The 71,306-nt window shown below is 44.7% G+C and overlaps 3 protein-coding genes across 12 annotated transcripts in view; all 3 read left to right on the top strand.

Annotated features, from left to right (window-relative positions):
* The first annotated feature begins 21,947 nt into the window (after positions 1-21,947).
* Positions 21,948-22,817, top strand: LOC110588029 (peflin-like). The gene has a single exon (XM_044915076.1). The coding sequence runs from the start codon at positions 21,948-21,950 to the stop codon at positions 22,815-22,817; it is 870 nt and encodes a 289-aa protein (XP_044771011.1).
* A 13,646-nt stretch (positions 22,818-36,463) lies between these two features.
* Positions 36,464-52,566, top strand: CEP20 (centrosomal protein 20). 8 transcript variants are annotated; one of them, XM_021698312.1, is made up of 5 exons: positions 36,464-36,520; positions 39,596-39,793; positions 41,834-41,918; positions 46,354-46,490; positions 50,863-52,566. In XM_021698312.1, exons 1-5 carry the CDS (start codon positions 36,493-36,495, stop codon positions 50,937-50,939), a joined length of 525 nt encoding a protein of 174 aa, XP_021553987.1. In that variant the 5' UTR covers positions 36,464-36,492; the 3' UTR covers positions 50,940-52,566. The 8 variants fall into 8 exon arrangements, with proteins under 8 accessions (XP_021553987.1, XP_044771567.1, XP_021553990.1 ...); XM_021698315.2 differs by having other exon boundaries at positions 36,474-36,520; positions 46,354-46,521; positions 50,863-50,940; XM_021698313.2 differs by having other exon boundaries at positions 36,474-36,520; positions 46,354-46,525; positions 50,863-50,920.
* Positions 52,567-58,452: 5,886 nt separating this feature from the next.
* The window catches only part of MYH11 (myosin heavy chain 11), a 115,191-nt gene continuing 102,337 nt past the window's right edge, over positions 58,453-71,306 (top strand). For all 3 annotated transcript variants that reach the window (XM_021698304.2, XM_044915630.1, XM_044915631.1), the window contains exon 1: positions 58,453-58,504. The gene's annotated coding sequence lies outside the window, so the exon portion shown is untranslated. The remainder of the gene's footprint in view (positions 58,505-71,306) is intronic.

Below are 71,306 nucleotides of genomic sequence, written 5' to 3'. Positions count from 1 at the left end.
AAGAAAGGCCATTTACAGCTGTGGTAGAAGCTAGGAAGAAAAGTGGGAGAGAGCCAACAAGCGTCCTGGCTTGCTGGCAGTGGAGGTCAAGGAAGGCTTCTGGGAGGATGGAACTTTTGAGCTGAGATACAAGTGATGAGTCGGGTCTTGGGCCTGCAGAAAACAGAACAGGACAGAGCAAGTCCTCAGAAGAACCGAAAGACGCTCTGGGTGGCAGGAATCCAGAGACAGAAGCAGAAGGGACCCATCCGGGGCAAGAGGCATCAGAAGGGGCCAGAACTTGCAGGATCTTGTTGGCCGAGGGAGGGGTTTTAGCTCGGCCCTGAGAGCCATGGGGAGCCACCGGTAGGTTTTCAGCAGGGCAAGACAGGGCCAGATATGTTCCGTTTTCATCCACACATTTTGTTCATTCTTTCAACAAATAATGATTGAGCAAACATATGAGAAGGTTCTTAACATCATTAGTCACCAGCAAAATGCAAATAAAACCCCAGCCATGACAACCTACTGGAGTGACTAAATTAAAAATACAGAGTTTCCGCCAAGACGCAGAAGTAGGAAAACTCTCCTACTCCGTTAGCGGGAGTGTAAATTGGTTCAACCACTTTGGAAAACTGCTAGGTACTTTCTGCCAAAGCTAAACACACGACTACATGGTGATACAGCAACTTCACTCCTTCCTGGGGCGGGGCGGGGCGGGGCAGGGCGGCGGGCGGGCGGGCGGGCGGGGGGGGGGGGGGCAGCACTGATGTGCATCGAAAAACATCTATGAGAAATGCCCATAAGTTTTATTCATATAGCTAAAAACTAGAAGTAATGGGAATGGCCCATCAGTAGTCAAAAAAGATTAAAATTGTGGCACGTGCACCCAGTAGATCACTACACAGCCAAAGCATTTTTTTTTAAAGAATCAGGGGCACCTGGGTGGCTCAGTTGGTTAAGCATCTGCCTTTGGCTCAGGTCACAATCCCAGGGTTCTGGGATCGAGCCCCACATCGGGCTCCATGCTCAGTGGGGAGTCTGTTTCTCCCTCTCCCTCTGCTGCTTCTCCTGCTTGTGCTCTCTCTCTCTCTCAAAAAAAAAAGGAAAAAAAAAAAGAATCGGGCACCTGGGTGGCTCAGTTGGTTAAGCATCGGATTTGTGATTTTGGCTCAGGCCGTGATCTCAGGGTCATGAAATCGAGCCCCACGTCACATCCCATGCTCAGCTGGGAGTCTGCTAGAGAGTCTCTCTCTCTCTCTCTCTCAAAAAAAAAAAAAAAAACTACTAACACATGTAACAATATGAAAGACTGGAATGTCACCGAACATAGTAAGGAACAAATGAAGCCAGACACAAACGAGTACATTTTTTCAGGATGCCATGTGTAAGAACTTCAAGCACAGGCATAACTACTAGACGTTGATCTGAGTTAGAACAATGGGTATGTTGGAGGCGATATTCATTAGGAGTGGATACAAGAGAACCTGCTAGGGAGCTGGAAATGTCCCATAACTGGATCTGGTGGTAGTTACATGGTTTATACACACACACACACACACACATTTTAAATTCATTTAGCTGGAGGGCGCCTGGGTGGCTCAGTCTGTTAAACATCCGTTTTCGGCTCAGGTCATGATCCCAGGGTCCTGGGATGGAGCCCTGAGTCAGGCTCCCTGCTCCGCAGGGAGTCTGCTTCTCCCTCTCCCTCAGCCCCTCTCCCCTGCTTGTGCTCTCTCTCTCTCTTTTTCTCAAATAAATAAATAAAATCTTAAAAAAAAGTAAAATAAAAAATAAAATAAAATTCATTGAGCTGGACATTCCAGGTGGTTGTACTTGGCTCTATAAGAGATACACCTTTTACATAAACATTTAAACCAGAAAATAAGTAATGAGTGTACCATTTTCCAGGAACAGAAACTGAGGGTTAAGTGACATGATGTAACCTGCAGGGTCCCACAGCTGGGATGTGGCCAAGAGAGGCCCAGCCCTCCCCGGCTCCCCGAGCTCCTCCCTTCTTCTCTCCTTCCCCTTCCTCCCCATCTTCGGCTCCAGGCTCCTGTACAATGAGAAACACCCGAGACCCAGCGGCTCTGGGCCCTGGGCCAAATCCACCTGACTGACAACCAACAAAATAGCTGTTGATGAAAATGCAGGATCTAGATTTTAAGCACCGGCCGCCTGGGTAGACCGTGATTGAATGAATCCAGCAGACCGAGCAGACAAGAAGGCTAGGGAGATCCTTTTGGGTTCTCCCTGAATCCTAGCATCCTGTTCCTGTTTACTTATCACTATTTGCAGTCATCTAATTATTTGCTCCATAGAGGCTTCCTCAGGCACAGTCCTGGAAGGTACTAGCTACTGCCATCCCTCACGTGAACTGCTACACCAGCCTCCTAACTGGTGCCCTGCGCCTGTCCCTCCCCACTGCAATCAGAGCTCTACACAGCAGCCAGAGGGGGCCTGAAAGCAAGAAAGGGGTCCTAAAGCAAGCCAGAGGGGTCCTAGCAAGAACGCTACCCCCTGTCTAAAGCCTGCCACAGCCTCGCACCGTGCTTTGTACAAGACCGGACCAGATAGGAGGCAGCGATTCTGGGTATGCACCCACAAGATTCAAAAGCAGGGACTCCAACAGATATTTGCACCCCCATGTTCCTAGCAGCATTATTCACGAGAGCGAAGAAATGCAAACGACCCCAAAGCGTCCACAGACAGATGAATAAACAATGTGGTAGATACACACAATGGAAAATGATTCAGGCTTAAAAAGGAGATTTCGAGGCCTGCTACAAACTCCAAGCCTCGAAGACACTCTGCGAAGTGAGAGGGCGGTCAAAGATGGGCAAATACCGCGAGAGTTCACTTACGTGAGGTTCCCAGAGTAATCAAGTTCATGGGGACAGAAAGGAGAATGGTGGTTGGCAGGGGCTGCAGGGAGGGGAGAGGTGGGGAGATCGTGTTTAATGGATGTGGAGTTCCAGTTCTCTGCAGAAGGAAAGCACTCTGGGGAGGGATGTGGTAAGAGCACATTCACAACATCACACATCACAACAGTGTGAATGTGCTTAAGGCCACAGAACCATCCCCTTCAGAAATGCTTAAGACAGTGAATATTATATTATGTATATTTTTGCCACCATCAAAGAAATAAGAATAAAACAAGCCAGGTAGAGTGGCTAAAAAAAAAATCCGACAGGGCCCTCTGTGACCAGGCTCCCGTCCATCTCCACCGGTCATCTTGCCGCCCTTTGTCCTCAGTCCCCTGGGTGGCAGCCCCACAGAGGGCTTTCTATTCCTTGAACACACCAAGCTCATTCCCACCTCCAGACTTTATCCCTGCTGATCCCTCTGCCTGGAACACTCTTCCTCCAGATCTTCAAGTGGCCCGTGGTTCTCCTCACTCAGGCCTCAGCTCCAATGCCACCTCCTCAGAGAAACCTTCCCTAAAGAACTTAACCCTGAGTAGAGGCACCTGGGCATCCCAGGAGGCTCAGGTGGTGATCCCAGGGTCCTGGGATGGAGCCCTGCATCTGGCTCCTTGCTCGGTGGGGTGCCGCTCCCCCTGCTTGTGTGCTCTCTGTGTCAAATAAATAAAATCTTAAAAAAAAAAAAAAAAACTTACCCTGAGTAACCCCATCCCCTCTAGCTCATCACCTGCTTTATTTTCTTCATAGCATTTAACACTCCCTGAAAATGTTTAATTGGCTCTTCTCTCCTTCTAGGATAAGGACATGACCTTGTTTCCCTTCAGGAACTCACCCAGCAAATATTTACTGAGCATCAGGCAGTGTCCTGGGCAGGAGCTGGGAAAATACTACCAGCCCTTTGTTTTTTTGTAAATAAAGTCTTATTGGAATACAGTCCCATACATTGCTTTATGTACATTGCTTTGTTCATTTTTTAAAAAGATTTTATTTACCTATTTGTCAGAGAGAGGGAACACAGCAGCGGAACAGCAGGCAGAAGGAGAAGCAGGCTTCCCGCTGAGCAAGGAGCCTGATGCGGGGACTTGATCCCAGGACTCTGGGATCATGACCTGAGCCAAAGGCAGATGCTTAACTGACTGAGTCACCCAGGTGCCCCTGCCTTATGCATTTTTTTATGGCTGCTTCATCCCTACAAACTCAGAGCTGAGTAGTTGCAACAGAGATAGCCGACTTTGGGAAACAGCAGAGAACCCAGCAGGGTTGGAGTGGCAGGAGGGAGGGAGCGGGGAAATGAGGCCAGATCAGGTAGGGCCTCTCAGACCAAAGAGGGGGAGTAGGACTTGGCTTCTTCTTGGAGTGAGGCGGGAAGTCATGGGAGGGAACTGAGTGGAGGAGCAGTGTGACTTGGATTAGGTCTTAACAGGTCACTCTGGCTGCTGGGTGGAGAATAGGCTGAGGGTGGGCTTGGCAGCCAGAGGGGCAGTAGAAACAGGGTGTGATAAGATCAAAGCAAAACAGGTCTGTGAATAATGGGGCTAATATCAGCCTTGACTGCAAAGTGGACCCAGGGTCCTGTTTCCCTGAAACAACAAAGTGAATTTACTGTGTACTGTTGTGTTCAGAAAGCCCTTCATTATCTGAGGCTCTGTACCAATGTTGGAAATGAAGCAGCTTCTCCGTGTCCAGGTGACAGATCTTCGAGGAGAGAGAAAGGTATTTCCTTGGTACTGATAGAATTTCAAACTGCAAATTTTCTACAATGTTAGAGAACAAAATTTCTCAGCAAGTAAGAAAGGAACGGTTGCTCAAAGAAGGAGGTCACTCTGGCATCTTAAAGGTAGAGTGTATCCTCTGGAGAAATACTGCCTCTTGTTACCTTTGCAATCAATTAGTTTTGTTGGGTCTGTTATCCCAGCCAGAAGAATGGCCAAGCTGAGATTTTCCTCTCTCGGTCTAATTTTTGCTTGCTCAGAATTAAGGATCATTCACTGCATTCTGTTGTTTTGTCCCTTAAGTGTATTTCCACCTAGGATAGTCCTCCACTTTTTTTTTTTTTTTTTTAATAATATTTTGTTGCTGGGCGCCTGGGTGGCTCAGATGGTTGAGCGTCTGCCTTCGGCTCAGGTCATGATCTCAGGGTCCTGGGATCGAGTCCCGCATCGGGCTCCCTGCTCCTTGGGAGCCTGTTTCTCCCTCTGCCTTTCTCCCTCTGCCTTTCTCTCTCGCTCTGTCTCTCATGAATAAAAAAAAAAAAAAAATCTTTAAAAAATAATATTTTGTTGCTGAAGAGAACAAGCCAATTATACCGAATGTCACACATTCCGGATTTCTCTTTCTGTTTCTTCCTTGGAGTGGTTTGATTTGTTCCTCTGTCTCTTATATACTCTGTGAACTTTGCTTTTTAAAATTGTTTTTATTTGTTTACTTAGAGCGTGTGCGTGTACGAGTGGGCGTGGGAGTTGGGGAGGGACAGACAGAGAGAGAGAATCTCAAGCAAATTCCCTGTTGAGTGTGGAGCCCGACTCGGGGCTCAATCTCACGACCCTGAGATCATGACCTGAGCCGAAATCAAGAGTTGGATGTTCAACCCACTGAGCCATCTGGGCGCCCCTATTGTGTGAACTTTGGATCTGAAAGCTTCATTGGATCCAGGTTAGTAAACACACTTTCTGAAATAGGTGCTGCTTGGCAAGGACAGTTTTAAGAGGATCTGTCTTCCACACAGGCTTAGCACCCCTCTCCTAGCTAGTCAAGCAAGAGAAATGAAAATGGATGTCCACACAAAGACTTGTACTTGGATGGGCATTATTCATAATAGCCCCCAAACAGGAAACAAGCCAAATCTCCACCAACAGGTGAACGAGAGACAATTTGCAATATATCCATCCAGTGATAACTGCTCGGCAAGGAAAAGGAAGTACACCTTAGATCCCTCTCTGAATCATTGTGCTGAGTGAAAGGAACCAGCCGAGAAGGGCCACCTGCTGTACAGTTACAAAAAGCAGAACACTAACTGCCTGGAACCTAGGAAAGGAGGAATTGACTGCAAAGGAGCATGAGAGAACTTTCTGGAATAATGGACATTTCCTTTCTGTATCTTGAATACAGTGGAGATGACACAGACATATACATTTGTCAGAACTTATCACAGTGGCTACTTGAAATGGGTGTGTTTTATTGTATATAAATTACATCTCGGTGGAGGAGAAAAAGGAAATCTGCTTAGGTCTCGGTTTCTGTGTGTTCTCTCTCCTAAAACTAATATCCCTGAGAAAGTGTCCGAGGTCCAAGGTGTTCCTTCCTTTTACAATTGTTCTTCCTCCATCTTACAAAACTAAGGCAATACTTCTTACTCATTTCAGAACTTACTGAGAACTTGGTAGTGCTGCAATATAAAAACCTGAATGCCAAACAAAGGCATTGTGTGAAATCATAGTATGTGGCTAGGAAAGAGAATGATCCCAAGGACCAGATGACAAATCCTTTTGCAATTCAGGTGGTTTCCTGTTTGCTTTCAATCCCCATGGAGTAAGCATGGCTTGTTGAGTGATAGGTGACTATAAATAATTTCTGTTTTTTTAAGATTTTATTTATTTTAGAGAGAGAGAGAGCACAAGCAGGGAGAGGGGCAAAGGGAAAGGGAGAGATCTCAAGCAGACTCTGCACTGAGCGTGGAGCTGGATGTGGGACTTGATCCCACAACCCTGACATCATGACCTGAGCTGAAACCAAGAGTCAGACACTCAACTGACTGAGCCACCCAGGTGCCACTACAAATAATTTCTGACAATGAATTATAATGTGATATGTGGCAAATTACATAGGAGTTCAAATAGTGTGACCTTGAGTCACTTAGCAATGACAAAATTTCCATTCTAGTCTCCTGTTTATGTGAAAAGCATTTCTCAGTATTCTATAAAAACAAAACATTGGACTAGCACTTATTCTAAACTCTGTCCCATTCCAGCCATGAGTAATATGCATCCACAGGTAGATGAACCTGAAAAAAATACACATAAAAATAGCCAGCCCCATTCTTCTCATTAAAAGACTTACTTAGAATGAAACATTTTATACCTTGTACATCTGAAACTAATATCACACTGTATGTTAACTAATGAATTTAAAACTTTTTTTAAAAGTATAAAACAAAACAAAAGAATAAAACACTTTTTTAAAAGATTTTATTTATTTATTTGACAGAGAGAGACATAGCGAGAGAGGGAACACAAGCAGGGGGAGTGGGAGAGCGAGAAGAAGGCTTCCCGCAGAGCAGGGAGCCCAATGTGGGGCTTGATCCCAGGACCCTGGGACCATGACCTGAGCCGAAGGCAGACGTTTAATGACTGAGCCACCCAGGTGCCCCAAGAATAAAACATTTTAATATATAACAATTACTCATCAAAATGTAGTATGGTTATATTGTTCTGACCAATTATATTCAGATAATAATTGTAGTGATAATTCAGAGAAAAATTTTAGCACTTACAGCCTTTAGGAACACAGGACAGTTTTCAAGATTAGACCCCTGGGGAAACAGGACTTTAAAAATAAATAAATAAATGTCACTACACATAAGCATTTTTGTTGCAGAGAAGTATGATCAGGGGATTAGTAAAAAAAAAAAAAAGGCTTTCGAGTATATTACCTTAAGATAGAAATCTGTGGGGGGAGATGAATGGAAATAGGAGTTCAAGGAGGGAAAAAAAGAGGGAAATAAAGTGTTCAACTGTTCAGAGCCTGTTCTTGTTTTTTCTTTTTTCCCCCTACGAAATTTTCCATTTGTTTTCATGATGTTGTGTGATTCTGCTTATGGATTTTTTTGTTTTGTTTTGCGTCGTTTTTATTTCATAATCATAAACTTCCCTCTGCAATCTACACTTGGAGGGGAGTAAGGAAAAGGGACCCAGGCAGCAATGGCGATCTCCTTGCTGCTCTTGTCCTGTCTGGACCCACGGCGCTCCGGGGCTCCCACAATATTCAGGCCCTCTTACACCTTGCCAGAGACCACAACCTTGCCATCCAACCACTCAGTCTTGGCAGCGCCGGTGAAAAGCTGGGAACGCGCTTGTCGTCGGGTCCAGTATTTGCCGTGGACCGGATGCCAGGACCCGTGTGCTTCAGGATGAAATTCGCATCCTCAAATTTCTCCCCATAGAGGGCCTTGCGGCCAAGGCCGTGGTGGCATGTGACGTCACCACCCTGACGCACAAATCCCGGAATAATCCTGCGAACGCTGGGCCTCCTAGAACCAAATCCTTCCGCCCCAGCACGCAGAGTACGAAAGTGTTCTGTGGTCTTTGGAACTTTGTCTGCAGACAGCTCTGAGGAGACGTGGTCCAAGGGCTGGCCATCAGGGGCTGCCTTGACCATGGCTGGGCGGGGCTGGTGGCAGCAGACCAGCCGCTTCTGCTCATGGATTTTTTTTTTTTTCTTTTTTGTCTTTTATGAATGATAGCAGGTATATTCAAAAGTGTGAAGTGGAGGGGCGCCTGGGTGGCTCAGTCGGTTAAACGTCTGCCTTGAGCTCAGGTCATAATCCCAGGGTCCTGAGATCGAGTCCTGGGTGGGCTCCTTGCTCAGTGGGGAACCTGATTCTCCCTCAGCCTGCCGCTCCCCTGGCTTGTGCGCTCCCTCCCTCTCTCTCTCTCTCTCAAATAAATGAATAAAAAGTCTTTTAAAAAATAAAATAAACATGATAAACAAATTGTAGATGTTGACTTAAAAATGTGCGAGGGGCACATAGTTCTTAGAAGTTCTTTCAGGAGAAACACAAGGAAAATACTTGAAGATCACTAAATAAGACCTCAGTCCATCTGCTAAGCAGTACCCGTGTACCAGGCAAAATACTCAAAATCAAGACTGACAGGGTCCCTGCTCCCATGGAGCTAACATCTAGTAAGTAATAAACAAATAAAAACAAAGGAGAAAACAACCCAGTCTCAGGAATTGATACTTTGGGAAACATAATACAGGTGACCCTTGAAAAACACAGGGATTAGGGACGCCAACCCATCCCCCACCCCTCACAGTTGAAAATCAGCCAATGACTTTTGATTCCCCAAAATCATAACCACCAAGAACCTACTGTTGACAAGAAGCCTTACCAATAACATGAACAGTCGATTAACATAGATTCTGTATGTTATATGTATTATATACTGTATTCTTACAATAAAGTAAGCTAGAGAAAAGAAAATGTTATTAAGAAAACTATAAGGAACAGAAAACACAACTATAGTACTGTACTGGATTTAAAGGAAAAAGTCTGCATAAAAGTGGACCTGCACAGTTCAAACCCCTGTTGTTCAAGGGTCAACTATAGATGTACCAGTTCCTTGAGTGGGGGAGGGGTGAGGGTTGAGGGGAGAGGGGCAGATGAGTTGGACAAGGTAAGCCTCATGGGGGAGGAGACATTTGAGCTGAGACCTGAAAGACAAAGGTGTCAGGAACCAGAAAATCTGGGGAAGAGAGCTTAGGAAACAGCAAGTACAAAGGTCCTGTGGCAGGAACAAGTCTGGTGCGTTCCAGGAACGAAAAGAAGATCCCTGTAGCTGGAGTATGGTGACCCAGAGGGAGTATAGAAAAGTTAGGCAGGGGACTTGTAAACTGTGCTATACAGTCTGAATTTTATTCCCAAAACATTAGAAATCCTTTAGAACAGAGTTTCTCAACCTCCACCCTATTGACATTTGGTCCAGATAAGTCTTTGTTGTGAGAGACTGTCCTGAGCATTGTAGGATGTTTGGCAGCATCCCTGTCCTCTACTCACTAAATGCCGGTAGCAGCCCACCTCACTCCTCGTTGTGACAACCAAAAATGTCTCCAAACATTGCCAAATATCCTCTGGGTGCTCATATCCCTCTAAAGGGATACTACAAAGCCCCCAGAAATGGTGATGCTGGTCTACACTTGGTCAGCTGATAAGCAGGAAAACACTCATGACCCCAGTGAGTCATGGCAGATTGAACACATTTTATCTCTGCTCCCTCCCATAACCTCTCTGAAATGACCATCAAGGAATAAGAAAGGTTTAAGTTAACGAGGACAAGGAGAACAGGAGAGGAAACAACATCAGATGAGGAAGGTGGACACAATTTTATTTTATTTTTATTTTTATTTTTTTTAAGATTTTATTTATTTATTTGACAGAGAGAGAGTTAGCGAGAGCAGGAACAGAAGCAGGGAGAGTGGGAGAGGGAGAAGCAGGCTTCCCGCCGAGCAGGGAGCCTAATGTGGGGCTCGATCCCAGGACCCTGGGATCCTGACCTGAGCCGAAGGCAGACGCTTAACGGCTGAGCCACCCAGGTGCCCCAGGTGGACACAATTTTAGCAGATGGAAAACAAGTGGTAAGTGAGTCAGCAGAACACAGAGATGGAGGCCAGCAGGAACAAAGCTAATCCCCACGGTCCAGGCCAGAGGAGTCTGAGAATCCAGTTACATGTGGAGGCTGCGTGAGTTGCCATGGAAAGCGGAAGTCAGTAGAAGGAAAGCCTGGATTCCGCCCACCCCACAGAGCAGGTGACTACATCTTCCCCAGCTACAGCATAAGACAAGAAGTGTTAGCAGACCTGGATGTGGGGAGGGGCCCAGCGCGGGAAGGAGTGGGTCGCGGGACTGAAGACAGGAGGATTAAGGGAGAGGGTACCTAGGAAAGGTGAGACCCCCAAGCTCCCATCCCCAATCTGCTCCCAAAATGATGACAGTTAGGCTAAGACCTCTGAAAAGTCAAGATTGGCTAAGTCATGCGGTAGTAATCCAAAACACCTGAACCTCAGTAGTTCAGAACGGCTAAGGTCTATTCTTTGCTCAAGCTTCGTGTCCTTGTGTCCTCAGTCTGTTAGAGCAGTCATGATCTCAAAGGTGGATGATCGCCATGTTGAAGGGAAAAGAGAGGTTCAGAGGGTCCTGCATTGGTCATCAAATGCTCCACTTGGAGCAACACACCATTTTTTTTTAGATGAAATTCACATAGTATAAAACTCACCATTTGGGGCACCTGGGTGGCTCAGTGGGTTAAGCGACTGCCTTCGGCTCAGGTCATGATCCTGGAGTCCCTGGATCAAGTCCCACATCGGGCTCCCTGCTCGGCAGGGAGTCTGTTTCTCCCTCTGCCCCTCCCCCCTCTCATGTGCTCTCTCTCATTCTCTCTCTCTCAAATAAATAAATAAAATCTTTAAAAAAAAACAAAACAAAAACTCACCATTTGAAAATGAACAATTCTTGGGGCACCTGGCTGGCTCACTTGGAAGAGCATGTGACTCTTGATCTGTGGGGGGGGGTGAGTTCGAGCCCCACAAGGGTGTAGAGACTACTTAAAATTTAAAAATCTTTTTTTTTTTTAAAGATTTTATTTATTTGAGAGAGAGAATGAGAGACAGCATGAGAGGGGGGAGGAGGGTCAGAGGGAGAAGCAGACTCCCCGCCGAGCAGGGAGCCCGATGCGGGACTCGATCCAGGGACTCCAGGATCATGACCTGAGCCGAAGGCAGTCGCTTAACCAACTGAGCCACCCAGGCGCCCAAAATTTAAAAATCTTTTTAAAAAATGAACTATTCAGGGCTATTTAGTACCTTCACAATGTTCTATAATCACCACCTCCATCCAGTTCAAAACATTGTGATCACCCCAGAAAGAAACCTGTGCCCACAAACAATTGTTCCCCAGACCCCTCTCCCCCTGCCTCTAGCAGACATCCATCTGCATTATGTCTCAGTGGATTGACCTCGTCCAGATATTTCATATACGTGAATCCTCATTACTTGTGGATTCCATATTTCTGAATTTGCCTACTCTTCAAAATTTACTTGAAATCTCACAGTCAATACTTGTGGCCGCTTTCAGGATCATTCGTGGAAATGCACAGAGTAGCAAAAAATTTGAGTTGCTTAGAGTGTTCCCAACCAAGGTCAAACAAGGCAACACTCTTCTTGTTCCAACTCTCAGACTCTCAACAAGTATCTTTTTTGTGGTATATTTGGTGCCATGTATTTTGCATTTTTGTTGGTGATTTCACTTTTAAAATGGTCCAAAGTATAATGCTGGAGTGTTGTCTCGTGTGCTACGAAAGCACACGTGTTAGTTAAGCTTTGTTCAAGCATGGGTTATAATGCTGTGGGCTGTGAGTTCAATGTTAATGAATGAACAATATATATCCAACATGGTTTCTTTAAAAAGAAACACACATAAATCAAGAGGTTATGTAATTTTTTTGAAGATTTTTAAATTGGGGGTGCCTGGGTGGCTCAGTTGTTAAGTGTCTGCCTTTGGCTCAGGTCATGATCCCAGGGTCCTGGGATGGAGCCCCGCGTCGGGCTCCCTGCTCAGCGGGAAGCCTGCTTCTCCCTCTCCCACTCCTGCTGCTTGTGTTCCCTCTCTCGCTGTGTCTCTCTCTGTCAAATAAATAAATAAAATCTTAAAAAAAAAAACTTTAAAGATTTTTAAATTTATCTGAGAGAGAGAGAGAGAGAGCACATGAGCAGAGGGGAGGGGCAGAAGGAGAGGGAGAAGCAGACTCCCTGCTGAGCAGAGTGCCCAACACAGGGCTCCCTCCCAGGACTACGACCTGAGCTGAAGGCAGTCGCTTAACTGGTTGAGCCACCCAGGAGCCCCAAGGGGTTAGGTATTGATGAGTTCTTAAAAAACGTTGTAGCCAGAGGCTCATGGGACCTGTATTTCCCCTAGGAACAACAATTCAGTATGCACTAATTCGGTGTTTCCAGTGTCTTTTCTGAACATTACTACCATGAATAATGAGGTTCAACTATAAATGGAATTATATACTATGTGACCTTTGGTCTGGCTCCTTTCACGTAGCATAATGTTTTTGAGGTTCATCCATGCTATAACATGTGTAACATGCGTCAGTATTTCATCATTTCAATGGCTGGATGACAGTGCATTGTATGAATATACCACAATTTATTTAGCCATGCAACAGTTGAGGGACATCGGAACTGTTTCCATCTTTGGGCTATTGTGAATAGTGCTGCTATTCACATGTGTCTACAGGCATTTGTTTGAGTACCTGGGTTTTTTTCCTCTTTTTTTTTTTTTTTTTTAGATTTTATTTATTTATTTGAGAGACAGCAAAAGCAGGAGAGATCACAGAGGGAGAAAGAGAAGCAGACTAGCCGCTGAGCAGGGAGCCCAACGTGGGGCTCGATCCCAGGACCCTGAGATCATGAGTTGAGCCAAAGGCAGACGCTTAACCCACTGAGCCACACAGGTGCCCTGAGTACCTGTTTTTATTATTTTCGATATCTACCTAGGAGTGGAATTGCTGGGTCATATGGTGACTCCATGTTTAACTTTTTGAGGAATGGGTGTTTTCCACATCAGTAGCACCATTTTACATTCCCACTGGCAATGTATGAGGGTTCCAATTTCCCCACATCCTCACCAACACTGGTTATTCTCTGTTTGGTTTGTTTTCATTATAGCTATCCTTGTGGGTGGATTTGCATTTCCCTGATGACTAATGATGCAGAGCATTTTGTTTTGTATTTGTTGACTATTTGCATATCTTCTTTGGAGCAGTATCTATTCAAATCTGTCGTTTATGTTTTCATTGTGGTGTTTGCTTCTTTGTTGAGTTGTAGTGTTCTTCATATATTCTGGATACTAGGCCTTTATTAGATACATGATTTGCAAATATTTTCTCCCTTTCTGTTGGTTGTCTTCTCACTGTCTAGATAATATCCTTTGACGCACAGGAGTTTTTAATTTGTTAAAGTCCAATTTGACTATTTTTCTTTTGTTGCTGTGCTTTTGGTGTTCTAAGAATCCATTGGCAGGGTGCCTGGGTGGCTCAGTCAGTTGAGGGTCTGACTCTTGGTTTCAGCTCAGGTCATGATCTTAGGGTCATGAGATCGAGCACCATGTTGGGCTCCACACTCCGTGAGTAGTTGATTGAGATTCTCTCCCTCTCCCTTCCTCTCTGCCCCTCCCCCACACACATTCTCTTTTTTTTTCTCTCTCTCTCTAAAATAAATAAATCTTTTTTTTTTTTAAAGAATCCATTGGCAAATCCAAGATCATGAGGATTCACCTCAATGTTTTCTTCTAAAAATGTTATAGTTTTAGCTCTTATATTTAGGTCACTGATGAATTTTGAATTAATTTTTGTTTATGGTGTGAGGTCAGGGTCCAACTTCATTCTTTTGCATGTGCATATCTGGTTGTCCCAGGACCATTCATTGAAAAGACTATTCTTTCCCCCAATGAATGATCTTGGCACCCTTGTCAAAATCACTTGGCCAACGGTTCGAACTATCCACATGGTCCAGGCCAACCTCAAGGGATTAGGTATAGTTGCAAGGAAGGAGACTAAAAATACATGGTAAAAGAAACCAGTGACTACCACAGTCTTCATGGGGATGACTGCAGAATTCTTCTTGAGGAAACTAAGTAACTCAAGAGAAAGAGCCTCAGATACTGATATTTGGAGCTCTCTATGATAGGTGGGGGTCCCTCATATCTCCCTTTAATGAAGCTTGCTAGTCTACAAAACTCTCTTCATGCAGAACTTTCCAGAAGCTTTTAGCTCCTCACTCTAAAACATGAACAGGCAGCCAAAGACTCCAGATACCTGAGAAAAGTTTTTATTATGAAAGACAAGTCCAAAACAATTAGCAAAAAGGGATTTGGAGAAACAATGACAATGAGGGTAATAAAGTCCCCAAAGGCTACTGTAAATATTGTGGAGACATAACAGATGATATATCATTCCTAAAACAAGAAAAGGGCACCTTTTATCTTTATTTTTTTAAGTAGGCTTGAACTCATGACGCTGAGATCAAGACCTAAGCCAAGATCAAGAGTCAGACACCTAACTGACTGAGCTACCCAGGTGCCCCAGTACTGGAGTATTTAAGGTGGATTCATGACCTCTGTAAACTTATCTTAAAATATTTCAGCAAACCACAACAAGATACCACATTGTATGTTCTAGAACAGTTGTATAAAAAAGCAACAAAAGCAGATGTGGGTTTTGGTTTGTCTTCCTTTTCCCCAACTCCATGTCTAGCTCTTTGTTCCCCCAACTGCTGATGTTGCAGATCCTACAGCAACTTGAGGTCCTCCATCCAATAGAGAGGTAGCAGCTGTCCACTGAATTCTCCACCAACTGTCACAATTATATAAAGTTTAATCTCAATAACACATCCCACTCATACTGATTCTACTTCTCTGATCCAACCCTAATTGATGTAAGGTTGGTACTAATTATCCAAGGGAAGGCAGCCATGTATTCTTCAATGGTACTGCACACATAGGACATCCCTGAAAGACTCTACCAGCCAGTAGTAATGGTAGGATATTTGAAGGGAGGGGCTGGGAGGTCCAGGGGTAGGGAGACTTACTTTGCATGCATTTGTTTGTTTGCATTTTTTTTTACCTTGTGCATGTATACATTTTTCAAACACATGCTCATGATAAAATACAACATGCATACAGAAAAAGCACATAATATATGTAGCCTGTGTGATGATATCCCATTGTGGTTTTAATTTGCATCTCCCAGATTACAAATGAAGCTGAGGACTTCCTTCTATGTTATTGGCCCTATGGATTTCTTACTATTTGTAAGGGCATGTTAAAGTCTTTTGCCATTTTTCTCCCAATTGTCTGTCTTTTTCTTAATGATTTGCAGGAGTTCATTGTTCAGTCTAGGTATAAATTCTTTGTCATTTATATAGATAGCAGATATCTTCTACTCCTCTGTGTGTGTGTGTGTGTGTTTAACCTTCTTTTGAAGAAGTTTCTTTTGATGATGAGAGTTTCTAAATTTAGTTCAGTTGAATTTATCAATTTCTTTCTTTCTTTTTTTTTTAAAGTTTGATTTATTTATTTAAGTAACCTCTACACCCAACGCGGGGCTTGAACTCATGACCCCAAGAGTCCTCTGGCTCCTCTGACTGAGCCACCAGGTGCCCCTCAATGTATTTCCTTTTTTTTTTTTTTTTTAGTTTCAGAGGTAGAATTTAGTGAATCATCAATTGCATATAACACCTAGGGCTCATTACACCCTCAATGTATTTCTTTATTGCTAGTGCTCTGTGTGTTTTATTTAAGTCTTATGGTAAGTCTTGATATCCAGTGAAGCAAATCTTTCACTTTGGTTTCCCCCCTCCCAAGAGCGTCTGGCTATTTTTTGCCTCTTTCCATTCCCATATAAGTTTTGGAATCAGATCATCAAGTTCTTGGGAAAAAAAAAAAAAAGCTGAGATTTTGATTGGGATTGCATTTGATCTATAAATTGTTGTAAGGGGAATTGATGCTTTTCAATCATGAATCTCCTAGTCAATTAACATGGTATTACTCTTCATTTACTTAGGTCTACTTTAATGTCCCTCAAAATTTTTTTACAGTATTTCAAAGAGGTTTTGTACATCTTTTGCAAGATGTTGGATCTTTTTATTCAGTACTCCTTGGGTATAAGAGGAAGCCTTGCTTTTCACTCTTTTGAACTGTGTGAAATTTTTTTTTACCATATACATATATTTTTCAGAATAAATTATTTAGATCTTTAAATCCGTGCTATATCATCATTGCTTGAAAATTGAAACTCTAAAGAGGTACACATTAGGAAGTGTGTGTACACTCCTGTATCCATTTACATATCCCCAACTCTTTCCAAGAGGTAACTGTTATTTTTAGTCTCTTGTCTATCCTTCCAGAATTCTTTTTTAAAAACATTTATTTATTTATTTATTTGAGAGAGAGCGAGCAAGCACATGCGAACAAGCAGGGGGAGGGGGCAGAGGGAGAAGGAGAAGCAGCAGACTTCTCGCCGAGCGGGGACCCCAACATGGGTTTGATCCCATGACCCTGAGATCATGACCTGAGCTGAAATCAAGAGTTGGACACTCAACCAACTGAACCACCCAAGCACGCTTTCCAGAATCCTTCATACACACGCCCTTAAATCTGTATTTCCTCTTGGTATGGTCTGAATGTTTGTGGTACGCTCCAAATTCATATATTGAAATCCACACCCAATGTGATGACATTAGTAGGTAGGGCCTTTGGAAAGTGATTAGGTCATGAGAGGGGAACCCCCATAAATGAGATTGATACCCTTACGAAAGTGACCCCAAAGAGCTCTCTTGTAAACTTCCACGCTGTGAGCACTCTGGACCAGGAAAAGGGTCCTCACTCAACCATGCTGGCACCTTGATCTTGGACTTCAGCTTCCAAAACTGTGAAAAATAAATTGTTATTGTTTATAAGCCACCCAGTCGGTGGTATTTTGTTATGGTAGCACGGGTGGACTAAGACACCTCTCTTCTCAAAACAAATGCTGCAGATGATGTGTCTTTCTGACAAATCTCGCAGGCAAGGCGAAACACAAGGGACCAGTGGCTGTCCTGGACAGCCTTCCTTGTGGAAGGCCTGTTCCTTGCACTCAGAAGAAGCTGAGTGTGCATGCAAGCTGGTGCAGCCACTCTGGAAAACTGTATGGAGGTTCCTCAAAAAGTTGCAAATAGAGCTACCCTATGACCCAGCAATTGCACTACTGGGTATTTACCCCAAAGATACAAATGTAGGGATCCGAAGGGGTACGTGCACCCCGATGTTTACAGCAGCAATGTCCACAATAGCCAAACTGTGGAAAGAGCCAAGATGTCCATCAAGAGATGAATGGATAAAGAAGATGTGGTATATATATACAATGGAATATTATGCAGCCATCAAAAGGAATGAGATCTTGCCATTTGCAACGACGTGGATGGAACTGGAGGGTATTATGTTGAGTGAAATAAGTCAAACAGAGAAAGACATGTATCATATGACCTCACTGATATGAGGAATTCTTAATCTCAGGAAACAAACTGAGGGTTCTGGAGTGGGGGGTGGGGTGGGAGGGATGGGGTGACTGGGTGATAGGCACTGGGGAGGGTATGTGCTCTGGTAAGCGCTGTGAATTGTGCAAGACTGTTGAATCTCAGATCTGTACCTCTGAAACAAATAATGCAATATATGTTAAGGAAAAAAAAAAAAGAAGAAGATGGTAGCGGGAGGGGAAGAATGAAGCGGGGGAAATCGGAGGGGTAGACGAACCATGAGAGACGATGGACTCTGAAAAACAAACAGGGTTCTAGAGGGGAGGGGGTTGGGAGGATGGGTTAGCCTGGTGGTGGGTATTGAGGAGGGCACATTCTGCATGGAGCACTGGGTGTTATGCACAAACAATGAATCATGGAACACTTCATCTAAAACTAATGATGTAATGTATGGGGATTAACATAAGAATAAAAAATAATAATAATAATAATAAATTTTTAAAAAATAAAAAAAAAAGAAGAAGCTGAGTGTGCAAACCCAAGAAGTTCTGATAAAGGGATCCCTGGAGAGGCATTCCCCACTGTTACACTCTGTTCTCTGAACAGGCTTTTAAAATTTTTGATTATCATTTATTAAGTTACAAAGAGCCAGGCCCTGTGCTCTGCTAAGCACTTTATATACTCGACCTGTTTTCTCTTCTTCACCAGCGACCAGAGCCCACATACCCATCCAGTTACAGAAGGCACAGTGCCTAAGGCCATGATACTTACTTTTTGGACCCCATGAAAAATACTTTAATTCTTTTCAAATCAAAAGAAAACGATAAATACAACCTGGCCTTTATTATATTTGTCTTTATAACAATGCAATCAAAAGAAAATAAAAAAAATTAAAATAAAAAGAAGAATAAGAAAAAAAAATAAATATAACAATGCAATCATAAAATATAGTTTTACATTGTTTTTTGTGGAGGAATGCAGCCCCACCAGCAACCCTACCAGGTGGGTACTACTGTTATACAAATTATCCAAGGGAGGAAACTCAAGTGCCTTGGCCAAGGTCAGATGGCTGGAAAGTGTGGCAACAGGGACTTGAACCCAGGCCTGGAGGACCCTGTGTGGCCACCAAGCTAAAGGACCTCCAGCTCAGCACTTCCTTATCCAGGGCACATGTCCGGCTGGAGCTGGGGAGGTTTACGCCGGGAGGAGAAGAGTTAGAAGAGATTTCATGCAGTCTTCAAATATCTTAAGGGCTGTCACATGGAAAGAGATTAGGCCGGTTTTGAATTGTTCCTGAGAACTGAGCTCGCATAGGTGGAGTGAGGTTGCCAGAAAGTAGATTATGATCCAGTGAGATACTGAACTTACTGGGACTAACAAGATCCCTGGCAGTGACAATTTCTCCTGAACACCAAAGAAGGGGCATGTGACCCCAGCCGCTGACAAGAAAAGAATTCAAAACAAGGCTCTGTTCGAGAGATTTGCTGCCTTGGGAGGAGATTCGGATGAGAAAGAGATTAACTTTCATGTCCCTTGGATGTAAAGAGTCTACAGTTGTAAATATGAGCAGTTCATCAGTATAGGGGAGGTGGGATCCTCCCCACCCATACCCCAGTCTCACGAATACTTACTGAGTCCTCTCATATACCATGGATGGGAGCCTGAAGGGATAGACTCTTTGGAAGACCTGTTGGCAGTATCTGTTAATATTTAGACTGTTCGTACCTTTGACTTAGCAGTTCTATATGGAGGAATCTGTCCTACAATATAAGCACATAGATGAGCAAAAGCATTCGCCCAAGGGTGTCTGCCACAGTATGCTTATAATTGCAAAAGATTGGCAACAACCTATGTGTCCATCAGAGAACAGATTAATTGGATGATATAGGATTGATATACTGTGAGTGATGAAGACCCCCACCCTTGAGGATATTGCCCTTAGGGAGGGTGGGGGGGGCGTCAGACAATTAACAAACATCTTTAATAAGTTAAATCATGCAGCACAGTTAGAGATTCAAGGGGGCTGCGTTGGGAACTTGGGAATGTGGGGTGGAGGTGGGGGCAGGGTGCAATTTTAAGTAGGGTGGCTGGGGTAGGCCTCACTGAGAAGGTGACACCTGAGAAAGACCTGAAGTTCACTGGGACACCTGCCCCTTCCTGTCATTCTTTTTAATTTTTTTTTCAAGTTTTTGTTTTGTTTTTAAGTAGGCTCCTCGCCCAACGTGGGGTTTGAACTCACAACCCCGTGATCAAGGGTCAATGCTCTAACCACTGAGTCAGCCAGGTGCCCCCTTCCTTCATCCTAAGGGGAAATTTGCCGAGATAACCCCTTTGATGGGCCTGGCATCCAGCAGGCCTTGGAAGGACTATTGTTCGTTTTAGTCCTGAAATTAAAAAGAGCTCACAAAGCTCTTATCTCAGGAAGATGCCTAAAAACATTTCAGTTTGCAAATCAAGAGTGGGAGGCCTTGGGCTCTGGTGACTGTCTTATCTGCTTCCAAGAAAGGAATTGAAACATCTCATTGGAGGGAAAGATCCTGCCTGTGCATCCTGTTTGCCTGCCTTCCTTTGTAGCAATCGGCCCATTGTGTTTCCATCAGTTTAACTGTCTGGGGAGGCTCCTCAGCTCCCTTTGTCCTTGATAAAGGCCCACAGGGCCTCCTCCATTAGGCAATGATGAAGCCACTGGTGTGGTAAAATCTCTCCCTGCACAGGAGGTCACTAGTCAGCAGGTCCTTAAACCACAGGAGTTGGTCCCTACCAATACATTTATTCTGTGACTTGGCAACAGAAGGGTAGTACCAAAGGGATCAATTTTGCTTGCTTCGTCTGACTCCAAGCAGACCTTATCTGGTTCCTTCTAAAAATGGCTCTGGCCCCTTTAGAGTAACAGGTATCTAATGGGGTCTGCTCTGGTTTACATGTTATCTGACATAGAGAAAGCAGCTCCTTCAAGGGGAGAAGAGACGAACCGGATTTTTACACAAAGCCAGAAATAAGTATCCCAAGACAGATCAATAAAGTCCCAATGCAGGGATGAGGAAAGGCTTTCCTCACACCGACGACACTGCTGAGAAGTGCAGAGAAGACACAGCTGGGGTTTTGACACAGGGAAATGGGGGATGGTGTCCTAGGCAGAAGGCACAGTTAAGAAAAACACATGGAACCTGCTAACAGTGGAGCATATTCAAGCTGTTCTAAGTAGTTCCTTTTGTCCAAAGCATAGTGACAAAGAAAAGAATAAATCATAGTAATAACTAACATTCATTGTGCACTTATATGTGCACGGCAGCATTCAAAACATTTTCTACTCTGTCTGATCCTGTAAGAAAGTATATTAATATCCCAACTCTCTGAGGAAGCAGAGGCAAAGATAGGTTGCTAAATTGCCCATTTGTGGCACCACCAATAATAATAATAATGATAATAACCACAATACTCAACTGCCACTGATTGATTACCATGTCCCCTGAGTGTTGGATGTACCTCCTCTTCTGATCTGACCCTCATTGTCCAGTGAGGAAACTGAGGCCTGGGTAGGAGTAAAATTTTTGTATATTACTGAAGCTAAGTTGGTATTAATTCTAACCAGCTTGTTATAAATTAAGAAGTTAATTGTAATTCCCAGGGCAACCACTAAGAAAACAACTGGAACATATATAGTACAAGAGATAAGGGAATCAAATGGTACACTAGAAAACATCTATCTAACAACAAAAAAAGTAGGCAGTAATGGGGGAATTGAGGAACAAAAAGATATGACAGAGAGAAAACAAACAGCAAAACAGCAGAAGTAAGTCTTACTTACCAGCAATCACATTCAATGTAAGTGGATTAAATTCTCCAATTAAAGAGCAGGTTGACAGAATAATCAAATAACATGAACCAATATTATGCTCACTAGAGATCCAAAGACGCAAATAGGCTGAAAGACAAAGGATAGAAAAAGGCATTCCATGCAAATAGTGGTCAAGAGAGCTGGAATGGTTATAGTGATATCAGAAAAATAAACTTTAAATAAGAAACTATTACAAGAGACGGGGCAACTGGGTGGCTCAGTCAGTTGAGCGTCAGACTCTTGGTCTCAGCTCAGGTCATGATCTCAGGGTCCTGGGATCAAGCCCCAAGTCAGGCTCTGTGCTCAGCGTGACAGAATCAGCTCAAGGTTCTCTCTCCCTCTGCCCCTCCCCACTCTGTAAAATAAATAAATAAATCTTTAAAAAAAAAAAGGAACTGTGGTGACGTCGAGTCGCCATGGCCAGCTACCCGTACGGGCAGGGCTGCCCAGGAGCTGGAGGACAAGCGCCCAGAGCCCCTCTGGGCAGCTACTACCCTGGACCCCCCGATGGTGGAGGGCAGTATGGCAGTGGGGTACCCCCCAGTGGTGGTTATGGAGGGGGTCCTGCCCCCGGAGGGCCTTATGGACTGCCAGCTGGTGGGGGACCCTATGGACACCCCAACCCTGGGGGACTCCCCTCTGGAACTTCAGGAAGACTATATGGTGGAGCGGCCCCAGGGAGCCCCTATGGTCAGCTGCCTCTGAATTCCTACAGTGCCCAGCATCCTGGGCCTTATGGACAGGGACCTCCTCCAGGTGGCGTTCCTCCCAATGTGGATCCTGAGGCTTACTCCTGGTTCCAGTCAGTGGATGCCGATCACAGTGGCTACATCTCCATCAGGGAGCTGAAGCAGGCTCTGGTCAACTCCAACTGGTCCTCTTTCAATGACGAGACATGCCTCATGATGATAAACATGTTTGACAAGACGAAGTCAGGCCGCATCGACGTCTACGGTTTCTCAGCCCTGTGGAAGTTCATCCAGCAGTGGAAGAAACTCTTCCAGCAGTATGACCGGGACCGCTCCAGCTCCATCAGCGACACGGAGCTGCAGAAAGCTCTGTCCCAGATGGGCTACAAGCTGAGCCCCCAGTTCACCCAGCTCCTGGTCTCCCGCTATTGCCCACGCTCCGCCAACCCTGCCATGCAGCTAGACGGCTTCATCCAGGTGTGCACCGAGCTGCAGGTGCTGACCGAGGCCTTCCGGGAGAAGGACACAGCTGTGCAGGGCAACATTCGACTCAGCTTCGAGGACTTCGTCACCATGACAGCTTCTCGGATGCTCTGAGCCAGCCCCTCTGGAGAGAACAGAGTGTACCAGGGACTTTCCTGGCTCTTGAGAGTGGGAGAGGCATGTGGGCCTCTCCTCTTTTCCTGCCCCTCCTAGAAAAAGATTCTCCCTTGCCTGATGCAGCACTGTTTCTGAAGAGGGCCGGGAGTCTCCCCGTCACCAAATCGTGGGGACCTGGGCTGAAGCCACACAGGTAGTGGCCTGATCTAAGAGAGGCCTGGAAGCTGAATGTCCCTAGAGCCCTGAGCATTTGAATGGCCCAGCCTTGCGCCAGGAGCAGGAGATGTCAGTCACTGCAGTGGAGTGAGTAGGGCTCCAGCCTCTAGCTGTCCCTTCTGCACCCTGACACCAGCGGTGAGTGTTCATCAGTCTCTTGCCATTAGCACCTGAGCCCCCTCACCCATACCGTCCTGTCCAGTGAACCCAGTTTCCCCAAAGTGGAAGCTAACCAAGCATGAGAGAGGTTTGTCCGCGGGACCAAGTGGCTTGGGTTCCACCAGCCCCATGCCCCAAATCTGCACATGTTGACTTCTCACTGCCTGGGTGCCGTCCCTGCTCAGGGAGCTCGGACAGGCTGCTCTCTGGGCATCCTTGGTTAGGCTCCCCCTCTGCAGCTTGGAACCCTCCCTTGCCTGCCATTCTCTGCTTGGCTTTAATCCCCAGGGGACAGTTGCCACCTCCCACTGCCAATGCTCTTTTTTTATTTGCGTGTTTTTGTTTTTGTTTTTTCTTTCGGGGCCAAAAGTTCAGTGAAACTGTAAGCTTCAATCAAAGGACAAAACTCTGGAAAAAAAAAAAGGAACTGTTACAAGAGACAAAGAAGGACATTACATAATGACCAAAGGGGAAATCCATTAAGAAGATATGACAATGATTAATCTATATGTGCCTAAAGCAGAGCCCTATAATACATGAAATAACAGCTACCAGAGTAAAGGACAAATAGTCCAACAATAATAGCTGGAGACTACAACACCCTACTTTCAACAATCGGTAGAACTACTAGATAAAAAATCAATAAGGAGAGAGACAACTTGAACACCATAAAGCAATTAGACCTAACAGACTTATATACAACATTCCACTCAAAAACACCATGGTAACAGAATGAAGGGGGAGAAAAATCACATGAACATCCCAAATGAGGCAGAAAAAAACCATTTGGTAAAATCCAACACCCTTTCACGATCAAAATACCCCACAACCAGGACTGGAAAGGAACTACATCAACATGATAAGGGGCATACAAGAAAAACCCTCTTTATATGCAGTAATGGAAGACTTAAAGCTTCCCCGTCTAAGATTGGGAACGAGACAAAAATGCCTACTTTTGCTAATCCTATTCAATACTATACTTGAATGTTTCACAATATAGGATTTATAATTATTCGGGTATGGTGAGTCTAACAGATCGGGAGATGACTGCCATTGAAAAGGTACTTTATAAGGGGTGCCTGGGTGGCTCAGTCGGTTAAGACTCCAACTCTTGGTTTTCGCTCAGGTCATGATGTCAGGGTCGTGAGATCAAGCCCCCTGTCAGGCTCCGCACTCAGCACAGAATGTGTTTAAGACTTTCTCTGCCTCTGCTTTCCCCTCCCCACCTTCCCCCAACCCTGCTCTCTCTCTCTCTCTCAAATAAATAAATAAATCTTTTTTTTTTTTTTAAATCCCATTGTCCTTTTTAGCAGACATGGAAAACCCAAAGCTAAAATTTATATGGTATTTTAAGGGACCCTGAAAAGCCAAAAGGATCTGGGGAAAGAACAAAGTTGGAAGACTCACACTTCATGATTTAAAACTTACTACGAAGCTACAATACCTGAACAGTTTGCCGCTGGCCTAAAGTGTAGACAATATAAGTGAATGGAATAGAGCTGAGATTTTGGAAATAAGCCCATACATCCATTGTTAATGGATTTTGACAAGAGTGCCAAGACTGTTCATTGGGGAAAAGAATGATCTCTTCAACAGATGGTCATGGAACAACTGGATAGCCACATGCAAAACACGGAAGTCAGACCTTGAGCTCACATTGTTTAGAAAAATTAGCTCAGAATGGATCAACAACCTAAATATGAGAGTTGAAACTATAAAATACTTCGAAGAAACCTAGAGGCAAGCCTTCACGATCTTGGATTTGGCAATGGTTTCTTAAATGTGGCACCGACAGCACAAGCAGCAGCAACCACAACAATAGATTGATGATAATAATAATGAATAATTTCCAGTTTATCAAAATTGAAAACATTTGTGCACCAAAGCACACTGTCAGGAGAGTAAAAAGACAGCCCACAGGATAGGAGAAAATGTTTGCAAATCATACATTTGATAAGTCTCTGGTATCCAGAATATGCAAAAAAACAAAACAAAACAAAACCCTAAAAATGTTTACAACTCAAGAACAAGAAAAACGAATAACTCCATTTTAAAATGGGCCGAGGTTCAAAAAGACATTTCTTCAAAGAAGATACTCACATGGGGCGCTTGGGTGGCTCAGTCGGTTAAGGTCTGCCTTCAGCTCAGGTCACCGTCCTGGGGTCCTGGGATCGAGCCCCCCATCGGGCTCCTTGCTCAGTGGGGTGTATGCATCTCCGTCTCCCTCTGTCCCTCCCTCTAGCTTGTACTCTCTCTCTCAAATAAATAAATAAATAAAACCTTAAAAAAAAAAAGAATATCTCAAATGGCCAACAAGCAGATGACAAAAGGCTCAACATCATTAGTTACTGGGAAAATGCACATAAAACCATGATGAGATGCCACTTCACAGACACTAAGACGACTATAGAAAAAACAAAAAAGAAGTAACAGTTTTTGGTGAGGATGTGGAGAAACTGGAAGGCTTACACGATAGGAATGTAATAGTGTATTCTCTGTGGAAAATAGTCTGGCAGGTCCTCAAAAAGGTAAACAGACCAAAAAAAAAAAAAAAAAACCAAACCTGCCATATGATCCAGCCCTTCCATGTCTAGGCATATACCTCAGAATGGAAAAGAAGTGTTTAAATATTAACTTGTACACAAATGCTCCCAGCCTCTTTATTCATAACAGTCCAAAAGTAGAAACGACCTAAGTGTCCATCAGCAGTTGACTGGATAAATAATGTCTAGTCTAGTCAAACAATGGACTAGTTGTCAGCCACAAAAGGCAGTGAGGTATTGATACGCATGACATGGCGGATGAATCTTGAAAACATGCTAAGTGAAAGAACCCACGCATAAAAAGCCACGTATTAGATGCATCTATTTATATGAAATATCCAGAACAAGCGAATCCATAGAGACTGAAAGTAGGTTAGTGGTTGGCAAGGCCAGGGGGTGGGGAAGCAGGGAGTGGGGAATGGCTGCTTAATGGGGATGGGGCTTCCCCTTGGGGTGATGTAAATTCTCTGAAATAGTGGTGGTGGTTGCGCAACGTGGTCAAGGTGTTAAAAGCCACTGACCTGCATCCTTTAAAATGGTGATTTTTATGTCATGTGAATTTTACCTCAATCAGTTAAGAGATGAATAGAAATGAGACCCAACTTGGATGAATGGGATATGAGGAGAGTTTTGCTAAGTGTTTCTGGGCAAGTTCTGGATCTCTGGGAGAGATTCTGGAAGTTGTTTTCTTCTCTGACCATTGTGGTACTTGAATGGGATCCTTGAAACAACTTGGGTCATCTCATCAACCCTTTAAAAAATGGTGTCCATCTATGGGGAGGGTATGAGGGCATCAGTGGCATGCAGTTTGGCACTGTGCCCTGAATAAATGCTCCCCACCGAGTAGGCAGTTGGAGATTGCAGTTTTCAGCCTGTGCTCTTCTTGGGATATGGTTGAGTCTTCTCAAGGAAGGAGATTTTTTTTTTTCAAAAGTTGCCCGGAGGGGTCCTCCCACTAATTTGCTTAAGGCCACCATATATACACCAGCAGCAGCTAGAGCAATCCATAAACTATAAAGAAAGAGGGCCAGGGACCCAGGCACAAGTCAGGTTTTAAACCTGCTAAGAATCTGTACGTCTAGCTGTGTTTAACATTAATTTTTCCTACCAATAGGGAGAATTGATTTGCATAAAAAGTCTAATCAATCTCCCTAAACCAAAATCTTTTGACTCACGTATCTAAAATGTCCAGTGGTAGGGCGCCTGGCTGGCTCAGTCGGAGGACCATGAGACTCTTGATCTTACAGTTGTGAGTTTGAACCCCACCTTGGCTGTAGAGATGACTAAAATAAAATAAGGGGCACCTGGGTGGCTAGTCGGTTAAGCATCTGACTTCAGCTCCGGTCATGATCTCAGGGTTCTGGGATGAAGCCCTGCTTCCCTGCTTCAGGCTTCTCACTCAGCGGGGAGTCTGCTTGTCCCTCTGCCCCTTCCCCTGCTCGTACACTCTCTCTCAAATAAATAAATAAAATCTTAAAAACAATAAAAATAAAACAAAATAAAATAAAATGTCCAGTGGTAAATTTGGCTTCAATCATGGTCCAGGAGCTCAAGAGCCTCTATTACTTGGTTCTGCTTTTCTCTTTGTTGGTGACATTGTCAGGCTGGTTCTCAACTCACGGTCAGAGATGACACCCAGCACTTCCACCTATATTATTCCTACTAAGCCCCAAAGAAAGTCTACATCCCTTGTCCAAAACTCCAGCTGATGCCTTGGGTTTGAATCTCATTGGCCCTGCCGAAGGCACATGTCCATTCCTGGGCCAATCGCTGAGGTGGGTGTGAGTAGAATCTAGTAGATCCAGGCTAGGCCTGGGTTTTATGCCCACTCCTACAGCCCCACTAAAAGGATTGGGGAGCAGGGAGTTAACAGTTCCCCAATGGAACTTTAGGGTGCTGTCCTTAGAAGAATGGACAATGGAAGCTGAGTGGAGACAACAGGTGTTTAGGGGATTTTTGTTTGTTTGTTTTTAGAGAGGGAGGGGGAAGGGGAGAGAGAGAGGGAGAGAGAGAATCTTAAGCAGTCTCCCTGCCCAGCACGGAGCCCCATCTCACAACCCCGAGATCGTGACCAGAACCGAAATCAAGAGTCGGTTGCTTAACCGACTGAGCTACCCAGGTGCCACAAGAAGCAACAAATGCTTAAAGCACATGACAGATGAAGCTCTATGCAATCTGCCCTTTCATATTCCCTTTGTGCCTCTCTGTCTCTCTGACCCTGTCACTTGAGCCTGCTTTCAGTTTCTCAGATGTGCTCATTGTTTCACCTCAGGGCCCTTCCACATGCTGTTCCATGTTCCTGGAATGCTCTTCCAACACTGTGCCTGGCCGACACCTACTTATCCTTTAGCTCTCAGCTCAAACATCACTTCCCTGGGGGAGCTGTGGCCATTTTATCTATACAACTGCAATTCCCATAGCCCATGCTGTTCTTATAAGGTGACTTTGACACTCTGCCCATGAGATGTGTGGTCCGTGTTTCCTTGCCTTGAATCCAGGTGAGCTTGAGACTCCCATCAGAGTGCCACTGCGTGACTTTGGAAGGAGTGGCATTATGTGACTTTCATAAAAGGTGAAAAGCTTCTGCCTGGCTCTCTTGCGAGGCTCACTCTTGGAACCCAGCCACCATGCCGTACGGAAGCCCAAGTAGCCATGGCAGGGCCCCCACGGAGGGGAACTGGGATTCCTGGTCCATATCCCTGGGTGACAGGCCAGCTGATAACCAGCACTGACTTGCCAGCCAGCCCTGTGATGAACCATCTTAAAAGTGGATCCTCCAGAATCTTGACAACATGAAGTGACAGAAGCCAGACATAAAAGGCCACATATTGTATGCTTCTATTTATATGAAACGCCCAGAATGTTAATATCTATAGGAACAGAAAGTAGAGTAGTGGTTGCCAGGGGCTGGGGAGAGGGAAGCATGGAGAGTGACTTTTAATGGGTACAGGATTTCCTTTTAAGGGAATGAAAATGTCCTGGAATTAGATCGTGAAGAGGATGACATAACCTTGTGGATCTACTCAAAACCACTGAGTTGTACCGTTTAAGATGGTGAATTTGATGGTATGAAAATTATATCTTTAAGAAAGTAGACCCACCAGTCCTAGTCAAGCTGCCCTGGCTGATGCCATGGGGAACACAGACTTCGCTGTCCGGGCCCATTTCTGCCCAAACGGCAGATTTGTGGACAAAAATAAATGTTGCTGTTTTAAGCCACTAGGTTTGAGGATAGTTTTGTTACAGAAGAATAGATGCTGATGCTGATATGGAAGCTTCCCCCAGCCTCCTCCTCAGTGTAGGGCAGGGTCCCTGTTGTCTCTGTATTTATTATAGCTCCTATCTCAGTGTGTAATGAAATATTTGACTAATTCTGTCCTCCTCATTGACCAGTAAGCTCTGTGCAGTGTCTTTAGCAAGAACCAGTCCCCAAAGGTGTATGTACCCACAGTGTTCGAGAACCACGTGGCTGATGTCGAAGTAGATGGAAAGCAGGTGGAGTCGGCTTTGTGGGACACAGATGGGCAGGAAGATTAGGATCACCGGAGGGCCCCTCTCCTACTTGGACACTCACGTTCTACTGATGTATTTCTCCATTGACAGCCTTGATAGTTTAGAAAAAAATCCTAGAATAATGGACTCCGGAAGTCAAGCATTTCTGTCCCGACACATGCATCACCCTGCTTGGGAACAAGAAGAGTCTTCAGAATGATGAGCCCACAAGGCAGGAGCTAGCCAAGACGAAGCAGGGGCTGGTACAGACCTTTTCTGCCTTCCTTCGGCTTCATGCTTGAGGCATACATAACTTGTCAGCATTCACACCCACTTCTGAGTGACAGTGAAGCTGAGCAGATAACCAGGACCCTGCAGTGGTGTCATAGGTAGGAAAGTCAAAGCAGCAAGGGGCCAAGGATGTGTTTGTAATGAACGTCATCAAGAGCCAGGGCAGCAGCGGTGACCCACCCAGACATCAGCTTGCCTGGCTGGGTTCAAGCCTGGCTCTGCCACCCATCCCCTATGTGACCTTAAGCCAAGTGCTTGACCCTTCTGTCCTTTGGGTTTAGCGTGTATATTCTCATAACGATTGGAGGTCGAAGAGGAAAGAGAAGTCTTACCTGCGACAAAAATTTGGAAAACTGGAAGAGATTTTGGGGGAGGGCATCAATACTATCCTACATTCTTTTCCAGCATGAAAAAGTCCTTCTTGTATGGATCTGTGAGTTCATTGAAGCAACCACGCATTATAGATTTGCCCAGTTCAAGTGGAATATCAAATAATCTGTCCACTTGCTGGGCAAATGAGATGGAAAACCTTGGAGGTGGCATCAGACTGTGAAGGCGCCGAGTCTCCGCCCAGCTGTCTGAACTTGGGCAGGTCACTTTGCCCCCCTGAGCCTTCCATTCTCCTTCTCACCCTTAAACCAGGATAACAATAGCAACTACTTCCTGGGAATAAGCTAAATGGCGCATGCAAAATGCTTCACACAGTACCTAGGATAGGGATGTGTGAAAAACAACAGCCACTCCTATTTTTTGGAATGTGCTCAGTGCAACGATATTACAAATAAAGACAGAAGCTATTTCTCCCTTAACAAATGCAGAAAGAATTTGAATTCCCTGGGATTCCGACCCATCCCTTTGAATCAATGGTTTGGATTTGGTTGCCATACTCTTAGGGGCCATGAATGGCCAATGTGGAGGCATGTCATATTTTCAAAAGTTGCCTTGACTTATCTGACGAGGAGATACTGTTTCTATAATGTAGTTGTCTCCAGTTTGTAAAATTCCATCTACAGATCTTTTTTATTCCTAATCTTTACAACCTCTTGCTGCAGGTCCTAAGAAAAGGAATGCCTACTAGGAGGGAGGTGACTAAGTCTTGGTAAGACACTTGACTCATTTGAACTGAACTTTGTCCAGTTGGGTTCCTCTAATAAAACATATTTCAGCAAGAGTTACCTCAAGAATTCCTTAATCCCTAATCCTTTTTGTAAACAAGGCATTGAATAAATGTATAGCTCATCCCTCTGAAAAAGACCTTTAGAAAGTGGCATTCTCATTTTACCCGGCAAATCCATTTTACTTCCTCCAAAGGGCTGACATTACTATCCACTGCCTTCCCCAACTCCCCCCTCCCCCGCACACAAAAAATTCCACATTAAAACCTCCCACGCATCAATGTTCCAATGTGAGAACCATGTCTATGCCACAGTTCAGAAGCTGGAACCTGTAATTTCCGTGGGTTGCATTTTCTCAGTCACTGGAGAGCAGGACGGCGGTATAATCCCAGCTCTACCACACTGTCTACTTGCTTGGGGCCGGTTAATTCTCTGAATGTCCGTTTCATCTGTGAGATGAGCTGCCTGGTAGCCCTTCATTCATTTGGTCATTCTACAGATATGTGTGTCAGAGATGATCACGATAAGCAAGGTCTTTGTCCTGCAAGGCAATCCGTGTGGGCACCAGGCGTGAAATAGAATTGCAGCCCAGTGCATGTGGGCAGCATTGTCATGGCGGTGGTGGAGGGTGGGGGAGTTCTGGAACCGTCTGAGGCTGACTTTGCTCAACGTTCCTGCCGCCCTCCAGGTGCAGTGCAGGGAACGCCCTCTGCTCTGGAATTGCTGAGTGATGAGTCACCCTCGAGAACCTGGGGAAGTGGAGCAGGCAGGGGACCAGAGGCCACCAGACTTATTACTGGTCTCCGGGATTGAGTCATGGGTTCCTTGGGAAGCTGACTGTGGGCATTTGTTCGAGAGGGCCACTGGGGTCAACATCTAGAGAGGGGTCTTGGGGGAGGGGAGGAGGAAGCTGAAAAAAAAGGCCTCGACCTACCCCCTCAGGAAGCTCTGAAGTCGAGGAGATCCCAAAGAATTGTCCCAATCTGGGGTAAGGAGGCTGGACCTTTAGACCCTAACATGGCTCGGGCACCGGAAGTGGTCTGCCCCCAAGGAGGGGGCATGACCCTGGGTTTCGGGGTGGGAGGGCCAGGGGCATGGGTGTGGTGCATCTCTACTTGGAAGCCTTCTCTTGTCTCCATACCCATCCCTTTTCTCAGCCCCTCCCACCTCCCAAAATAGATCTGAGAAAAGGAGCCTAATCTGGCCAGGGAAGTTTTAGGAAGAGCCAGGGTATAAACTGAGACCTGACAAAGGAGCAGGAGTCAACTAGGGAGGAAGAGGAGGAAATTTCTGGGCTGAGGGATGGACATGTGCCAAGGCCCAGCAGCAAGAGAGGGAGGGAGAGGAGGGAGGAGGAGGGAGAGGAGGGAGGAGGAGGGAGGAGGAGGGAGAGGAGGGAGGAGGAGGGAGAGGGAGAGGTGTTTCTCACTTCACCAAAAATAGCTATGTAGGGGTCACTGGACTTGGGGTCCAGTTCTGACTTTGCCAAGTGCTCGGAAGTCATGTAAACTCTCCAAACACCAGTTTCTCTGTATAATAAACAAGGATGATTGATACAACTTGCCTCTCAGTTGTTTTTAGGATGACAAGAAATAACACACACATCGTAAGGGCTTCCTAAGTGTCAGGTGTCACGTTTCTTATTACTGGCTATTGCTCAGAGAATCATAATGGTTGATCTGTTTTTTTATTTATTTATTGCTTTTTTTTTTTTTTTTAAAGTAGGCTTCACCCCCAGCGCAGAGCCCAACATGGGGCTCGAACTTAGGACTCTTAGATCAAGACCTAGAGCTGAGATCAGGAGTTGGACACTCAACCGACTGAGCCACCCAGGCACCCCCCAGTAATGGTTTATCTGTTAAATTGTATACCCTTTTCCTGGAAAAATTACAGTACAAGGAGTCAGGAGTCAGCAAACTTTTTCTTGAAGAGCCAGATTCAATATTTTTAAGCTTGTGGACATATGGTCTCTGTTGGAACTACTCAGCTCTTACAGCATGAAAACAAGCGCAGTCTATGCATAGAAAACAGGCAGGGCTGCGTTCTAGTAAGACTTCCATTTCCAGAAACAGGCAGCGGTCCCATACGCCAGCACCTGAACCTGTATTATTAAAACATCGAAACAAGTTTCTGTGGTTGAAGGAGACATTTCGGGTGTCTTTCCCTGCCTTGCTCAGAATGCTCTGTGTACATACCAGTTCCATGATCTGCATTGGCTTACAATATCGCCTAACAATGAAATAAAAAGTGAGACACAACGATAAAATTCTCATCTTGTCATCATAAGACCTCATGATTCAGATTCCATGAAGCTCATAAGCAGCCATTTACTCCACTTGAAATGATCAGTTGCCATGATCTTGTGTCAGAAAACTGACTGCAGTAAAGAGGCATCATGCAGGGACTCTGCATGGACTTTCTATATATAAATAGGAAGGTCATTGCCCTAGCTTGGTTTAACCCCAAAAAGCAGAATCTGAGTCGAGGGCTGGTTTGCAAATAGTTTATTTTGGGAAGAATTCTGGGAAACTGGAGTGGGGATACTGAAGGGGGTGAAGCCAATGCAGTAGTGGGTTATGGGGATGTTTACTGCCCGGGCTATCCCAGTAGAGATCCCCTAAGGAACTATGTAGAATATGTCTCAGAAATGTCCACCCAAGGGGCGCCTGGGTAGCTCAGTCGGTTAAGTGTCCCACTCTTGATTTCAGCTCAGGTCATGATCTCAGGGTCGTGAGATTGAGCCCTGTGTCGGCTCCACACTCAGCACAGAGTCTGCTTGAGATTCTCCCTCTCTCTCTGCCCCTCCCCCTGCCTGTGCTATGAATGAATGAATGAATGAATGAATGAATGAATAAGGAATGTCCACCCGAGACATGGATTATCCACTTGCTCCCCTCGGTCAAAGGAGGTATTAAATCTCTTACATTTTCCAGACTTGAGTATGTTAAGGTACTTAATGCAGTCAAGAGGAGGCGTGAACAGGTTACCCCTGCACATACCTGGTTATGCACAGTAATGCATACACATAATTAAATCAAAATTTAAATCAAAATTAGTCTATGGATTAAGACAGAAGTCTCTCTGACCATCACCCTGTAGTCATCCAGTCCTCCTTCTCAGGGACAATTTTTGCTTTACTTTTTTGTGTATCTTTCCAGAGGCATCCCATGTGTAGGCAAACAAATACTCAGTATTTTTCCTTTCTCTGAACCATTGGTGACATACCGCATACTGTCTACTGGACTACGCTTTTAAAAATTTCTATCTATGCATATTGCTGATAATTACATATGTATATGTTTAGAACTCACTCTTCTTTCAAATGATCATGTTTCATTTATGACTGTACCTTAATTTACTTTACCAGTTTCTCTACTGACAATATTGGTATTTCTGGGAACTTTGAAAAAGTCAGGTTGATTGAGATATCCATGCAATAAAGTTCATTCTTCCAACTGGGCAGCTCTATGCATTTTGATCCATGCGTACAATTGTGTAGTCACAACCAAGATGTAGAACAGTTCCATGACTCCAAAAATTGTCCTAGTGCATCCTTATGGACAGTCCCCTTCATTATCCCAGCCCCTGGCAACCACTGATGAGCTTTCCATACCTTTTCCAAAGGGACTTTGCCTTTTCCAAAATGTTACATAAGTGGAATCCTACAGGATGTAGCTTTTTGAGTCTTGTTTCTTTCACCAAGCACAATGCATTTGAGATTCATGCACATTGTTGCATGTATCAGTGGCCAGCTCCTTTTTATTATTGAGCCTTTATTATCCCATGGTACAGACATACACTACAGCTAATTTATATCCATTCACCAGTTGGAAAACATTAGGTCATTTCCAGGTGGGACAATTATGAATAAATCCGCTACTATTTCATACTGGCTTTGTGTAGAGAGAAGTTTTTATTTCTCCTGGGTAAACACCTAGGAGTGGGATTACTGAGTTTTATGGTGAGTATATGCTTGGCTTCATCAGCACTAGCCAAACCGATTTCTTTGTTTTCCTACCAGCAATGAATGCATACTCACCAGCCTCTGATATTGTCATTGTCACTTGTTTTTCTTTCGGCCATTCTGACAGGCACATATAGATTTTGTCTACTATAAACAGCACTACAGTGAATATTCTTATGTATATATCCTTGGTGATTAGATGTGGGTGTAGCCATAAGATACATTCTTAGAACTAGAATTGGTGGGTCATAGGTAGGGTTGTGAAAGGTTGATTAGATATTGCCAAATAGCCTTCCGAGAAGGTGGGGCCAATATACACACATACCAGCTGGGAATGGCAATGCCCATTTCCCTACATCCTCACCAACACTGTGTATTAGATGATTGCTGTGTGAGTTGTTGGTGAGGACTTGAAGTAAAGCGTTAGAGCCATGCCTATCACACACAGAGTGCTAAAGGATGTTATTGTATGATTACCACCATTAATCAATCAATCACATTATTATTTGCCTCTCTCTTAGTTCCTCATCAATATATCCAGGAGTGCTTTTCTCTGAGGAGCTCAAACATTTTACCTATGGAATTTGGTTAATCCTTATAAATCTCTTAAGATGTTGGTCAGGAATTCAGGCTCTGTGGGTTTTACAGAATAGGGAAGTGTGACAGAATAGGGCCTTTCTAAGTTTACAGAACAGATCTGTGTTCCACAAGGTCAGAATTAATCTACTTTGGAATGGGAATGGACTCCTCTAGGTTACAATGGCTTTCAAACTTTTTTTTCACTGCTACCCACTTTGAGAAATACACCAAGAATCAGGACACACGTTCATACTCAAAACAAAAGTTCCCCCCAAAACCCCAATACTTGTTTTCTATTTGTTCCATCCCATTTCATTGAAAATACATTCATTGGGAGCCACTGATAAATAGATTTCAAAACCTACTACGGGTTAAGACTAGCAGTTTAAAGGGCACTGTTCTAGCATCTAGGTCACAGGTGTTGGTCTTCTGGCAATGGGAGGAATCACCGAACTGGATTCATAAATGCAAGCACAGAATCTCACACTCAGCTTTGGTTAGATTATTCCCATGTTCTTTCTTCTTCATTTCCTTGGGATGGTAGAGTTTATTCTAAAGTTCCTCAATTATTCACAAATAGCTTTTGGACTCCTTAGGTGCACTACCCATTATTAAGTGCCATTAGACTACCCATTATTAAGAGGCCTGCCTGGATTCAAATCTCACTTCCACCATCTGCTGATGATCTTGGTTAAGCCTCATCAGTCATAAAAGACTCAGTTTCCTCCTCTGTAACATGGGAGACATAATAGAGAAATCAATGAGCCAACGTGTGTAAAGCATTTAGGACAGTGTCAAGGTGTGATCCCCAGAACAGCAGCACCAGCATCCCCGGAGAACTTGTTAGAAATGTAGTTCTCGGATCTCACCCTGGATTGACTAAATCGGAAATCCCAGCGGTGGGGCTCCGCGATCTGTTTTAACAAGTCTTCTGAGGCACGCTCAAGTTTGAGAACCACAGGCTTAATACATGGTAACCATTGACAATTAGTCCCTGAGGCTGCAGAGATGAGCAGTGGGCAGATCATGGAAGGATTAATAAGCACTAACTTGACGGCAGCACCCACAGGTGAGGGCTCTAATCTGTCTCAGTCCCGGTTCCTCCTCCCTCCTCCCGCAGCACCTAGAGGGCTCGCTGATTGGTGAGGTCCCTCCGGACTATCACCACCCACCCAACCCGGGAGAGCGAAAACTGAAAGGGGCGGGACCGAGCGCCGCGAGAGAGGCACGCCTATTGGCTATAGACCACGCCGCATAGCGGGGCGGAGCTGCGCGTGCGCACGGCGAGGCGCGCCCCTGACGGCGGTTGAAAAATGGCGACTGTCGCCGAGCTGAAGGCTGGTGAGTGCGAGTGGGAAGTTTTCCGGGTGAGACGCGTCTGGCCTTCCGCCTGTGAAAGGGATGCAACGAAAGGAGGGCGCGCGGAACACAGAACCAGCCTTTTCGGGGGTCGTTCTGAGGCGTCAGGGCTCGCAGAGCGTCCGGCTGGTGTGGCGGCCGCTTCGCCGGGGCCCTGGGTGAGGGAAGGGGTCGCACAGGGGCAGTTTTGGAATCAGCTGTGAGCTGGAAGAGGAGCTACAGGACCCGCAGGGTCCTGAGAGGTCTCTAGTCCTGCACGTTGGGCCTCTGGCGCATTTGTCGGACCCCGCTCGAGCCGAGGCTTTGGGCCGCAGCTTTCATTTGGGACTGATGATTACAATACCCACATCCATTATTGGGGTTAGGTGCAACCCCTAAACCATTTGCTTACTTGTTTTACGGAATCCTTATAACAACCAGTGGGGTAGGTCCCGATCTCCATTGGGAAAACCTGGAGGTAGAAAAGTTTCCTGACTTGGCCATTCTCCTGTGTTTTTCACTCAGTTCCACAAAGGTGCGAGTCATGAAACGGGTAACGCTTGTGCCCGGTGGTTTTGACGCAGATATCCAGGCAAATAATGTATTTATAGTTGCAAGTGAGCCTTAAATGTCAGACACTGCCCAGTCCCTGTGTCACCTAATAGTCTATGTGACAACCTTATGCCCCATTTCATAGATTGGGAAATTGCGATGCAGAGAGGTGAAATAGCTCGCCCAAAGTAACTTAGCTAGAAGGAGGCAGTGCGTGAGAACCTGGATATGCTGTACCTGAATTCCAGGTCTTAAACACTGGGTGATACTGCTACCTGATTAATAAAACCAGTTCCAGTTTTCAGGGACCTTGCACTCTAAATCAGTAATTCTTAAAGATCTGGCAGAGAAGGGTTGAATCCCTTTGAGAATAGGATTCAGTAAGCATTGATACAAATGTGTATTTGGGGCACTGGGCTGATGATGAACAGTCATAAAAAAGGCATGCCTTTATCCACAAGAACAGACTTTCAGGTGAATCTGAGCACCCTCCCTGCATGAAATACAGAACACATGTAATACTGCATCAGCTTCAGAGGATTTAAAGATACTTTGGGATATTAGGCCAGGTTAAGAACTTCTTTCTGAAGAAGTTGTTACGGTACAGATTTTTAAGCATAATTAAAGGAAGGGCAAAATGGTATGGAACCTGAAAAGAAAATATAACTGGGGATTAGGAATGTCCTATGCAGATGTATCCCTTTGTTTTTTCTGCATTCCCCAGTTCTGAATATGCTTTGTGTTCAGAGAAAATGTATTTCCGCTCAACCGCTCAATTATCTTACATTGTATGGGCTTTCATTCCCCCCCCCCCCCCCCCCGCCCCCGCCACACACACCTTGGGGTAATTGGGGAGGGGCGGAGGGAGAAAGAGAATCTTGAGTAGGCTCCATGCCCACTCTGGAGCCTAGTGCTGAGCCAAAATCAGGAGTCAGTCCTTAACCCACAGAGCCATCCAGGTGCCCCTGGGCTTTTACCTTATTAAAACATTTTCACATTTTCCCACCTCACTTGGTTCTGCCTTTGAGAGGTAGAACTCATTATGTTGGAGAGGGCAGCTGAGGCATGAGCTGGTGATGAGAAAGGATAGGCTTCCTAACTCCAGCGTCATTAATACTCACTTCTCTGCTGAGTTTGAGGCTGTGCTGTGTGCTAATTGAGAGTATTTGAGACAGGATCCTGGCCAGGGAAAAAAATCTCTTCCATCTAATTTCCAAAGGTGGAATTAGAGAACCGGGGTTTGGTTATGATCCCAAGAATATGATAAGACTGGACCTTCCTTTCATGGGCCTATTACAAAGTCTGATTGGGTGATAACTGTACTTGCATACCTGCCAAAAAGGTTGAGGGGATGATTTAAAAACAAGGGACGAGAAAGGTTAAAGTTCAGTCTACATTGTGTCTCTGTAATCATATCACCCAGGTTTTTGTTGTTGTATCTTAAAGCTTAAAGGGATTTTATGTTTATGCCTACATGGATGAGCTCCTTGGGCTCCATTTATTAATTTTTCTTTATTTTGGTGTAGTTATTTGGTGCCTTTGGCAGGGCACTGTACAGTATTAAACTATGTTTATTACACCAATAGTATTCAGCACTGTATTATAATGCTCCCAGGTAGCATTTATTGAGCTCTTACTATGTTCTAGGCACTGTGCATGAGATGTGTTGATTGTCTGGGTTTGTTATTTAGCCATTAGGGACAATGTGAAAAAAGAGGTTCCAGACCACTGCAAGGAATGATGCCAGTTCAGCTCTATGCCCCTCAGTGTCCATACTGGTATTTATGGTTAAATCTCATTATCACAACCGATATTGTAATAGGACCTTTGCTCATCAAGAAGAAGTTAGATTACATTCAGCATATATATCCCTGATTCTTTAAGATGGCAATGATATAGCTACGTGTTAGATTCCTGTCTAGGCTTACAATTTCAAAATCCTGTTTTTTTAAGGAAGTTAACTCATAAGTGTCTTTAAAAAACAAACAAAACCCAAAGAAACACCTTTTTGTTCAGAATGGGCCACTCCCCAGCGGTTATCTGGGTATCAGAGGTTTTTATCAAAAAAGACAACAAATTCCTTCCTTTTATGGGATGTACTTGTTATCTTTAACCATCTTTCTAGACCAGAGGTTTTTAGTGACACAGACCTATCTGCAGTGGTAAATGCTCTTGAAAATATAGGAGACGGGAAATTTCAGGCCCCAATAAGCCAAGGATAATTCTGCATTCCCTTTTCCTCCCTCCCTGAAGATGCATACCAGACTATAGCTTCCCACGGTGATGATGCTGGAAAGAGAAACTTGAATTTGCTTAAATATATTAAAACAGCAAATCATTGCAACTTGAGAACTTTATTTTTTATTACAAACATGATGCTAATCGGATAACTTCCATTCAGCACATTGTTTAGATAAAAACAATGGCTACTAGGCCATTTACCTTTTAAACATTTTTCTTCAAAGTATGCCTAAGAATGACCAAATTTAATCTGTAATTGAAGCATTAATGTTTTATGTTTAACAGTTTTAAAGGACACGTTGGAGAAAAGGGGAGTATTAGGGCATTTAAAAGCAAGGATCCGAGCTGAAGTTTTCAATGCCCTAGATGATGAAAGCGAACCCCGACCATCATTGTCTCATGAAAACCTTCTAATTAATGAACTAATTCGGGAGTATCTGGAGTTCAACAAATATAAGTACACAGCATCTGTCCTCATATCAGGTAAGAGGTTATTATTACTTGCCTGAAACAAAATCTGCTTTTTCCCTTCCCTCACTTCTCAGAAAATATTTAGGCTGAAAATCTAATTCCATTACCACATGGTGTCATCCAGGTGCCTGGGACGTAAAAAGCTCCTGGGCTCTTTCCATAGCTTGAATACGTTCTCATGGGGCTTATTGTATTGTAGGGGAAAATAAATACCTAAACACTTAAACTAGGTGCATACTTTGAAAAATCATCTGTATTTCCTGATACTAAATAAAAAGTTGTTTACATTTTATCTTGTTTGCTGCCAGCTTTTTTCTGTGTAGATGCTTTAAAAATACAGTTTCAGAGGCTCAGTCAGTTAAGCATACAACTCTTGATCTCAGCTCAGGTCTTGATCTCAGGGCCTTGGGTTTGAGCCCTGAGTTGGGCTCTGCGCTTGGCCTGGAACCTACTTAAAAAGGATTGGGAAGGTAAACTCCAAACTCACTGTAATGATAGGAGGGAGAGAAGTGGTGTTGGGGGGAGGAGGTGGGCTGTTAAAGAGATATCTATCTCGTATATTTTATTTCTGAAGAAAGTAAGTAAATAACTGAAAAGAATGCACATTAATCAGGATAGACTTTCCTCTGGGCTTGGGGGAGAAATGGGATTGGAAGGATTGCTTTGTTTAAGGTTTAATCTGTGCTTTAAGACTATTTCATGCCTCATCAAAAAAAAGAAACCATGAAGTAGATTTTGGAAGAGAGAATGAATTCTTGGTGATGTTGGAACTTTTCCATTTAATAGATTTTTTAAAATTAACATTCTATATCTTTAATGTTAAGCACATATCTTAACTGAATAAAGACTGGTGAGTTTCAGTGGTTTAAGGATCTTCAGAATCAGCCTCCACTTGCCTCAGTTTGTTATAGATGGCTGTATAATACTATTAACACTCAGAAAAGAAAATTATGAAAATATAATGAATTAAGTCTTGGACCTGGGCTTCCCTAGAATGAAATGTAGTCATAATAGTCAAATTTCATGTTAAGTGTCTTGGCTTTTTTAAAAAACTAAGGTATAATTAACAATGCAATATTCCTTTTTTAGTGTACAGTTCTATGGATTTTACCAAATGTATACAGTTGCGTAACTACCACCTCAGTTACAATCACTGTAGAGAATATTTTTATCACCTCAAAACATTCTCTGTGCCCTGTTTTAGTCAACTTCTTCACCTACCCCAACCCCTAACAACCACTGATCTGTTTTTTTCTGTACCTGTCATTTGCCTTTTCCGGAATGTCATATAAATGAGCCTATTCAGGATGTAGCCTTTTGAGTCTGTTTCCTTTCACTTAGCATAATGCATTTCAGATTCAGCTGTGTTGGTTTTCCCCCCACTGAATATCAGCATTCCTTTGTATTGCTGTGCCAATTTATCTATTATCAGTTGATGGCCAGTTGTGTATATATTTTGGCAATTATCAATCAAGCTGCTGTAAACATTCACCACAAGTTTTTGTGTGAATGTAAGCTTTCATTTCTCTTGGGTAAAGAGCTAAGAGTGGGATTGCAGGTTATGTGTGGTAAGTACATGCTTACCTTTATAAGAAATGGCTCAACTGTTTTCCAAAGTGGTTGTACCATTTTGCTCTCCTACTAGCAAAGCAAAGGGTGAGAGTATCCAGTTGCCCTGTATCCTTGCCAGCACTTGATATTTGGGTTAATTTTACTTTTAGAGTTATTGCCACCAAATGGATATTGTTACTGTCCTGTATTTAATTCGTAGGCTTCTTCAGAAAAAGACTACTGAAGTCCAGTATGCAGAAACATATGTTCCCAACCAAAAATTGGGGGATTTAAAAAATGAATTTATGTTAAACTCTGTTAAGTTATACATATAACAAAATGATATTTTGAAAATCATAAAATCACATACAATTGGATCTGCCTTGGTATGTGTCATCATCACTCTTCCAAAATCTGGAAAGTCTGTATAACTGGTAAGTGGTTCTTACCAAAATCATATGTGCTTTTTAGATGAATGAAGACTCATGATTTTTCCTCTAGAATCTGGTCAACCTGTAGTTCCATTGGACAGACAGTTTCTCATCCGTGAACTAAATGCATTTGAAGAATCAAAGGATGATACAATGTAAGAAGTTTTTTTAAGTAAAGTTTTTAAAAATAAAAATTTAAAAGGAAGTTTTTGGATATTGTTGTATTGGAGCTGTAATCACGTAGTGGTTTTATTTCATTTTAATTGAGCAGGTGTTTATTTGGTTCGAGTATGCCTCTGACACTGCACCGAATCCAAGGTGCGTAGCAATGAACGGGACAAGGCCTCTGCTCCCTGGAGCTAAAATTCCTGTGGCTTCAGTGGCCTGAGCATCTGTCTCACTAAGGGTCACTCTTCTTGGCTTCTTGATGCATCCCTTTTTTTTTCTTCTGAGGCTTTACTCTGTCAGTTGTTTTCTTGCTCATGATGAACTCTTCCTCCTGATTGTTTCCTTCACTTCAACTTAGGAATATACTCAGATCTCCCAAAAAAACCAGTCAGCTTGTTTTTACCACTGAACTTAGTGAAAACCAACCATCTGCTTTCATTTTGTCACTCTCCCCTCTTTTGCCTTCTTTGCATATTAAATTCTTCCTTCACCATTTATACTGAAACTATGCTCTTGAAAAGAAGGGTGACCACTTTCTAGTAGTTTCTTAGTTCTATTCCTACCTCAAAGTTGCTTAAACTTTTTCCAGAGGATCCCTGAATGGCAAAAAAAAAAAAAAAAAATTGTACCTAGGACACTCAAAGCAGCCTGCCCCCCCCCAAGAAATTTCTTTGAAGTCTTGAGCGTTTTCCCTTTCTAAAAATTTCTTGAATTTTTTTCTTTCTGCTTCATGGTATAATTGTTTTACCATAAAAATGTTATAAATGACATAGCAATTAAATTGGACTCTCCCACAAATCTTTGTACAATTAATGTTCCCGGATCATATGCCACTTTTATCCTGTACTTTGTCCCAAGTCCCCGGCACCAAGAGTGGGTGTATATCTGTATTTCCAATTTGAGAAGCTCAGTTTTACTTGAGTTTCTGTAGCATTTTGTAATAGTGACTATTCTCCCTTAAAACATTTTTTTTGTCATTTGTCTTTTATGAACCTTTACTGTCTAGGTTTTTCTATCTGTAATAGTGTTCTCAGTTTCTTCATTGGCTCCTTTAGGGTTCCTTTAAATCGTGAGCACTCTCCAAGTTTTGTCCTTAACAAAACTTTTCTTCCTGTCCCCTTACCCACTTTTCTAAGTATGCCTGAGTCTTTAATGATGCCTCCATGCTGGTGACTCTGCTTTAAATCTGACAGATCCTCTGAATTACGGACCCACATTTCTGCTGGCATCTCAAACTCGGTGTGTCCAAAAATGAAATGTGTTATTTTCACCTCCTTAAACCCCGCTTGTAGGTTCCTCATATAGCCATTCGGGTCTTAAACTCAGAGTCCATGTACAGTTATGGCTCCTTCCCCTCTCTCTACCAGTCACTCTGTGGGCTCCATGACTTCTGCCTCTGTACTGTTCAGAAGCCATCTGTCTGCTTTTCTGTCTCTAGTCACTTTCTTTCCTGACTTACCTTCATACTGCCAACAGCGGGCTTTCTAAAAGACAGTTACTGCTTTGTTTGAAACATTTCCATTGTAGGGCTGCCTGGCGGGTTAGTCGGTTAAGCCTCGGACTCTTAATGTCAGCTCAGGTCTTGAGTTCAAGGCCCGTGTTGGGCTCCACGTCCGTAAAAACAACAAAACAAAACATCTCCATTGCGAAGTTTTCAGATTTTAAAAAGTAATATGGATGGTATATTTGAAATTTGCTGGGAGAGTAGAACTTAAATGTTTTCTCACCCATGAAAGGAACACACACAAAGTAAATCGGTGAGGTGATGGGTATGTTACTTAACTCAATGACGGGAATTCCTTCGCAGTGTGTGTGTGTGTATATCAAATCATCATGTTCACTTTAAATACCTTACAATTTTATTTCTCAATTATACCTCAGTAAAGCTGGGGGAAAGAAGTAAAGCAAATACTAGATACATATATGCCAGTGTTGAGCATAACGTGGCTGTCCGTAAATACATTGTTATTTTTCAGGAAAACTTAAGAATTTTCACACAAAGTAGGATAAAGTCTAGAATAGCCTTTGTTCGGTCAAGCCGTGCCACCAAATGAGTTTGTGCCAAATTTATGAAGAACACTTTCAGAGTTTTTGTGTTTCACCATTGCAAATAAGGTTATGGTAAGGCTGAACTTAAAAAAAAAAATTCTTTTTTAAACTTTTATTTAAAAAAAATCTTAATATCCATGAATTTGTGGATTAAATATGCAAGCTTTCAATTTTCTAATAACATTTTAAAATATCTGAATCTTAAAAATTTTAAATCTTAAAACTTCATTGATGTTAATTTAAGAACAAAATTGTTCGAACTTAAAAATCTACTTGAACCAATTAGCTCTTTGGGAAACATGGGTTTAAAATTAAACAAAAGACGGATCTTACATTCCTAGATCTAAGAGTTACAATATAAGGTATGCTTTCCTAAGAGCTGAGGCATCTTAAATAGAAAAACTTAACTTTCCTGCTCTCACCATGGTCTGAAGAAGTTGGCATGCAAGCAGTTAATTACTGCTGCATAACTGAGCGCCCCAGGATTTGGTGGCTTGAAACAACAATCATTTATTCTCTGTGGTTGGTCTGGAATCTATGGGTGGTTCTGGTGCTCAGCGAGAGCTGGAGATTCCAGTTACAATGTAGCCAGGGAGGCCCTCATCTGAAGGGCTGCCTGGGGCTGCAGGATCCCCTTCTGTGTGGCTCGCCAACATGGCTGCTTGCACCAGGCCCCCATTCCTTCCATGGCTACCTTTCCCTGGGACAGCTCTGGTGTCCTCATGACGTGGCAGCTGACTTCCCCCAGAGAGAGTGGCCCAGAGAGAAGGCACGGAGGTAGCCACGGTACACAGTGCTTTATGACCTAGTCTTGGAAGTTGCACAGTGCTGTCACTTAATACCTTACTTGGTTCCTAGAAATGACTTGAGCCCACACTCCAGGGGAGGGCAGTTAGGCTCCACCTCTTGAAGGGAAAGGAATATCCTACTTTAAACTATCACATCAGCTAATAAATAGATAGCTCGAAAAAATCAGATAAATTGTATTTTCAATGATGAGATTAGAAACGAAGAAAACATTTCTGTTGTACCTCTCTTCATTGTCAGCAAGTAGCTTCCCTTTGTGCCGGGGTACTAATAGAAATCACCAGGCAGATTATTGTCATGAAAAGAATATGGGACTTGGAGTTCAAGTAGAAAGTTTGTTTACTTACAGAGGAATCTCCAGCAAATTCCCTGAGCTGTGGTGGGATGATGATTAGGACATTCACAAGGAGAGGATAAAATGGAGAGAGGTTTGGGGCGCCTGCGTGGCTCAGTCGTTAAGAGTCTGCCTTCCGCTCGGGTCATGATCCCAGGGTCGTGGGATCGAGCCCCGCATCGGGCTCCCTGCGCTGCGGGAGGCCTGCTTCTCCCTCGCCCTCTCCCCCGCTTGTGTTCCCTCTCTCGCTGTGTCTCTCTCTGTCAAATAAATAAGTAAATCTTTTTTTTTTTTTCTTCTAAGGTTTTATTTATTTGACAGAGAGAGAGAGAGAGAGCACACAAGCAGGAGGAGTGGGAGAGGGAGAAGCAGGCTTCCCGCGGAGCAGGGAGCCCGATGCGGGGCTCGATCCCAGGACCCTGGGATCATGACCTGAGCCGAAGGCAGACACTTAACGACTGAGCCACCCAGGCGCCCCAATAAGTAAATCTTAAAAAAAAAAAAATGGAGAGAGGTTAGAGTGTTTTGTAAACTGTAAAAATAGCCTTTTTTTAAACCTGCCCTCCCTCCCTAAAAATAGCTTATTAAATGTTAGTTCTTACTCAACTCCTGAATAGCTAACATTTATATACCATTTAATATGTGCCAGGCACAGTCCTAAGCACTTGGTATTTATTAACTCATTTAGTCCACAGCAACCCTAGGAGGTAAGGGCTACACTTATCTTCATTTGTAGAGGAAGAAACATGTATCAGGGTGGGGACATTAAGAATCTTGTTGAGGTCAAGTGGTGAAGCCAGGATTTGAACCCAGGCAGTCTGGCTTTCGGGCCATATGACCTTCTTTAGGCAAGGATTTATTCACCCAGTTAAGTGTTTACTGAATACCTACCGTGTATCAGACAGTGCTAGGCACTGGGAAATCTCAACTGGACTTGAAAGGCGGAATTCCTGTGTACTGATGGATTGACCTTGTATTTCAGTTTAGATGATGTTTAAGTTGTTAACATGGGTTCTCTGGGTTTTTAAATTGTCTTTCGAGTTAAATGGTACTCTTAAATTTAGAAAAGCATGAATAGTTTGCAGTTTGGATAGTAACTGTGCATCTTCTTTCTTTTAAGTCTGGAGAATTACCTGGCTGTTTTGGTGGCAGAGGCTGCCTTAAAGAAGAGAGATTTTAAGCTTTTCCTCTATCTGCAATTTTAATTGATTTTGCTTTTCTTCCTGCTACAGACCTCTTTTATATGGAATTTTAGCTCATTTCTTGCGTGGAACTAAGGATGACCTCCAAAATCCATTTCTGAGAGGGTCTTCACTTCAGCCTCCAAACCCAAATCTTGGCGAACAACCTAGCAGAAGAAAGCAAAGGGGTATGAATTTCCTGGGATTCACCATTTAGCTGTCAGCAAGTATTTTTTCTTCTTTTGTTTTTTAAATTTTTTTAAAGATTTTATTTTTAAGGAATCTCCACACCCATCGTGGGACTCAGACTCACAACCCCGAGATCAAGAGTCACATGCTCCACTGACTGAGCCAGCCAGGTGCCCCGAGTATTTTTTTCTTCTTAAATATTTTTCTCTCAGGTCACCTGGGTGGCTCAGTCGGTTAAGCGAGTGCCTTCGGCTCAGGTCATGATCCCAGGGTCCTGGGATTGAGCCCCATGTGGGTCTCTCTGCTCAGCTGGGAGCCTGCTTCTCCCTCCGCCTCTGCTTGCTTCTCCCCCTGCTTGTGCTCTCTCTCTCTCAAATAAAATTTTAAAAAAAAATTTTTTTTGTCTCTCAGGAATAGTTTTTCCTGAGCTTTTGAGTCATAGTTTAATTCTACTTACATCTAATATAATTTGAGTCTGTGTTACTTATCCTCCAAAAAACAAAATGGTGTTTGGAAAGAGAATTTTGAGGGGATGGGGGAATGACTGGACAAAATTCTTAGATATTGTTTCTATGCCAAAGTATGGAAAAACCTGATTTTCACATAGATTTGTATTTGGGACAGCTTAGATCATTGGCATACTCAATAAATAGATTTTTATCAAATCATCACTTTTTTTTTCACCTCCAAGACTGAAGAAAGGCAAGATTGCTGAATACAGATAGAGAAGTCACAGGTGTCTGTATTCTTTGCATTTTTAGGATACCGTTGGTGAAAGACTGATCGTTACCTACGGATAACATATTCCTAGGAGAATAGCCCCTATTTCTTTCAGAATGTTCACTCTTTAAATGAGCTTTCAGTTGTGATCACATCGGCAATAGGATCTCAGTGTGATCATCTGAACTGAACGGCTTATAGCTCCTTCTTTGCAACCTTGGTAGAATTGATCTCTTTCTAAGGACAGTCAGAGGTGGGGCTCAGGCAGCAGATCAGCAGAACAAATCTAAATCTTGAATGTTGAAATAAACTTCTAGGAAACATCTAAAATACAAATTGTCTTTCGTAGTTTTCATAGACTGCTGTGAGCAGTAGTGATGCCGTTAAATATTTGTTGTGTCTCCTAAGATCTGAAAATGAAGTATTTGTGAAGCAAGGTTACTTTTGTGGGTTATTTCTGATTTCACTAGGAGTTACTCATCTATGTATCTTAGAACGCTGAGCTGGTGGACCATTGAAAAGGAAATCACCCCCACCTCCTTACTTTACAGTTGAGAAAACCAGTACTGAGAGGTTAAGTGACTCCTCTAAAGCCTACAGCTGATCATTTTTAGCAGAATCAGCATCTCCGAGTGCCATTCCTGTACACTTTTCCACTTAAAGAATGTAAAGTTTTCCTAGTTCCCTTTTCAGGGCTTGGTAAGGAACTGTCATTAGTGGCTACTATTTGACAAGTACTTAAAAAGCAAAACGAAAAAAAAAAGCAAAACAAAACACACAAGTAGGCAAGTAAATCTCTAAGCATTCATATAATACAACGTAAAATTCTCTTGACTCTCTTCCCTCTTGTCTCTCCCTAACTCCCCAATCTCCATCCCTTCCATGGAAGGTCCCTATTAGCAGCTTGGGCGGGGGGGGGGGGGGGTCTCCTTCTGGACTCATTTCTGTGCATGTAAATTTATATGTACTGCTATTCGACATGTTATCCTGAGATTTGCTTTGTCTTCCCTTGTTTGTCAATATGTGTAGATCTGCTTCGACCTCATTCTTAACTTTGTGTAGTATTGCATAGCATTGCTAATCATCCCTTACTGATGGACTTCTTTGTTTTTAAGTTTACCGTATTGTAATGTAGAATTACTTCTTTGTCCACGTAAGTATTTCTCTTATGTGGATGCCTAGAAGTACAGTTGCTGGTTCAAAGCATATGCATATTAAAAAATGTAGTAGATGTTGTCTAATTCCCCTCCAAAAAGGCTTTACCTACCAAGAATATATGCTAATACCAGTTTCTCTATTTAATTGCCACCAGGGGATACTGTACACGTGGACACCTGCTAACACAGCAAACCCATGACAGGGGTAGTTTCAGTCCCATAAGCAAAAATAACCTCTTGAGAAGTCACTTTTCTGGCTTACAAGCTTTTTATTTTTATTTATTTATTTTCAGGTGTACAATATAGCAATTCAGCACTTCCATACAACACCCCAGTGCTCATCACAAGTCCCCTCCTTAATCCCTATCGCCTGGTAATCCATTAGTGTGTTCTCTAGAGTTAAGAGTGTTTTTTTGGTTTGTCTTTTTTCTTCCTTTGTTCATTTGTTTTGTTTCTTAAATTCCACATATGAGTGACGTCATTGGTGTTTGTCTTTCTCTGACTTATTTCGCTTGGCATGATACTCTCTAGCTCCATCCATGTCATTGCATGGCTTGTAAGCTTTCTATAATCCATCTCATTCATGGCTAATGACTAATAGCCAAGTTACAAGTAACAGAGTATTTCTTAACCCAGTTCTGTTCTTTTGAGATGTGGGTAGAATAGCTAGTGGTAGCTTTACACCGTGGAGGTGGGAGGGCTGGAGCGTGGGTGTGTGTGTGCGTGGGAGAGAGGGCGCACTAGTTGCTTTGGGGCCTCTAGAGACATCAGAGAATCCAGTTCAAGTCAGTAGAGCTTTGGGTGCGTGTTCTGTGGAAAGCTCCGGGCAGGCTCAGAGGTGAGGAGGATGGCTGAGCTAATAGAAGAACAGGGATTTTGCAAATTATTTTTCTTGACCGTCAAAACTTTTCTTGATAACGGTGAACTCTTTGTGCAATGATTTGTGAAGCATTAGCAGCCACAAATGGCATTTTGTCCCAGTAACACATGTCAGCATTTACTTTCAGCGTCCACTTTCTCAGTTCTAGCTTACTGTTTGATAGAAACATGTTTTATTTTGACAACATGGAAAGGTTATGAAAATAGTAAAATATTACTCAGATTACAGTACCTGATCTCTACAGAAGCTCATCTAACTGAGTTATAACACACTAAGATGAAATTGTCTTGGGTGTGAACACAAGTCTAAAGCATGCCAACACCAAAGCACTTTTATCACAGCTCCCAAAGAGCTGGAAAAAATGAACAGTGTAGACACACTTGCCTCTGGGATGGTAACCAGTTCATTAGGGCTGCTGATGTCAGTGCTTGAGACACTGGAGGCAAAGTAGGTTCTAGCTATAAGTAAAAGACCAGATATTTTGTAACAGAGAAAATCATTAGTAGTGCAACTTTATTGCACATCGGTGAAGTGCATGAATCACATACTTCTTAGTAATGCTTTCCTAGAAAACCTAAAATGTCTGTGGCCTCAGGATATTGTTAATTTTGTTCTGTCCAGCAAAGCTGCCTAAAAACAAGGGAGATAGTCCTCCGTGATCCAGACCTGCAGTCTCCAGTCTTTATGAGGACGATCAGAGCTGCCAGGGACTAGCAGGCCTGGGTGTAGAATCAGGTTGTCTTTAGAATTAGAAAATCCAGGATGTGTTTTTGGTGCTAAAATTGCATGTTTCTAACAACTGTCTAAATTTGTATTCTTTTTCTCCTGTCATCAAAATCATAAAAATGGGTTTTTCCAGTGTAAAAGTGTCCAGGGAATATTTTCAGTTTTTCACGGTTTCTCAGAATTTAGTCTTCACCTTGCATTTTTGTTGCGTTTGGATATTAAGTCTCTTCAGGTTCTTTTAATCCAAGGCACTTCTGCCTTCTACCCCTTTCTCCCCATGACAAAAATTCAGCAGAAGTGACTAGGACCCCTTCGATCCCCAGAGCACAGGGGGTGGTCACAGGGGCTCTGGGCTCTTCTGAACTCTCACGGAGCTTTATTGTTGCGTCTTCGGCTGAAGAACATTTTCTACGATTTCTTGGGTATTTTCTGATGTGGGTAGGAAAATGTAAACTCTGCTAGTTTTTTCTTGCCACAAGAGGGTGCTGCTGAGAGGCATTTCTATTTGAAGGTGGTTTGTTTTTTGTTTTTGTTTTTAGTTGAAGAACTTTGGCATCCCTCAAAATGTTAATTGAATACCCTGTCCTTTCTCTCATTCCATTCCTTACATATCGTGTAAGAGAAGTTTGTAACTGCTCCTTACACATGGGTTTACTCCACGGTGCTCTCTGTTGCCTTAAAAACACTTGACAGTGAGTCTTTAGTACTAAATGTTTCTGACTTCTTCAATAATGTTTTTAAAATGGTGAGTTTATTTCATTGTCCTAAGCCACCTAAAGAACTCCTACAATATTAAATCCATAACATCCAAAAATACGTGTAGGTATGTCTGCACACTTCCTACTTTGACTTGGGATAAGTACTGACATTGGTTTCTGTTCATTTCAGATGACCACCGAAGAACGGAGAAGGGGAATAGTGCTAACACTGAAGAGCCTCTCGTTTCTCAAGCAGTGAAGAGATGACATTTCCATTTGGGGCACCTTTTGTCTTAAAATTGACATATTTATTCTCCCAACGTAACCAACATACATCACTAACATTTGTCCTTTGTAGAAATTTGAGTTTCTGCAAAACATTTAGCCTTCCTATTTTACTACAATTGTGAATAAAGGCTAACTCTGTCATCTAGCTTCCTGGATTTGACTAGAAAGAAAATACATTGTTTTTAGAAAGTATTTTAAAGGTTTTTAAATTTGTGAGCACTGGAAGGATTTTTTAGTACCCCGTTATTCTTAAAAAAATAAATAAAATTCAGGTCTTTATAGCCATATGCTCTGCTCTTTAACAAGCCTACATTAATTAAATTTCCTTCAGGCTGGAATTATGTGGATTTGTAGAAAAATTCATTTACATTTCTAAAAAATACTTAAAAGAACATTAAAGCCAGAAAAATTTAATTCCTATGAAGTTTGGTTTTTTGTTTATGATTAGCGGTTTTTCAGATAACCATTTATAATTCAGTTTAAATATCTGAATTTCTATCTAAATTTGAACTTTTAAACTAGGTAACAATGTGCTTTTTCTTTCCTTAGACCATTTTGGCTCCTACTGGAAGATTTAATTAAAAGGTAGAGGGGGAAATAATTCTTTTAATTTTGCTGTAAGTAAAACAAAGAGTTTATTTTATTATATAAAGAATGTGGAATCAGCATGAAGAGACAGGCTTTAGGAGAAATACCAGAAAGCACCTCTTAAAAGATGGCATTGTTTAACCTCCATGTGGCCTTCAGTGATGCAATCACAAGATGAGCTCTAAAAGAGCCAGTCCCTACTTTTCTGGACTCACTGCATGTCAATTTTTTATTCTTGGGATAGAAAAATGGTAAGAGCTCTTCCTGTGCTATCTCTAAAATGCTGTTTTGATATTTACTAAGACATTTTTATAACGTGGAGTCTCCAGATGATGGCACTGACAGCAGCCGTGTTAATAGCACATGATTGGCAGAAGTATAAAGTGTATTCGGCAAAACTGCCTGGGTGCCCACATACCGACAGCATTTAACTTGAATGTTTTCCACAGGGCAAGTGAGAAGGGCTGTAGGTGGCTAAATTGGCATTCTCTTCAGAGTGTCGATTCTGTGCTGTCTTTTGAAACTTTTGAGTGTATATTTGGTGTAAATTCTTGATGAACCAAGAGTTTTTATCTGAATGCAGAGTATTATTAAAGAAATCCCCTTAAGCCATACTTTACAAGTGAGAGGAGTTTGAGCGGCCCTGTTGATGAGCTAGGATTACAGAAGAGATGTAGACGTACTGTAAGGGCTCATTTCCATTTTTCAAATCAAATCTGTAGTATCTGATAACAATTATGAATTCCACTGTATTGTATGTGAGAATATAAGTATCTGTATTCTTCTCAGAGGACTTGGTTTACATCCAAGGATGTTGGCAGTGGACGCTAAGTTTACCTCAGAAATTATAATCATGCAGGACTAGATTAAGAAAAAATGCTGGAGTTTATAATTTTGGTTATTGCTAAACAGAATTGTCACATGTAGTCCATAGTGTGTTTGTATGCATTATTGTGTAACTTGTTTGTACCTAGGCAACTTTTATACTTTCAATGTATTACTTAATAAAAAACAGTTAATTCAACTCGCCTTTGTGCAAAGGGTGTTCCTATGACTCTTCTGTCACCAAGAGGTGGGCACCAGGACAGGAAGAATGTTGGAGGTGGCTCCCCAGGCCTGCCTTCAGGATCTCCAGCGGCCTAGTTGTTGGAGGGTATAGTGTGAGGTGGAGGGAGGGGAAATTTCCTGGTGTGTGGGCCCCTGGCATCAGCCACATCACCCTGCAACACTTAAGTCTTCATCCAGGAGGCTGATGGTGTCAGTCTCCAGGGGGACAGCATTGTAACCTGGGGGGCCACTTAGGGGTTTGAAAAAGCATATTTAGTAGTATGTTTTTCTATTTGCAAAGGAGAAAAACCACCTATTTTCGAAATTGAGATTTTTATGATTTCCTCAAAGGAACTTAGGTTGAAAAATCTGCTCTAGAAATTTTTATACTCAGGATTTTTGAACGGTGTCAATTTATAAGCCAGTTGTTGAAAAAGGTGCTGCATGGCCTGAGACATTTAAAAAAAAAACTGAGGGAAAGACAAGACAAATAGAAATACAGAGGACCCATTGAACTATTCACATACCTCATAAACTACATCAGTACATCATTGCTGGTGGTTTTCATGGGGTTGTTGGGAGAAGTTCTCTTCCAGAAATAGAAGTTTTAGGAGAAGATTTGGACTTACAGAAAAATAGGATGTGAATTGAGACTGAAGAGGGGTTTAGGAAAAGTGGAAATATAAAACCTGGGCAGTCTAAAAACCCAGCAGGAGCAGAGGTGGTGTTTGAAGATGATAAATTTAGCTTAGCATGTATGTTTGCACAGAGTAAACTGATTGCTTTATAATTATGTGCAAGAATGCAATTGTATATGACTCACATGCCTGTATGATTATATAAAATTTGATGTGTTCTTTCAACCTAAAGCCAAGTGTACATGAAGGATTAACATTGTGAGAAGATGCCTTTAAAGGCATTTGGGACAGTGCTTCGCAGCCACGTGGTATTTGATTTTTGTTAACTATTTTGCAAGGATTGTATGGTCTTTGTTCATTTTTTTTTATTTTTAATTTCTTTTAAAGGTTTTATTTATTCATTTGACAGAGCACAAGCAGGGGGAGCGGCAGGCAGAGGGAGAAGCAGGCTTCCCGCTGAGCAGGGAGCCTGATGCAGGACTCGATACCGGGACCCCGGGATCATGACATGAGCCGAAGGCAAATGTTTAACTGATTGAGCCACCCATACGCCCCCCCAAAAAATACTTTATTTTTGAGAACAAACTTAGGTTCACAGCAAAGTTGAGTGTAGTGTACAGAGTTTCTATATACCTCCTATCCACCCCCCCAACTCACGGCACCCCCCCCTCCCCCCAAGGAGTGGCACATTTGTTCCAATGGGTGGACCTACACGGACACATCATGATCACTCACAGTCCATAGTTTACATCAGGGTTCATATTTGCTGCTGTCCATTCCATGCATTTGAACAAATGTATGACAGGTATTCACCATTGTAGTACCACACAGAGTACTTTCACTGCCCTAAAACCTTCTGTTCTGCCCGTTCATCCCTCCAGGCCCCCAACGCCTGGCAACGACAGATCTTTTAACTGTCTTCTTAGTTTTGCCTTTCCCAGAATGTCATATAGTTGGAATCCTACAGGATGTGGTCTTTTCAGCCTGGCTTCTTTCACTTGGTAATACGCACCTAAGATTCCTCCTTGTCTTTTCGCGGCTTGAGAGCTCGTTTGTTTTTAGCACGAAAGAATATTCCATCACCTCAGTGTACTGCAGATTGTCCATGCACCTGCTGAATAGCCGCTTGGTTGCTCCCAAGATTTGGCAATTATGAATAAAGCTGCTTTAAACATCCCAAGTGCAGGCTTTAGCATGGATGTAAGCTTTTAACTCATTTGGGTAAATCCTGAGGAGTATGATTTGCTGGTTCATATGTTTAGAATATGTTTCGTTTTGTAAGACACTGTAAAACTACTTTTGAGAATTTTAGGACCCTTCCTAATGGAGGGTAGAGAATCTGGAGTTACCAAGACACCAGAGTCGGAAATCGGTGAAGGAAAGAGCATTGCCGGTCAGTCTCCCATGCAGTCTTGTCCTGGAGAAGTGTGGAGCCATCATGAGTGAAACAGAAGTGCCTCTGTGCAAGAGATAGAGCCGAGCTGGGCTTGTGGCCAGGAATGATGTCCCTTCATTCACAAGAAGGCACAGCACTGTGCAAATCTTGGGCTGGGGACTTGAACGCTGGTACACTTTTAAATAATTAGATTGTGAAGCACACACAGGGGTAACCCATGCTTGGACCCAATCTTAGATATTATTAAAAACTGGAGGGAATCACATTTTGGAGCTTTTTGAAGCCAATAACAAATACAAAGCTATTTGATAAAGAGGGAAAGACTCCAAGAGAGAAATTTCCCCTTTGCCATCTTGTTTCATGAGTTCATGGAAACTCCCACTACACAGCACCTCACAAAGAACACAAGCCAAGGAAATTTACTGGACTGCTCTCAAAGTAACACTTTTTTAAAAGTATTTTTTCCCCCTTGATCTTAAAATAGCTGGCTTTTTGAGCCATGAGAAATAAAACACGCATTTGACTTCATTATTGTTACAATGCGCTTTTGAAGATTCAAACATCTGAGCTTCTGCGTTGGACAGATATTTAATGAATGACTGTTATGTACACATACTGTCCCTGAACACTCGTAGAATGTACCAGAAAGGTATGAAATACTTTATACAAGGCCTTCACATGCATCATCATATTTAACAACCCAGTAAGGTGGTTGAGGCAAAGAGTCTGTCCATTTGCCCTCCTCCTTGAGAAGACCCAGTCTCAGTTCACGGACTGTCCTGTGGCTTCCAGTCTGGTGCCTCGCAGATCATGTGTAAACCTCCCGTCTACTTAACACGGACTCGATCAGACATATGGCGTTGGAACTCTTGCTCCAGCACTAACTAGCTATGCTACCTTGGCTTGTTACTTAATTCACCAACCTGGTTTGTCAACAGCAAAATGGGGGAAAAAAAATCTTTTTTAAAGTACCTACTTCATAGGGTTGTTGTAAGGAAGAGGAAAGAGAATGCAGTAAAATTCAGTGTTGTTGTTTTTTTAATAAACCCTCCATTTATTAATAATTGCTTATAAGGATTCTCTTTTAAATTTTACCAACAAGTTCTTTAAGGAGTCAAATGCAAAACCCCTTTGAAGTACCAGTGTTAAGGCCTCCAGTCAAGATAACTGTTCTTACTCTGAGGCCAGCAAGTTCGATTCTGACAGCCTGCTCTGAGTTCTTTCCAGGACGGGAAGGTGGTGGTCAACTTCACTGTTCCCTTTCCATCACCCTCCGCCCGGCACCCTGTCCGTACCAGCCAACGCAGGGACAATTTCCACTCCTTTTACAGTGCAGACAGTAAAAGGCATGTGGAGAAGCAACTTATCCATCATTTTCTGAAGATCTTTACCCCTAGCTGTGCAGTAAGCTGAACTCTGGCCGTTCTTGACTCTGATTTCGGTCCCTCGTGCGTTTTCAGGGGTGAGAAAGCAAGAGAGTCTGACGTTGGAAGCATGAGGAAGTGACCAAGAGGGTCTGAGATGCTGAGCTCTGCGGCGGGGACCCTGAAGGAGGGACAGGCTCTCACTCACCATCACGCACCCAAGGCCTTTGCCACCCTACTTGGTTTCAAGTTGGTTGAGAATAATAACAGCTACCAGGAAACAGCACAATTATGTTCATTTTGCATGGATCATCTCAAGGGCTGTTTACAAACAGCCAGGTAGGGAAACTGAGTCACGGAGCCTTTAAGGGACTGGTCCATGCTGGAACAGCTAGAAAGCTAGAAACAGCACAATTATGTTCATTTTGCATGGATCATCTCAAGGGCTGTTTACAAACAGCCAGGTAGGGAAACTGAGTCATGGAGCCTTTAAGGGACTGGTCCATGCTGGAACAGCTAGAAAGCGGCATGGGCCACTAACCTCAGAGACCTGTCTTTAGCCCCTAAGCCAATTCACCCTGGGAAGGCATTTCCCTTTAAAATCTCCCTGGAGGTGAATCCTGGCAACGGTGGGCTCCAGTCCCAGCGAGAGCCTGGGCAGATCTCTGCACACCTCTAGGACCTCAGTTTTCTCACCTACAAAATGGGGGTATTGATACAGTCGCCCCCCCATCTGATCTGGTTACCAGGAGAGGGGGTGTGGACCAAGGGCACAGAGCCCGGCAGGGGTCTTCCCACCGCCTCTGACCCTCTCCCCAAACCCTCTGGCCGCTGGGAGGAGCTGGAGCCCGCGCGGGCCTGGGGGGCTGTCCCCGCGCGCCGCTGTCACAGCCACGAGAGGCAGGGCCCCCTCCCCCGCGCCCGCAGCGCCGGGACGCCGCTCGGCACCATATTTAGTCAGGGGGAGCGGGCAGCCCCGGGCTGGTATGCGGCGCTGGGAATTCCTGCAGGAAGGAGCCCGCGCCTGTCCTTTTTGGGTTGTCGCCCGCCCTGCGCCCCCCGCCGCGCCCCGGGAGGGAGGACCGGCCCGGGAAGCCGGAGCCCGTGCGGGGCGGGGAGCGGGGCGGGGAGCGGGGCGCGCGGGTCCCCCCCGCCCGCGGCTTGGCGCGGGGCCAGCCCACCGCCTCGGCTTCCTTTTATGGCCTGTGCGCGTGCGGGCCACAGAGACCCGGGAGAAGCGGGAGAGCCAGGGAGAGAGCCAGTCAGAGAGATCTGGAGCCAGAGACACCGGGCTCGAGACACAGGGAGACGTGCGGGAGAGACACCGGGCTCGAGACACAGGGAGACTCAGGACAAAGTGAGAGACAGAGAGAGACAGTGATGGACACAGTGACATACAGAGTGACCGCAAGACAGAAAGCTTGGTGGATCTGTGTCAGATATACAGGAGGGATAGACAGACAAACGCAGGGGGAGGAGGGGAGAGAGAGGTCCTAAGTTTTAAGCGAAGTTTTAAGCAGCTTCTTCATTTGCAAGAATTTCTTGGGCGGGGGAGGAACGGTTGGGAACTTGCAAGGGCGGGGTCGCACCCACTTTCTCTTTGGATCCTGACTCGCACCTTGCAAATTACATAAAGGTACCGGCCCCAACGCACGCACCCATTTTTCAGCTGCGGACACTGAGGCTCAGAGCAAGTATATGACTTGCCCGAGGTCAGGCAGGCAGCGGAAGGCACATCCAGGCCTGAAGTCACAGCAGCGGGTTTTTTTTTTCTTTTCTTTTCCTTTCTTCTTTTGCTTGTGGGTGGAGGTGGGGATGGCAATTTGGGAAAAATAAAAAGTTCCCCTTCACGAATAATTCCCAGCAGTCAGGGGCTCCTGCCCCGCACTTTGCAAAGTTCAAAAAAATCCCCTTTCTCTACCCTTCATGCGACACGGCTGGCCCCGTGTCCAGCCAGTGGGAGGCGAATAAAATGAGGAGTGGGGCGTGGAGGTGACAATTCAGATCCCCCCCCACACACACACACACACGCCCGTGGGGAGGAAGCGGTTAAAATCCGTGCACTGCACTGACCCGGGGAAGCCATTCTCAAGCATCCCTCTAGACGCTGGCCGCTTGACCCCTTTCTCTGGGAATGAGAGTCTCGGTGACTGTCCCAGAGCGGGGGAGGGGGGTGAGACACCTGCCCCCAAGGCTCCGCAGCCCCCTGCGCTCCGGTTCAGCGTGCGCCCCCCTCCCCGCGCGGCTGCAGGTGCGCCCTAGGGCCGGCACAGACGCTGCGCTTCCAGAGCCCTGCAGGGGGAGCTGCGGAGGGAGGAGCATGGGACCCCTTCCCCCCCACTCCCCCTCCCCCCGGGCCGCCTCCCCTTTCCCACCCGCGGGCAGCTCCGGGTCTATAAAGCGAGGCGTCCGGGGCGAACCGGGAGATTTGGACTCCCCTGCCTGGGAGGTGTGCCAGATCTGACCTCTCCACCCAGTTTCTTCTCCGCTGTCCCCCCAGTTGGGAGATCCGTAAGTAGGGTGGTCCTGGGGTGGGGGGGCAATTGGGTAGGGGGTTTGAAGGTCCCACGGGGCATCCTACAGGGGCTGGGGAGCCGCGAGATGGTTTGGTTTTCATCCTCTCAAGGACTATGGTGAGGAGGTGGGGATTCACAATTTTCATTTCTCTGCCCCAACAGCCTAGGTTTTTCCCCAAACCAGCATCTCCCAAGGTTGCCAATGATAAGTACCCTCTTGGGGGTACTTACTAAAGACAAATGCCCGGGCCCACCTCCAGTTACACTTGAATCTCCAGGGAAAAAAAAAAAAAAAAGAGGAGTCCCATACTATTCTTATAAGGCAAATCTGGGAGATGTGATCCCTTAAAATCTCAGAGGACTAACTTCCCTCAGCTTCTTTTATCTTAGGCACAGATAAAGTGCACCTGGACTTCACTGAAAAGTCATTTCCAGTCACAGAGGCGAGCAAAGTAACGCTCCAGGTGTATTCGGAAGCCTGGCTTAATTCTGCTGATGATGTGTTAAATCAGTTACAAACACATGGGCAGATGCTCTGCAGAAAGAGGAGTGTTTTGCATCAGTTTAGAGAATGTGCTTGTTGATATCCCCGGAGAGGTAGGGCTGGTTATGATCCAGTTTATTTCTTACAGCCCAGTTTTCTTCCAGACCGCCCCCCACCCCCCTCCAAAGTGTAAAAAAAAAAAAATCTGATGCAGGTTGACCCCAGGGGCTTCAGATACCCAGACAAATGCCTGAGGCTGTTTGCATCCCTGACCTGCAGGTAGATTAGGTAAGAAGGGGCTGGGGTTGCCTGCAGAGCAGGTGTTAGAAATGTAGCTCTCGATGCTGCACAAAGTGGGCAAAGGGAGAAAAACCGTGCCCGTTGCACAGAGAGCAGGTGGGGGTTTCGCTGCTTGATGAAAGGCACCATTCGAAGCCATGCTGATCAAGAATTCAGAGAAAATATTTAGAAGCCCAAGACAGAGAGTGTTCAGTTCCAGTATTAAGAACGGTTGGACAGGGCGCCTGGGTGGCTCAGTTGGTTAAGCGACTGCCTTCGGCTCAGGTCATGATCCTGGAGTCCCTGGATCGAGTCCCGCATCGGGCTCCCTGCTCGGCAGGGAGTCTGCTTCTCCCTCTGACCCTCCTCCCTCTCATGCTCTCTGTCTCTCATTCTCTCTCTCTCAAATAAATAAATAAAATCTTTAAAAAAAAAAAAAAAAAAAAGAACGGTTGGACAAAATTGCGAAGTGGCCAGGGTTTGGCAAAGGGAAAGCAGGGCAGACTGTGAGTAAGCCGATGTGCACAGCTGTGTTCTGTTTGGTCTTTCTCGATTGGTTTCCTTTTCTTGAAGATGCTGGACTGAAAGGCATTGGATGGCAGTGTGTAACAGAGGATGTTGAATCTGTGGGAGGATGTCTTCCTTCCGAGCTTTTCCAGGGAGATAGCCACCGCTGGTGGGATACGTATGTACCCGGCACTGTAGCAGTGTTTGATGTAATCTCCTTGAACCGCCGCAACATCCTTTTAAAAGAGGCATCATGATGCCTGTTTAGTAGAAAGGCAGCTGTGGCTCAGAGAGGTTCAGTAACTTGCCCAGCGTCACACAGCTGCCAAGTGATAGAACCCGTTCCTGGGTCTGTCTGATGCCAAAGTTATAGCCCTGACCCCCCCATCTTTTGTCTTTACAAAAACTCTCTTGAGTCAGGATTCTGGGGGTGACCAGATGCTTCCGGGAAGGCAAGTGTTTATCCTCTTCTCTTTGAACAAAACAACAAACTGACCTTTTGCGAATTTAAAATAAAATGCATTGTTTGTCCCCCCGTGGTGGGGGTGGTGGGCCGTCGGGGCGGCCATCCCGAGGGTCCAACCCATGAACTAGCCGGGCCCTCCCGCAAGAAGCTTCTGGGGCTCGCCTGGTACCCACCATGTTTTTTTATTTTCACGTCTGAAATAGACGTGTTATTCCGTACAAGGTATTTGTTATGGGTTTGTTATCATTACTTTTCTGTCCGGGGGCGAGATTGAGGCAAACATGCCCATGTATGGTAGCGTTTTCCACGAGGCCATCCCCAGCTCGCTCGCAAATTAGCGTTCTATTGCAGCTTTGTTGGTCGTGACTCTGGGGATTTCTTGGCCCTTGTTCTTCCCCTTTGGGAACAAGTGAGGGAGCCTGGAGGAGAAGGCCTTGGGGAGGCAAGGGGGATGACTTTTGCCTGCTCCTTTCTTATTTGGAGGTTTTATTTATTTTTTAAAATTTTTTGACCACTCAGGTTTATTAAGCTACTGCTTAGGTGGGAATAGAAAACAGAACTTCTGGTTCTGTAAAAAGCTAATTATCTTTGTGAGACCCTATTGCACCAGGGGTTAGTAATGCCAAGGCTTCACAGAGACCACGAGGAGTCCTTTCCAGTCTGTTGATGAATTTCTCTAACACTCCACAGTCAGGTCCCTTCATTCATGTGCAGGTTCCCCGCTGTCTCCCTCTTCCACCATCCGCCTCTGGCACTTTCTCCTCTGCCTTCCCCCCTCCCGGAGCTCTGGCACCCAGAAGGTTCGGCCAAACCAGCTCATCAGAATCCTGCCTATTCATCAACTGCCAATGACCCGAGTCCCTTCCTCAGCACTTGGCCCTCATTATTGACTAAATCAGTTAGCCAAGTGAGGACCTGTCATCTTAAAGGAAGGGAAGAGCAACAGCTCTGGAGGCTGTGACGTCCAATGTCAAGGCGCTGGCAGATTCCATTCTTGGTGAGAACCCTCTTCCAGGTTTGAAGAAGGGTGCCCTCTCGCTGTGGGCTCACATGGCCTCTCCTGGCAGTTTTATTTTTTTGAGCGGGGGAAGTTGTCTCTTTTTTCTGCAGGACATTGGATCCCAGCAGGTAGATTTTCTGTTGTAGGCACAACCATGTTCCAACTACAACTTGGAAAACCAAGTCCAGAGTTAAATCCCCTGGAATCCTAGAATGTCACAAGCGAATTTAGACATCACCCGTGTTGGACTTGGCAAACCTCAGTTTTCCCATCTGAAAAATGGGGTGGAGAAGAGCTAATGAGCACTTTTGCCAACTGACATGCTAAGCCCTTTATTGGCATCATTTTACCGTCTGTACAACAACCCTTTGGAGTAGATATTATTACTGGCCCCTTTTTACTATTGTTCTCTGAGTAACTTGCTCAAGAGAGCTTGCCTGGCCAATGAGAAGGAATGGATTCTGCAGATCTAGCTCTTTCTAACTCTAGAGCCAAATGGATCACCCTGTTGGGAAGATTAAGTGGGATAATGCCCATGAAGCCTTTAACACTGTGCCTGGCCCCTGGTCACCTTCAGTGGACAGTTACTTATAACGCACCTGACCAGAGACCTTAAGGATTTTGCTTAACGTGGCAGAGCGGGTACTTGGCAGAACCAGAATGCCTATCTATGGTGTGGCCTTTCTGTAAAGGAGAAACTGGTTCCTAATTTTCTTTTTGGATGATGTCTTCATAAACCCAATTCCTATTTGCCCTGAAGGTGGTTGCTAGAATCTTCTGCTTTCATATGGCCGCACTTCTTCATCTGTGCCAGGAACATCACAAATTCCAGTGCTCTTGGCCCGTTTGTGATTCATGTAGGGCCACGATGGCATCGTTGAAGCGCTCACCTGTGAGCGGAAACCTGTCTGGCTTTTAGAGCAGCTCTTTTGCTCCTTGGGGTGTCCGCCCTCCACCCCTGACCTGTAAAGAATTTAACCATGGCCACACGTTGGAGGAAAGGCTGAGTTTGGAGAGGGCCAAGCAGGAATTGGAAGGAAATTTTGTAAGGGTCAGATGATGGAGGAAGGAGCTCTTGGTGCCCATCGTTCTTGCCATGGGGAATCCCGCCCGTACCTTGGACTTGAATCAGTTTTTCAGCCGCTTGGAAGGAACAGCCCTCATCAAAAGTCCCCAAGAAAGGGCCACAGGACTCATCCCTTGTTCACTAACACATTCTTTCCTTACCCTGGAGCAGCCAAGCGTGCAGCAGATGATACAGAATCTCAAAAGGGGCCAACCTCTGAGACCCCTGGGGTCACAATTGCCAGGGTAGAATGCCCTTCTCCCTGATCCCCTTCTCCTCCCCGTTCCCCATCCTCCCTGGAAGTAACCCCAGTGTATTCTCATGTATCTTTCCAAAACCTTTCTATGTCGAATTTCCTTTTTTTACACAAATATTGGCATTCTGGAAATTAGGATTTTTTTTTCCACTGAATCATAGATCTTCGGCATCTTTCCATACCAGCATGTTTTGGCATTTTTAAAAATCAGCTGCATAATACTCTATTATTTGAAAGTCTAGCTTTTTACTGAAACATCCCCTCATGGAAACATACCATCACTTATAAAGAGTGCTTCAGGGACCATCCTTGTATCTATTTTTGTCTAATTACATGAGATTATCTGTCAGATAAATTCCCAGCAATGCAATGGCTAAGTCAAAGGGCATGCACATTTATTTTTATTCTTTATTTTTTTGAGAGAGAGTGAGAGTGAGCGTGGTGGGGGAGGGGCAGAGGGAGAGAAGGAGAGAGCAGGGGAGGGGAGGAAGGAGAGGGAGAGAGAATCTTAAGTAGGCTCCATGCCCAGCACGGAGCCCAACATAGGGCTCGATCTCACGACCCCGAGATCATGACCTTAAGCCGAAATCAAGAGCCGGATGCTTCAGTGACTGAGCCATCCAGGCGCCCTGGCATGCACATTTAAAATAGATAGATACTGAGAAACGTCTGTCACATTTGAGACTATACATTTATTGTAAGCAGCGTTATGCCAGGGTTGTAAACGACAAAGTACAATGGGGCTTTTAGGGCCAGAAATGACCAGTTCTCTCTATCCCAAAATTGTTCTCCATAGGAGCTACGATGTCTCTTCCTAACCCAGTTCTCTCGGTTGGAGAGGAATAAGAATTTCGCTCTATGAACTAAAAACACTTCCTTCCGGAGTTACATTAAACACAGTATTTAAATGAGTTAGACAGATGTCAAAAGCAGCACTGAAATGACAATTTCACCACCCACCTTTTTCCTGTTACGGTGAGGTCAGGCTTCCTCGGGACCCTCGGGAGGTGGGGGGTGTGATCGGTTGGGGGCATGGCGAGGGGGCCAGGCCGTGTGGCAAGGAAGAGCTTTTCTGCTAAGAGTAGATGGGGTGTCAGGCAGATCTGGGTTTAAATCCTGGCTCCAACTTTTACCAGTGAAGGCTTCTAATGTAGTTTACTTTCCAGGATCTCTGTAATCTTAAAGGAATAATAAATGATGCTCACCTTGCTGAACACTTAGGGCACATAGTGAGCTGGTATATTTAATAAATGGCCCCCCGCCGGGGACGCCTGGGTGGTTCAGTCGGTTAAGTGTCTCTGCCTTCAGCTCGGGTCATGATCCCAGGGTCCTGGCTCAGTGGGGAGCCTGCTTCTCCCTCTGCTTGTGCTTGCTCTCTCTCTGTCTCCCTCTCTCTGTCAAATAAATAAAATCTTTAAAAAAAAAACCTTTCTAAAAAAAAAAAAAATAACAAATGGCCTGACCCGATACCCCATGAATAGAAGGGGCTCAGTAATGATGGTGGCTATTATTAGTAATAGAGGTAGAGTCCAGTGGCCTCGTGGGGACAGCTTGGGGCTGGGACAGCCGGTGTGCTGAGGGAGCCTGGTCCCCCTCCTGCTTCCCCCCACACATTTGGCTCCTCCCACACCTGGGCCAGGCCTTGACTTTGTTTCACTGATGCAGAGGTCCTTCCAGCAGGCGGGTTGTGTCCTAGATCGGGCTCAGAGGGCGTTCAGTTTTGTCTGCGTGAAATGGGCAGTGCTTTAACTTGCGGGGGTGGCTCTCTCGGACCTAAATTCAGACTTGTGGACCTGCTGACCACCTGGCAACGCAGGGCACACATTCTCACCGGCTGACCCCAGCTGGAGGGAAGGAGCTACTGCCATCTCTAGGCAGAGTGAGAGGGCTCTGGCCAGCCGCCTCGAGCCTGGGTCACCCTACATTGTACCTCGGGCCCCGGGGACGTTTATTTAGGTTTGTGTCTCTGGTCCTAGCTCTGGAGCTGGCGGCTTGGCAATGAAACCTACAGGGAAGCTGTCGAGCAGGCGTGGTGATGTGCAAATCCTATACTATTTGGGCCCTGGGGTATTTTATTCATTTTTCATTAGTGCAGAAGCAGAAAGGGCAAGATCTTTTACCCCCGCATCCCTCCGGGGAAAATAAAGCCGATGTGAAAACACACGAGAGTAGCTGAACAGTCTTAATGGGTCCAATTTCAACCCTTTGATATCCACAGATATCATAAAATGTGAGAGCCAGGCCAGCCCACCATTCTCCCCGGCTCAAATGAATGTCGTGTTGGTGCTCCAAGAACGAAACTGTGTGGTGTTGGCAAGGAAGTTAGGACTGTGTCCAAGGTGGACACGCTTAATTGTGCCGAATACTGCTGACGCCGAGAGCAAGAGTCCTTTGTTCTCACCAAAAAGTTTGAGAGCAGCCCTTGAGGAACGAACCGTATGGAGTATCCATCAGTCCTGTGCAATGATACGTCAGGTGCCCTTTCAGGCCCTGAAGCCGATGCAGGCCGTGGGAGGAGGGGACGGTGAACGGGGAGGGCTCGAAGATGGGGGGGGCTCTCCTTGAGGTTTGGCCCTCTGGGTGTCTCTCTCTCGTCTGATCTGCTGTCTTCACTCCACGTGTGCGACCTTCTGCACTTGGCCGTCCAAGTTGGTGTGGATGAAGTAGCGACTGTCCTCAGCTTTACTTGTCTTCCTAAGAGAGCCCTTGCATTTGCTCTAAAGCAGGGGTTCGCACTGGGGACAGTTTTGAGCATCTGGCAATGTCCAGAGGCCCTTTGGTTGTCACAACTGGTAGGAGGAGTGGTCGCTGACACCTAGTAGGTAAAGAACAGGGATGCTGTAGACATCCTCCGGCGCACAAGGCAGCCCCCTCCCCCACCAAAGAATGATCAGCGCTGCATGTCCACAGCGCCAAGGCTGAAAACCCCTGCTTGAACTGAAGGACCACAGCAGGGAGCAGGGGACCAGGTTTTGCTTCCACGTAGCACGAGGAGAATCCTCTCCCTGGGATGATGCTCCCTGATCACTCCTGCGATTTTGCCAGCTACTTTTTATTCCTCCCTGTGTCTCCCCTAATGCCTGGCCTGAGACTTTTTGCCTAGTTGCCAGCATCCCAGATTTTGAAGACTCAAGGCTCTGGGTGCATGCTGGGGCACATCCTTGTAACAACGAAACTGACTTATTGGGAGCCTTCGACACTGATCCAGGATGTCTCTCAGGCACACCTGTATTTTCTACAGTCCTCAAGTGCTCTGCCCATTTCAAAGAAGGCAAACAAAGCAGAAAAGATCACCTTGGAAATACACCTTTATTCAGGGTCCACCATAGCTAGCTGTGCCGCGATGGGGAAGTTACTCAACCTCTCTGTGCCTGTTTCCTCATCTGTAAGCCAGCGTTAATGGTGCACCTCAGTGTTAATGAGGGGATTGAGATAATAGCTGGCACCCCATAAAGATTTAGCAGCTATGATTACTAATATTAGTATTATTAATTTGCTAGGCTCACCAAATTTTCTCAAGAGCAAATCTGTAGGATTTCTTCCGTGTTTGGTGGGAAAAGAGGTCTGTGGCCAAATGTTTTGGGGAGCCCTGGGTCCAAAGACATAAAATCGCTTTTGGGATTCAGGACCTGCCAAGGTCTTGGATGTCCTGATACATGCTCTGTCTCTCCATGCAGAGGTGGGGGGTGGGAGCTTGGGAGAGAGGGAATGGGGTGGGAAAAGGTAGCCCTTTTCAAGTGGATTTAGCCACAGAATTTTTTTTTTTTTTGAGTATCTCAACTGCCCTGAATCCCACCCAACCCCCACCCCTACTATTTCAAGGGATTAGGGTTCCAAGGAACACACTCTGGGAAACGCCATTCAAGGGTGAAGCCAGGCTCCTCTTTCCTTTGACCAAAGCAGATGTTGTACTTCATAACTGTCAGAAGCATCAAAGCCGTGGGAAGCAAGCCAGCTTCTCTCTCTCCTTTTTTGGTTAGAGACAAGACTCTCTGCACTTGATCTTGGTTGTGCTTCTGAGTCCTGGATGAGACAGGGTTCCTGGTGATGGAGATTCCTATGTCCTTTTATTTTTCTGTTGTATTATTTTTGCTGGTTTTCTGACTTTTAAGACAGCTGTGACCAACATTGCAATCTGAAAGCGCCCACTTAGCTGTCACACAGCTGTCACGCTGCTTGGAACAAACCAAACACTTCCCTGGCCCTCTTGAGTATATTTAGGTATTTTTAAACACTTTGCATTACACACACTAACGTAAGTGTACTTAACACTCTTGAGCTGTGCACTTGACTGGTTAATGTGGTCAATTTTATGTTATGTGTATTTCATCATGAGGATCAAAAAGAAAAAATGAAACCACAATTTTTCATTGAAGTGTATACTTTGTATCGGAAAAGTACCCATTCCGTGGGTATGGAGCTTAATGAATTGTCACAAAATGAACGCATCCCCATCACCCACACAGATATTAAGAAGGTCCTACTCTTCCAGTCAAGACGTCTGACGTTTATCACCATGGGATAGTTTTGCCTGGTTTGGAACCACCTATAAACAGAATCCCACAGTGCATCCTTTTTGTGTCTCCTTTCTTCGTTCAAATGTGTGTGTGAGATTCTTTTCTTACTGTGGTGTGGAGCTGAAGTTCCCTTCGTTTGATTGGGGTCCCATTTGGAATGTTGATAATGTGCCAGGCACTGTGTTAGGTACTTTCAAGGGTCAGTTCATTTATTGCAAATTCTCCGTTGAACTTGGGACAAACCCATCAGGCTCGTGCGGGGGGAGGGCAGAGGGGCACAGGTTCTGGAATCAGACACGGGCTCAGAACCCGGCTCTGCTGTGTGACCTCAGGCAGATTGCTTCGCCTCTCTGAACCTCTGTTTCCTTATCTGTAAGAAGGTGCTGACGGTAACACGCAACTCCTAAGGCTGTGCTGTTGTTCCTTGATGGTCCTGCATGTGAGCCACTCAGCACAGCACCTGTCCAGGGGGGTGTCTGAGTATTAACCAACACTGTGGGTATTCAGAAAACTTGGCCCTGGGGATGACGTACAGGCCAAATGGGAGATGGTGTGGTATTGACACGGCTTACGCATAGGCGAGATTCGTACAAATTTTATGCAGTAATATTTTTCCTTTTAAGGACAAATGACAGACAGAACAGTGTAACCCATCTGCAGGCACCCCACCCCTGAACCCCAGGCTTGTCAGTTCTGTTACAACTGCTTCCCACTGTCTCAGAAAGGAAGGGGCTCTAAATACTTTTTTAAGGTTTATTCATTTAAAGTCCTCTCTGCACCTAACGTGCGGCTTGAACTCATGACCCCGAGATCAAGAGTCGCACGCTCCTCCCACCGAGTCAGCCAGGCGACCCAGGAAAGGACTCCAAATAGATGAAATTATAGTACCATGGTCACCCCGAGAAATTTAACAAATTCCCTAATATAAAGGACTATTGAGTTGATGTTGAAGATTTTCTTGATCATTTCCCACGTTTTGGGGTGCACTCAATTTTGCAAAGCTTTCCATGCGAGGGGTGGCTTTTTAAAAAGGTGAAATGTGCCCTTATTTCTGATTTGCACTCGTATGTGTGTGTTAGGGGGAGGAGGGGGTTCTTTTCCTCCCTTCCTCTCCACGTTTGTCTTTTCTTGTCCCTGTTGGACTTTTTCATTGTGAAAATGTTCCAATGTGTGCACAAGTAGAGAGAACGCTAGGACAACCCCCGCCCCCGACCAGGCACCTGCCACTCCCCTTTGGTAATGACCAAACCGGAGGAGGCGGTCTTCATTTGTCTTCACCTCCCATTTTTCCTCTGGGTCTCAAGGCCCCTTCTAGCTTATAGGTTCCTCTCCTTTTTCTGTACTTTATTAAAGGAATGGAGTCATTTGTCCTGTGCCTTCCCACCTGTGGATTTGTTGCATCCTCCCCACCAACCCCCATGACAGTGTTCAGCGTGTTCTCTGTGCCTTGCATTTCCGGGGTGTTAGACCCAGAGGCTTTGTCAGCTTTGACCCCCCCACCCCCTCCCCTTTTCCTTTCTGGGAGAATATTTCCTTGATGTTAGTGGTACTTTTCATGGCTCCCCATCTGCCACCTGATCGACTCTTTATTGTGATATTAAGGTTAATGAGCACATTTGGGTGACATCTGATCGACTCTTTATTGTGATATTAAGGTTAATGAGCACATTTAGGTGACACCAGCCTGATGCACGCATGATAAAGCTCTCCATCCACTTCTCATCTAACACCGTGGGTCCGGAAGTGTGGACCCCAGACCCACATCCTCAGCATCACCCGGGAACTTGTTAGAAATGCAGATCCTGGGGCTCATCCCAGCCCTGCTGATTCAGGAGATCTGGGGGCGGACCAAGCCATCTGTGATTTCACAACCCCCCAGGGGAGGCTGGTGCCCAGGGATGTGTGCAAGCCACTGGTCTCATGGTTTTAGCAATTACCGATGGTCATTGTCAGGGTCCATTATTTTATTAGGGGTTCCAAAATTGCTACTTTCTAGTTTTGTCATTTCTTTTACATTTGTTAACTGAAATTGTTCCAAGTAGAGGGAGTGCTCTTTCACAACAGTTAAAAGTGAGGTTGCGAGAGGGATGCTCCTGGGATAATGTCCCACGCAAAACCCGTAAGAGTTTAAAACTGCAGGAAATGTGTTTTTTTTTTTTTTTAAGATTTTATTTATTTATTTGACAGAGAGAGACACAGCGAGAGAGGGAACACAGCAGGGGGAATGGGAGAGGGAGAAGCAGGCTTCCTGTGGAGCAGAGAGCCCGATGCGGGGCTCCATCCCAGGACCCTGGGATCATGACCTGAGCCGAAGGCAGACGCTTAATGACTGAGCCACCCAGGCGCCCCGGAAATGTGGTTGTTAAACTCAAGTTCGTGGGCAGTTCCTTATTTCACTTCTTTGAGTGATAAAGTGATTATTCAGGTTTAGGGAATAACTTGCTCATTTCTCCACCTTCTTAAAAATGCGCTATTAGGGGCATCTGGGTGACTCAGTCAGTTAAGTGTCTGCCTTCGGCTCAGGTCATGATCCCAGGGTCGTTGGATCGAGCCCCACGTCAGGCTCCTTGCTCAGCGGGGAGCCTGCTTCTCTCTCTCCCTCGGCCCCTTTCCCCTGCTCATGTTCTCTCTCTCAAATAAAGAAATAAAATCTTTTTTTTTAAATGCGCTATTAGAGGGGGACCTGGGTGGCACGGTCGGTTAAGCGGGCAACTCTTGATTTTGGCTCAGGTCGTGGTCTAATCAAGCCCTGAGTCCGCCTCTGTACTCAGCGGGGAGTTGGAGCCTGCTTGCGATTCTCTCCGTCTCCTTCTGCTGCTCCCCCTGCTTGTGCTCACTCTCTCTCTCTCAAATAAATAAATAAATCTTAAAAAAAAACCATGAGCGGGGCGCCTGGGTGGCTCAGTTGGTTAGGCGACTGCCTTCGGCTCAGGTCATGATCCTGGAGTCCCGGGATCGAGTCCCACATCGGGCTCCCTGCTCGGCAGGGACTCTGCTTCTCCCTCTGACCCTCCTCCCTCTCATGCTCTCTGTCTCTCATTCTCTCTCTCTCTCAAATAAATAAATAAAATCTTTGAAAAAAAAAAAAGAATCTCTAAAAAAAATAAATAAATAAAATTAAAAAAAAAATAAAAAAAACCATGAGCTACTAGATCAGGACTCTTGGAAGAAATAACCTCCCCCTCTGAGCATATCAGTTTCTGGCTTTTCTTACTGTTATTTTCACCCCTGAAAGAGAAAAGTGGCTGTATTTGGCCTTGTAAAGTCTGCATCTCAGGAGTTGGCTGCCCGTTCATGGGAGGTGGGGCTACCCCATCTCCATGGGATTTGGGGTCCAAGCGTGGGCATTACCTTGGTGAGTTCAAAGGAGTTGTGAATTCTTCTCTGCTGAAGTAGGGGTAGCAACCACACAGTATGTCCTGGTAGCCATCCATCCTAACTCAGCCTGCGCCTCAGTTCCTGGGGGCATAGCAGCAGTGGGTGGGGGGAGACATGGGGCAGGTGGGAGGAGCCGGCTGACCAAATCAGAGCCTGGTGTCTCAGCACCTGCCTCGTGGACACATCTAGACAGGGGGACGAAGACTGTCTCAGATGGGCTCCTCATGTTGAGAGGACGTTTAAGGACTTGAAATTTTACATAAAGACTTTTCTCTGCCAATTGTTTAGTGACCTTGAGGAACGATTTATATCAGGAAGGCCGCATCAATGTTTTGCTTCCTCTCTGCTCATCGTGACCAGTTTTCAAGAGAATGTCTGGGTTGCCCAGCATCTTACATGGACGACCTTTGAAATTTATGTTAATCATCATGCCTCATGGGTTTAACATCCTCCTCTTTCCATTTTTTTTAAAGATTTTATTTATTTGAGTGAGAGAGAATGAGAGAGAGAGAGAGAGCACGAGAGGGGGGAGGGTCAGAGGGAGAAGCAGACTCCCCGCTGAGCAGGGAGCTCGATGTGGGGCTCGATCCTGTGACTCCAGGATCATGACCTGAGCTGAAGGCAGATGCTTAGCCAACTGAGCCACCCAGGTGCCCCCTTCTTTCCATTCTTATAGTTCTTTTTCTTTTTCTTTTTTTTTAAGATTTTATTTATTTGAGAGAGAGAGAGAGCACGTGCACAAGTGGGGGGAGGGGCAGAAGGAGAGGGAGAAGCAGACTCCCTGCTGAGCAGGGAGCCCAATGCGATGCAGGGCTCAGTCCCAGGACCCCGAGATCATGACCTC

Source organism: Neomonachus schauinslandi, chromosome 5 (genome assembly GCF_002201575.2).
Source record: "Neomonachus schauinslandi chromosome 5, ASM220157v2, whole genome shotgun sequence".
Taxonomy (NCBI): domain Eukaryota; kingdom Metazoa; phylum Chordata; class Mammalia; order Carnivora; family Phocidae; genus Neomonachus; species Neomonachus schauinslandi.
The sequence above is the reverse complement of the archived record's forward strand: the minus strand, read 5'-3'. Positions and strand labels throughout refer to the sequence as shown.

What these genes read in the sequence shown, in the direction of transcription:
- LOC110588029 (XM_044915076.1), top strand. Translation starts at nt 21,948, where the DNA reads ATGGCCAGCTACCCGTACGGGCAGGGCTGCCCAGGAGCTGGAGGACAA.
- CEP20 (XM_021698312.1), top strand. Translation starts at nt 36,493, where the DNA reads ATGGCGACTGTCGCCGAGCTGAAGGCTG. An exon ending in GAATCAAAGGATGATACAAT is followed by an intron (nt 41,919 to 46,353) that starts GTAAGAAGTTTT and finishes TTCCTGCTACAG; the next exon opens with ACCTCTTTTATATGGAATTT. An exon ending in TAGCAGAAGAAAGCAAAGGG is followed by an intron (nt 46,491 to 50,862) that starts GTATGAATTTCC and finishes TGTTCATTTCAG; the next exon opens with ATGACCACCGAAGAACGGAG.